The 72,089-nt window shown below is 42.5% G+C and overlaps 1 protein-coding gene across 1 annotated transcript; it reads left to right on the top strand.

The window, feature by feature from the left end:
• The first annotated feature begins 36,195 nt into the window (after positions 1-36,195).
• SHOX (short stature homeobox) lies at positions 36,196-49,466 on the top strand. The gene is made up of 5 exons (XM_015849059.2): positions 36,196-37,026; positions 39,296-39,504; positions 43,433-43,490; positions 43,571-43,683; positions 44,220-49,466. Exons 1-5 carry the CDS (start codon positions 36,753-36,755, stop codon positions 44,436-44,438), a joined length of 873 nt encoding a protein of 290 aa, XP_015704545.1. The 5' UTR covers positions 36,196-36,752; the 3' UTR covers positions 44,439-49,466.
• Positions 49,467-72,089: the final 22,623 nt, after the last annotated feature.

The raw sequence follows: 72,089 nt of genomic DNA, 5'->3' as shown, positions 1-72,089 counted from the left end.
CCCTCTTCCCTAGTAGCCATGTTTGTAGCCATATTTACTTTAAGTAGCCTTGGGCAAAAAGTTATGTGCCTCATTAATCTAAATCAACCTTGCAGGATTTTATGGCAACTGTTGTTGCTGTTGCCACATTATGTATGCTTTTTCCTTTTGTTCTTCAATATAGTGCTTATGAAGCTAAGGAACAATTGTCACTTCCTATTATGTGAACTAAATGTACAAGAATTGATGGGGCTTTCTACCTAATGTTGTTAGCCTGAACCTGGTTTGTTTATTTAATGAACAAAATGTCACAGTGTATCTGTATCCTCCTGACATCTGAAACAGTGGCAGCTGCTGGTGGCAGATTTCCTGAAACTGGGGTGCAGAATTAACCAATTCAATTTGCATGTTATCCAAAAAAGGAGGGAGGAGGGAAAAAAGAGGGAGCGGGAGAGACGAGACTCTCTTTTGAAAACATTCTTTAAAAAAGCTCGTATTTTGTGCACAGATGTCTCGAGTACCATTGTGTTGAAGGGGGCAGGGAGGAGCCAGCCTAATCCTGACACATAACCTACTCCAGCACCAGTAGATTTAGAGGAGTTCATTGAGATTCAGGGTTTAAGCATGATTCCATTACCAGATAGGTGCTGGGGTGGCAAATAAAAACTAGCGGTTTCCGGAGCATTTTAAAAACTGGGAGTCAGTCTCACCTCCCTCCTTACAAAGGGATATTTTGGAGAAGAAATAGCGATCCTGTGATTCTGTGACTCCCTGATTTTGCAGCTGTGCCACCTAAAGAAGGGATACATTTTCTCCCTTCTCAAAGTTAGACTTTATAGGCACAAATAAATGGTGCTAATGAACTCTTTTAGAAGGCAACAAAATCAGTAGGACTTACTGAAGACATTTGCACTCCACAGTTGCTAATCCCAATAATAATTGCTAGATCACAGTGCCCAGAAGCTGCAGTTGCATTTGTAGTTACGGAGGGCTGGCTGCGGGTGCTGTTTACCGGGCACAGGGCATCCTCAAACAAAGGTGAACCCTCCCTGAGATCCATCAAGATTCAGTGCTCAGTGGGAACACGATGCTGAGGCCCCGTGTGCTGTGACTGAATGACAAGCACAGGCTGGCACTGGGTCCTGGTACAGGGTATTGCTTGCAGTCCCCAGTGCAGCCAATGCCACAACCACGCTTCATATGCAAAGAGAGGAAAACACAATCTTTGTGTATATTACATGACAGTGCACGGATCTGAACTACGCGGTAAAAGGCCCGGTTATGAGTATGTCTGGCAATTAAAAATAATTGGGAAGCAGGTTTGCCACTAACTCTTCCAAGAATGCCAGTTATGATATAATGATGTTTCATTAGACATGCTGAAAGCTGTGAGCTCCGTATGGCAATGGCAATTAGGAAGGATCATAAAGAAAAAAAAAGAAGAAGAAGAAGAAGAAACATTAAAAATATCCCAGCTAAGATTAGCATAGCATTTAATGGCCACTTCATTAGCTAATTGATTTCTTATTAGTTACAGGGAAAAGCCCAGTTAGGGGCTCTGCACAGCTAATTAACAGCATTTACACAATTAGTCAGTTGCTCATTTTGTAACCAAACATTCTTGGAATCAACTGCGGCTGTGATGCTCTGGGCCATTTGATTAATTTTATTTTATTTTTTTGCTAATATTGGCTTAACCTTCAAATAAAAAATTCGCTCCCCAGGGCCCCACCATATTTAATCACAACATTATACAAACAGAAAAAGGGCTACGTCACACCATCTCAGGACATGAATCGGTTCCTCTTTCTTTTATTTGCGAGTTGTTTTATTGGCCCCATGAAGTCAATAGCATTCAATAAGCAGAATCGTCTGTCTTCTCCCCTGACAGCTGAGTTTTTGCCCATCAAACATTATTATTATTTTGCAATTGGCAAATGGAACAATGTAGGTTTGACCACAACATATTTTTTTGCTTATGTATTGGGAGAAGTATGCAGGAGGTCTGGCTGAGATATTTCTTTATAATGCAGTTGCTTCCTACTGCAAAAGAAATGCCTTCAGTAGAAAACTTGCCATTTAACAAAACGCATGTTTTCGCATTGGTTTGAATCTGGAATTAAGGGTGAGTGGGGAAAATTGCATGATGTTATAAAGGTCAGGAAGGGACAGCCTGGATTTATGTGGCACTTTGTTAGCAACTCTGAGAAAATTGATGATCAAGAACATAATAAATAACAATAACAGCATTTAATAAAACAAACAAAAAGAAACTTGTCTGTTCATTTCCAGTTGATGGCGGCACTCCATAATCGCATAGCACCCAATTATTATTCTGGCAAGAAACAATGTCCCTTTTGCTCCCCAGACTCTCATACACCAAAAAGAGCCAAACTCTGATCTCACTGCGGGCAGTAATGATTTCCCCCTGATGCAGCGGCTCTCATGTCAGGCGGGAGCTGCTTAGCATTGATGCAGATAGGCTGTTAGTGCTGAGAGGCAGCGCTGCATATGTGAGCAGAAGGTCAACGTTTTCACTTGCCAGTTTTCATTGGCACACTGGGATTCTGTATTAAATTATCATAAGCTAATTAAATAAAACCACAATCTCGTGATGATCGATCAGGTCAGAGATTATGCCAGGTCATCAATATATGAATTATTGCGCTTTGTTTTTCTTTCATTTTGCTCCTCCTATTTTTTTATTTTTTTTTTTTCCTCTTTAGTGTTTCCTTGCAATAAGTGCAAAATGGGAAATGATTTTAATTTACCATTGCTGTTTTAATTGTGGCTAATGGAAAAATGCTGTCTCAGAGAAACATAATGGTAATTATTCCACTTCAACCTCCTTTTTTTTTTTTTTTTAATTGACAATTTATTCCATAAGTGTATTTGCAAACAGTGAACCGTAATGTATGGTCATTTCAGTGCTGTATTCTTTTTTATATTGTATTCATAGACTATATGTTTTCCTTCCTCCTACACTTTTTTCTTCTGTTGATAATGCATGTCTGGCTTAGTTGATTCAAAGGATTATGAGTATCAAGAAAACCTCCAAATTACCTCAGTTTAAAGTGACATATTGGCAATTTGGGACTTTATTTTATTTCTTCTGTCAAGAAAACCTAACGTATCTGGAAGCACTTTCTAAATTTTGAGCAACAACTACAATGTTCACACTGGGCTTCTTTCCGCCTCTATTAAGAACAGCAGAAAAACAAAGCAAAACAAAACACTGCATTCAGATTTATGAGGTTTCACCAGATTGCAGATTACTGAATCGGAGGAAACGAGGCACTTAGGTGTCAGTGAGGGTTTGCTCCCAAACTGTACACAGTCAGTGTGTTGAAGGGAAAGGAAGAACAGGGCTGTCCAGATCTTATTCTCCATCCTCTGCTGGAGATGGGTTTCTACTGGGATCTTTTAGTTGCTGCAGAGTGCCGGTTTCCCCAGCTGACATTTACTTTTTCTTGCTTTTCCTTTGTAGGCACAAATGCAACCCACTTTACTCCTCCTTTCTATTTCAGTCTGCGAATGGTCCAAGGTATTGTCTCAGTGTCTACCAGTTAGAAAGAAAGAGAAAACAAAACCATTTTCTGTCATCCTTCTCTGCCACCAGGATGTACACGCTACAGAGAGCTTCCTGATCTCTTTCAGCTGCAGTGCAACACCTGAATGATGAGACTATTTTGTAAATACATGGGAAATTAATTGCTCCTCTTCTAGACTTTTCCTGAAAGTGATGAATATATTTTCTCTGCATGCGATGGTTTACAAACCAGTCTCTCCCGTGATGTCTGCCAGGCTTTGTTCTTCCAGCAACCAGCCCTCCCCTGGCACTGTCAGTGCAGTGGAATCAGCTTTTCAGAATTTTAGTCTCATGCAGGAAATGTTGAGCTATGCCACCCAACTGTTTCTTGGTTTGTTGGTTTTCTAGCTTTGAAATTCTCAACCCCATAGAAATAAACATATTTTTTTCAGCCAGTTAAAAAAAAAACATCTGTAAAATCCTTGCATCTCCACCTAATTTCCCCCCACCTTTTATTATCCAAATACTTGCCTCATTTTCCAGGTGCATTTCAATTTGCTGGGCTGATTCTTTCATCTTGAGGGGTCATGACTATGGGAAAACACAGAAACGGACAATGAACGGAGGTCTCTTTACAGGTGCTCCTCAAGTAACATGTGTAGCCCAGCCCCATTGCCCGTGTGCAGAGCTGGCAGTGGGCTTTGGTATTTGAATAGTACAAACAGTAAGGAACGTGGTAATCTTAGGGCACAGTAGAGAATCTGGAAAATTGAAATTATATTTTGTCTCTGTTCTATAAAGTTTAATAAATCCTGTGCCTTCTCACAGCCTCAGTTTCTCCATCTTAGAATGGTTTTGTTAAAACCCTGAGTATATCACCTTGAAAAAAGAGAGAGGTGTTACAGTACCCGTGAGGGGCTTTGAGCCCTGTTAGACATAGGTGCTTTGGCTTTAATGCTGAGGTCTTGGGGTTGGCTCTGCACCTGTGCTGAGTAAGGGTGGCACAGAGAATGGGCCTGTTGGAAGAATAAGCCACTCTGCAGACCCCACTGCAACTGTCAGATGAGGGAAATTTGTGCCCATCCAAAGAATTAATGAAAGGACAGCACTAATAAAGAACATGAAAGATCAACATCCCAATTGCAGGATAAAACAGTAGATGGACAAGATATGCAGAAACTATTTCTGGACCACATAAAATATACAGATTCAACAAATGATGCATTAAAACTGACAGCACAAATATATGCTGACTTCCCTTCCAATACCTCTCTTACCAAACTGTCTCTCCCTGTAATACTTTCCTTCACTCTACTGATATAATCAATGTATAAAAAAATAACAAAACAGAAAGGAAAAAAGAATAGGGGATTCAGCTCTTAGCAGAAAAGTCAGTGGTGACCAGCAACGCCAAGCAGCTCTCAGAGCAATGCAAAATTGGTGGTATGGGAGGATGCTGAGCAGATAAATAGCAGAAAGAAAACAAATAAAACAGGAAGAATGATCTTAAGGTATGGACTGACTGTTGCATGGGTGAACAGACAGGCAGGAAAACTTACTATACAGTAAGGAAGGTCTTGGACTTGCTCTGCTCCATACATATCTACCAAAGAAAGCCTGCAAAAGTGGTGGAATTTCAACAGTTTCTCTTTAACGTGATGGATCACAAAACTTATGGGAGCCAGGGACCTTGCAAGTGAACAAACACATAAAGAGCACACTTGGGAAGGGACAAGCCTGAGTATTTGAAAAGTACAAACATTAGGGAATGCTGTCCTGCTCTTTGGGGTCTACAATAAGAAGACCTGTGTCCAGAGGTCCTAGCTGAGCCCCGACTGCCCTCCACACTTTCATCTTAATGGCATCACTTCTCAGTGGTTAGGACATTAAGTCCTGGCCTTATGCTCTTATGAAAAAGGAGGTCACAAAGCCTCACCTTTTTTCACAAAAGAGCCAGATTTCAAGAAAGACCCAAACTGGATTTGTTGGATGTCACTGGGGGAAAGTTTGTAGCTCTCACCTTTTAGCCCTACTGCCTGTGCCATGCCTGCCACTATTGATTCAGGGCTCTGTGGCGTCCCACCAGTCGGCAGCAGCTCCATAGGTCAGAAGTGGATGAAAGATGCGCCCAAGGCTAGCTGCTGGGGAGGCAAACAGAACTGCTAGAACTTCAAGGGAATATTTGCCTCTCTTGTGGTAAGAAGAGGAAAGGCAGGCTAGCCAGTCTCAGAAGTAATTGCAGTACATGAAAACTAGTTTTCTGATGTACAGGCTGCTTAAAGTACTCTGAGAGGTATTAAACTAAACAGCAGTGAACTTATTGGTGAAGGAGAGAGAAAGCAGAAAAATCAAGATACTGAGAACAAAATTAATCAAGGTGCCAGGAACCTGAGGAAAAATCTCTAATTGTCTTCAAGAACTGCAAGGAGCCCAGTAATAAGCAAAAAGAAATGGATTTGCTCAGTGATGAGCATGCACACACTTCCACTGGGTATTGTAAGACACTGGATGGAAAATTGGCTGAGCTGATCTCAGAACTAGATGTCAGAGATTGTTTTGACTCAGATCAACTGCGGTGGTTCACAGAAAGCACATAATATTCACAGTAGTACTATATTTACTTAAAGTTTCTAGGAGTACAATTTTACTGTGTAAGAATAATGAAGACATATTCAGCTTAGAAGAGCTAAAGCAGCAAAATATGAAAGACTGAATTATTTTATAATATTTATAAGTTATCCAAGAGCTACAAACTTTAGGTCAAGAAAGAAAGCTTAAAAACAACTAGGTTTGTGTTTCTTTGTTTGTTTGTTTGTTTTATGGGAAGAGAAATATGCATTACAATTAAAATCTAGCATATAATACATGGAAAAAATAAAAGTGGATAATAGTGTGGAGAAGTAATAAAATGTAGAAAACTGCTGAGGGTAGAAAAAGGATACTAAGGGAAAGATATAGCCAGGGGAATTTAAGACAGTAGGAAGAAAAGAAATCCCAGTAAAAGTGTTACTTCTGTAATTAGACGTGTTAGAACTGCCATTAAGAATCTTTCTGCACCATGGCTGGAGGAAACAAGGAGGAAGCTTATAGGATATTAAAGTTATGTAATAATGATAAAATACAAGGACTGCTCCAAAAGTAATGCCTTCTATTTTAAGATGTTTGCCCATGACATCTGAGGCAGACTTTGCTGATATTGCTCTTGAAGTCGAACATTCCCACCAATATTCCATTACATGTTATTGCTTTATGACAGATTGCAGCAGAGGAGAAAACTGACAATATGGTGTCTGATGAGGAAGTGTAGAAGAAGCAAAGATGTGTCATCGAATTCCTCCATGCAGAAAAAATGGCCCTCATTGACACTCATCCACACTTGCTGAACAATTATGGAGATCAAATGGTGGATATGAACATAGTGAAGAAGTCGGTTGTGTGTTTCAGCAGTGGTGACAGTGACATGAAAAACAATCTGCGTTCTGGACAGCCATGCAGATTTTTACAAGCATGGTATGTAGTGTCATGCTCATTGCTGGTGAAAATGCATAGTTAATGGTGGTCACTATGTTGAAAACTAGTGTTTTATCATTGAGTATTTCTTCTATCCAATAGTGCTGTTGTGCTCTTCTTATCTCTTGTGATTTCCATGGAAATATATAGGAAACATTACTTTTGTAGCAACCTACATACATCTCCATTCCACAGTAACTGAAGACTGACTTAAGTTACAGATACTGAAACGGGGCCTTTTCAAATTATCCTGTCTGAGGGTTCATTAACATAGTTTTAGTAAATCCTGGGAAACAAAAAGACTTCCTCAAAAAGATGATGCACTTGTATTTAGAAAAAGTTGAAGAAATACCTAAGTCTGCAGATAGCATTCTTTTAAAAACAGCAGAAGAGCAGAGATAGGAACCGATTAATAGCAATTTAAAGGAAGGAAGTATCACTAATAATTATTTGTATGAGAAAATCTTGTTGGACTAGCTCAGTACAAATTTTAATGTGATTACAGCTTTGGTTGATCGAAGTAGGAGTATTTGCAATGTAATAAACACCAATATTGTTGTATATGGGACCACACATCTTGAATAACAAAGCAGAATGTTATAAAATCAACGGCACACATTAAGAAGACTGAGGTTGTGTTCAACAGTCTGTTAAAATCTAGTTATAGATAGGGAGCCTCCATCAAGAAGGCCAAACAATGATTTTTTCTCCTGTTTGTATTGTAGTAATAACTTAAGAGGCCAGGATGGAGTTCCTCACAGCTGAGGAGATTTGGAGATAGTTACTGATGCAGAGGGAAAACACTGGACTTTGTCAAATAAGTTTTTAGTGTGGTTGAATGCAAAATGCTCAGTCTGTAGGTCAGACCTCCAGGGTGGTTCTGTTTGTGGAAGGAGAAAATTTGAGAAACAAGTCTTGCTGCCAGGATGAAAACCTGACAGCAACCTGAGCATGAGAACGGCCAGAGTTCAGTCCTTGTCTGTATTTAAAATAAAATAAAATAAAATAAAATAAAATAAAATAAAATAAAATAAAATAAAATAAAATAAAATAAAATAAAATAAAATAAAATAAAGAGACTGAGACACCAGTACCAAACGCCATGGAAATATTCCATCTCCCTCTATTTTTATTTTATTTTATTTTATTTTAGAGGGAGATGGAATATTTCCATGGCGTTTGGTACTGGTGTCTCAGTCTCTTGGGTCCCATGCTGAGATCTGGTGCCAAAACTTTGGAAAGGTTATTAAAAAAAATAGTGCGAGTTCAGAGAGGAGCTTTGAGAATAATTAAAGGATAACTAATAGGAAAAGATTTAAGTAACTTCTAAGAGAGAAGGTTAACAGTGAACTGATTATAGCCCGTAAGTACCTCCACAAGGAAAAGATTTAGGTAATTCAGGGTTTTTCAGTCTGCCAGACAAAGATGCAGTGGCTAATAAGACCAATGGCTGGAAAAGGCACTGAGGCAAATTCAGAAATAAAAAGAAGGTGCACGTTCTTAACAGCAAGGATAATTAATCATTTGGAATGATTTACACGGAATTGGGCTGGATTCTCCATTACTGGAATTTTTTAAATCAAAATGAAATTCTTTTTCTAAAAAGCCATTCTGCTGCAAGCATGGCTTTTAATCTTAAGGCATGAATTAATATAGGGAATTTGTAGGGGTTCGGTTGTACAGAAAGTTGCGATAAAATTGCAACAATCCTTTCTGGCTCTAAAATTGTCCAGTTCAGGAATCTACATCAATAAGGGGTTTATATGTTTCTTTGTTTAACACTTTGAGGGTTTCATTTTGTTTTTGTGATGAAATCTGGCTTCTTACATATTCATGGGATTCCAAGTGTCAGGACTTTAAGATCCACAGTGCAACAAAGGCAAATAGATGTATTTTCAAAAGCAGAAAAAGTCAAGATCAGTCACTGGGTGGAATTCAGTTTTAAAGATGCAGATATCCAGAGACGAAGCACTTGTTACAGCCTTTCATTTTACAATTTTATTAGTTCAAGCCCCTTAGGAATGAATATTCCTCATTGGCCTAATAAAAATTCATAGCAACAAAGTTAATAAAATGTCTCATCACCTGACAAATCTGGTGAGGAGTATTTTAAAAAATCTATTTTACAAAATAATCCCCCAAGGCCTTGCAGCATAGCCCAAGAGTTAATTTTAAATACTCAGAGGTGGTGGCCTGTCTCCGGGTCACCATGTGTGCCGAAGAAGATCCATCAACCTTCAAAAGGAAGTCAGGAAGAAGCTGGGAAAATGACTGCTGATAAATGAAGTGACAAGAGGAACAGTGCTCTGTGATTCAGATTCTCTTACTCCATGAACTTTCATTTCCTAAAAATCCTTTGTCTTTCAACAGCATTTATTAGTCAAAGTATTTTCTAAAGCTGTTATCAAGGTTAGATGCCACCATCAGACCTGGAATTTACCTTAAGGCCGTCCTCTCCTTTTGCACCCAAGTGCCATTACTACTAGTGGGATGCAATTCTATGTTCCAGCACAGTCATAGCTCCCTGTGTTCTCCAGGGGACATTTAGAGACCCCCATGACTGAGACATTATGGAAGAGCCTCAGTCATGATACAATCAAAAAGCTAAAGTTTGCGGCATTACAACACGCTCCCCAGGGAGGTGGTGGAGTCACTGTCTGTGGAGGTCTTCAGGAAACATGTGGATGTGGCACTGAGGGACATGGTCAGTGTGCATGGTGAGGATGAATTGATGGGTTGATGGTTAAAGTAGATGATCATAGTGGTCTTTTCCAGCCTTAATGATTCTATGTCTGATTGATTTTCAACTTTCACTGGTTTCTTTTTGGGTGTTTTTGAAAAAGTTGGCTAAAGCATTTAAACCAGTGTTTTGAAGCTAGAAATAATTTTTAGTGCAGCCTGCTTTTGAAAAATGGAGCAACCTCCACGCTTTTTGAACATTACCATGTGCCTTCATGCCTATATTTATGACTGCAAATCCCATAGATTTCCAGGCACATTGGGTCATTTAACATATTTTCAGGCTGAATGAGCAACTGTGTGCTCCAGGGGTGGTTTATATGTGTGCCAAGGACACCTAAATGAGTGTGTTGCCCATTACAAGTGGCCGCTTACATCCCATCTTGCACATGCGACAGTGAGGCACGGTGGACAGAAGGTTTATGACACACAGGTCTGCAAAGGACTTTCCCCTACATGTGCTTGCATTTGCTCCACCCTTTGCTTGCAGGAATACTTTATTGCTACAGCTGTCCTTATTTTGTAGCTTGCAGCATATAGAGAATGATCCCAGCAAATCTCAGCCTGTACTGAAAAAAAAACCTGAAAAAAGTAGGGTCTGGCTGAAGAATATTGAAGAATTTCAGCTACGAGATTATGAGGAATTCCCCTTTTTCTGAGGATCTAGAGGATAATTTTCCTTCATTCTGTGCTGCACTGCAGTGACTCATGTATCCAGTATTCTTCATTCATTTTTTTTTTTCATACAAAAATGACTGTGTAATTAACTTTACAACATCTGGGAGTAAAGAAAAAGAAAGAAAGAAAACCTATATCAAGAAAAAAAAGATCACAAATGGGAAATAATAATGAACATGAGATCATCTTTATTACACTGCAGACATTTATTAATGTTTGACTCAAAGAGATCATTTTCTCTAGACTTCTTGCTATCCTGTTCCTGATTTTCAATGACATTCTGGAAATATATTAAGCATTTTCATGCACTTAATTCTAAAATCTATTTTTCTCCTCAATCTTTGACTCTTTCTTAATGTAAAAGAACAGACTTATTCAGTTTACAGAGCATCTCAGACGTAACCCCTGGATGTACTTAATTCTCTGGTGATGCAGAACAAGGGCTTCTGGCTCCCCTTCCACTCCCCCCCCCTCCATGCTCTTGCTTGGGTAGAAAGGAGGAGGGTAGGAAGAGGCATTCTGGGACAGGGTGGGACACACCTGTGCTTGGCTAGCCCTCAGCTGACACGCTGTTTCTTACAGTCTGAAACCATCTGGTATAAATTAAAACTGTCCCTCCTTGGGTGCAACAGGGGGGGATCTATGTCAAAAGGTCCAGAATTTGTGTTATTTTAAATTATACGATCTGATGGTTGACAAAGATCATCACAAGAAGAGGGAGGAGTGTAGTATGTCCCAGAGTAGCATAAAGTTTTGATTTGCATCAGTCTTGAATGGCTACTTAACTCTTGAGTGGTGAAATCACGTTAAAGTTATGAAGCTCATCTCACTAAGAGTTTATACCATATGAGGACAAGTTTTGCCCAAGCCACAATCTCAGAAATGGCAATAATTTATTTTTCCAAGGAGGTGTTGAAACTTTCTCTTTGTATATCTGTATCTCTGCAGATAGTGCCCTGTTATACTCATCAGTGTGGCTTTTTCAATGTATTAAAATCTACTTTGCCACAGAATCAAATATATTTGTCCACCATGAGGAGTCCAGATCCATCAGAGTCCTCCACTTTGGTACCAAAATCTGTTGCTGTCTTTGCTCTGCGATATCTGTTTGTGTCTGTTGACAGATGTTTGTAATAAAAGCTATGGTTGCCCTTCCATCCTCTTGGAGTAACCTAAGGATGTTTTGATTTTTCTTCCTGACTCTATTTCTGTAGAGGCAGTCCTAAAAATGAAATAGATACTCTGAGATACTGCAAAAAGACTGATTTATTTATTTATTTATTTACTTATGCTTAACTTCAATGTTGTTGGAGTAACTGAGATTTGGGGGAGCAGCTTGTACTCCTGGAGTAGCTGTGTTGACTCTTCAGGAGAAAACAAGTAGAGAAGATGAGGAGGCAAAACACTTGTTGCATGTTAAAAAAAGAAACTTGGGTATACAGAACTCCTCAGTGGAGTAGATGATGGGCTGGAGGAGTGCTTGTGGGTGAGGGAAAAGGACCGTGAAGGATACATCATGGTGGATGTGTGTTAGAGGCATCCCATCACAGTCAGAAATTTGAAGAAGCCTGTTTTAGAGCACAGAAAGAAGCTTCTGAATCATTAACCTTAATTCTTAGGAAGGAATTCAACCTCCCTTGACATCGTTTGGAAGATCATCATAGTGAGACATGAGCAGTCTATGGGGTTTCTAGAGACTGCCATGAATAAATTCATGAAACAGGTACTGGGTTGGCCAACCAGGGGTGATCTGTTTGAGAGCTCCATCTGATCTTCATTGACATGGAAGAACAGGTTGGGGATGTGGAAATGAGCATCAGCCTTAGCTGTAGTGACCATGAAATGGCAAAGTGTGGGATTTTGAACATGATGAGGAAGGAGAACAGCAGAGGACAGACCCTGGTCTTCAGGAGATCAGGTCAAAAACTGGTAGGTGGGATCCCAGGGGAGGCAGTTCTGAAGGACAAAGTTGCTAAGGAAAGCTGGCAGGCCTTTCAGAACCACATGACCCAAGCACAAGAATGGCCCGTTCTAGTACTTGTGAAGATAAATAATACACTCAAGGTAGTGTTTTGATTCAGCAGACAGCTCATGGAGGAGCTTCAGTGGAGCATTCAAGAAGACAACATACAGTGTGGAAACAGACGTGCTACAAAGGAGTCATTTAGAAGTATTGCCCACATGTGTAAGGATGGTGTCAGGGAAGTGAAATGTTCTAGACCTACCACTTCCAAGTGACATGAAGGATTATAGTGCAGGCTTCTGTGGCTCCATTAGTAGTAAAATGTTGAAGAAGGAAAGTGTGAGTCACTGATGAATGTAAGGGGTGGACTAGTGACAGTGGAAACAAACAAAGTTGACGTAAGTGCCTTCTTTGCCTCTTGCTGAATGTCACCCTTGTGCTACTATCTGCATGCTATAAAAACAAATTGTTATGTACTAATCTGTCAGATTCATAAATTGTGTTACTGTAAAAATGTTTGTTTACCATTTTAAAAGACCTTGCCTATTCACAACTATGACATCTGGAAGCAGGAGAAGAAGAGGAAAAAAAATATTACTAGTTTTATTTTACTATAGTTTTCACTCTCTTGACACAGTTAATAATGAGAGTGGACTCAAGTTCAAGCTGCATTTTGATACTGGCAGAGAAAAAAAGCACAAGCATGCAGGGTCTTCCCAGCGATGGCTGTGAAACTCTCCTGCTTGTGGAGATCTATTATGCACTGAAATATTTTATTGAGGGCAGAACCCTTTACACAACAACACCTCATTGTTTCTCTACTGAGATCCAACCCTGCAACCATAAGCAACTGCAAACCCACTGAATTCCTTCCGCAGAATTCTACAGGCTTTGGAGTAGACCCTAGAGCTTTAAGTAATTAAAGTTGGCTTTCCTGAAAGGTTAGATGCTCTCCTTCCCCTCTCTGAGCCTCCCACATCTCCTGCACAGATGCTGGAGGATCCTGGTTCAAGCACTCTGGTCTGGTCCTGAGGGTAGGCGTGCTCCCAGATAATGCGTGATACTCCTGCTCTGGCTGCAGTGAGTCATCTGCTCAGCATCCACATCTACACACATCTCATGGGCTTTGCAGAGTGACTGCAGAACATTTGTGCTGGCTGCCGCACTGTGTCCCCCATACACAGGAGTTTTGCGGAGGGAGAATGGGAATCCTCCAGATTCAAGAATTCAGGAAGAAGTCAGTTATGGGGTTGAGGAGGATTTTGCAATAGAGCAGGGAAAGTGTTTGGCAGATAGGAAAAGGCAAAAGCATTTTCAGTGCTTGGGATGGGATTAGATGCAAAAATAAGTAGGAAAGTAAAAAGAGTGAGAAGACAGCAGCCTTGCAAGCTGCATACAGTGATGTCTCAGGGATGTGTTTTGCTTTTAGATCTTACTATCATTTCCTGAGATGTGAGGAGTGAGGTCACTTTCTTAGGAAATTTCCTAGGACTACAGCCCAGCACATGAAAGTCCTATTAAAATATACAAGCTTGCTGCTCTAAGCCCATAATTTTAACAGGTTGGTTGGTTTAACAAGACCTACTTTGGAGTGCAGACCTAAGTTTTGAGATGTGTTTTGGATTAGTGTGATGGAAATGCGTTGGTTTTATAGGTCAATTTTCCACTGTAAATTGCTTCTCACTTTTAATGGATTTTTATCCTCTAGCAGGTTTGGTCTTTTAACAGGAATTCATTGGATGAACACACAAGTGGTTCAGTCTCAAAATAAGAGCTGATTCATGATGTTAGCAGTAGTAGTGGACATTATACTAAGGACTGGATTCTCCACATCAGTGGAGTGGTTGTTTATGCTCTATGGCTACCTTACCACCAATCAAGAGTCCAGCCACTGCCTGGTAAAACCTTGTGGTAGTCCTGTATTATCAGAAGCCCTTAGAAGAGGAGCTCTGCATCAGAAGATGGCAAGACTGCCTTTGTCTGTGGCTCTTTCATGCCTATATAACAGTAATAAGATCTCCTACATCCCTTGGCAGATGTGCACACATCCCCGTGCTAAGAGCTCTCTGTCTCATTGATCACAGCAACTCTGGGCTGCAGGAAATGGGTGAGAAAACTTGAGGGAACTTCATCATCCATTCTTAGACATGGATCAGCACATGCTAACATTTTCTAGGCTGCAGGAGAATGGGAATCACATCACCTACTCAGATAGCCTGCACATGAGATGGGTGGTCTGATTACACTGGCCAGTATCCCACTGCATGGTGGCAGGAGCAGAGATCACAGCAAGTGTCTAATCCTCCCCACTCACCTTAGGCTCCCATCTTGCAGTATGGAATATCCTGTTCTCTGGAGTGTCTTTGTACTTCATCATTGGCTACAAAAGCATAGCTTTATCTGGACCTCCAATCGTAAGTAGCCTAATTTTAGACCTTTGCTCTTGGCCTCTCACTTCACTTTTCTGCCAAGGGTGGTAGCGTCTGTCATACAAGGGGTGGGTTTTTGTGACTGTGGTAGAATTGCAACTGCATGACAGTATTGTACTGACAAATGGTTCACAGACAAGTCCTTTTCCTCTTAAAAACTGTGGCAATGTGTACAATTTGTTATGGGTGTATTTTATGTAGATACCTTTTAATTATGTCATTATTCCTTTATGTTGTGCTTACTCCATGACATGAATGTTTTCCTCTAAGTACAGATACTCAATGCAAGTGGAATGTTTTCCTGGCCTAGTGACATTGTTCCAAAAGCCCAGATGCAGGGGATCAAAACTATTTACTACATTAAGACAAAGCAAGAAACCACTCCATCCCTCAAAAAAAAAATAATAAAATAAAAAATAATATTAATTTTAAAAAGACAAATCAAAAGTGCTAGTTTCTACTGCTTTGGAAACAAAACATTTCAGTTTTGCTCTAGGAAATGACATCTTGAACGCTGGATAGTATTTATGAAGTATGAAAGAAAATAAACTTTAGAAGTAGGAAAAAAATAGTTGTTGTAGGTTAAATAGGGAGTTCTGTGTTGATACAAAGTGAGCTTTCTCTTCTGGCTAGAAGATATTTTTGCCTTTCTTTCCTTTTGTTTTTCAGATTTGGCCACTGAACCAAAAATAATCTCTCATGCCTTGAGCTCAAGTTTATATGTTGTGAATGTTAATGGCCACAGGAAGAATAGCTCAATGTAAATAAGTTACGTTTTCAAAATTAATGAGGTCTGCTAATTGAGTTTATCCAGGTAATAAAATCCATCTAATAAAATGAATCCATCAAATATAATTCTTCCAGTTCTATAAAAAATATATGTTTCTCTGCCTGTATATCATCTGTGTGGAGATAATGAATACCTTGTGACATTGGGGTCATAGGTCAAATCCCAGACCTTATTACAAATCTAGGGAAAATTACCTTTTCACTGACCTATAGTACGACCTAATAGTCTAGGAGGAGTTAAAGGCCAATTGTTCATTCAGCATCACCAAATAATATATATATAAGTGTATATATATATATTTAATAACACTGATGCAATGAAAACTTACTGCTGTAGATGTGGATTTATAGCACATCCACAGGGATTTCTCATGCAGATCTCAAGATGTCAAAAAACAACATAACAGCAACACTCTGAAGTGCATGTTTGAAATGAATGATGACAGACCTTGGCGTGTCGGGTACGGTTTTATTGTTCCTCCAGTGATTTGCGATAGACCCGAGCAGTGCATCTTTAACAACTCAAGACGACAAGCTTCTCTCACACATTTAAGGATGTGGGTTAATTGCAGCTACTCTTGCTGGCTGCAAGGAGATGAGGTGTTCAGGGTGCAGCTCCACACAGCATTGCCAAAACCCTTGCCAAGAGATCCCAGCGCTCCTTTGCCGTGGCTTCCAGGTGGGGCTGGGGCAGGGTTAGGCTGCCACAGAGAGCCAGGGAGATAGCCCAGGTTCTTCAGAAGCCCTTGGAAAGGGGGATCTGGGGCTGTGATCTGGGTTCCTTGCTCTGTTTTATAGCACAGCCCCTCCAAAAACCATGTCAGTGGGGGTAGGAGGGAGCTCAATGACCTCCAAGGTGTGCAGGACCAAGCTGCACTCCAGAGGTTGCTCAGTTTTCTGGCTGAAGAGAGTGGCTTTAATGTGAAAAGAGTTGCCTTTTCTGCAGCTGAAAACGCTGCCCAGTACCAGCTATTATGAAACCTTTCATAAGAGCCTCATGCAGTCAGAACAAGGGGAGCCTTAAATAGTCACAGCTGTTCTCTGCATTCATTTGCTCTCTTCTTTAAGGGCTCGGTCCCATTCCCAGCATGCAGGTCATTCACATGTCTTTCCCAGTGAGCTTTTCTCCCAGTTCCTCTCCAGCTAGCCACACAAACATGTCTCCCATGCTTTCCTCCATGACCATATCGAACAGCATCCCACAGTCTCAAGCCGGCCTTGATTTGCAGGTCTGCTGCCCCGTAATGACTGACAAACAGGCCACAGATTACTTCCATTTTATGACTGGAGTTTAGGGAAATTGAGCATCCTAATTAAGCACAGATGTAAGGTTAAAGTGTAGAACAATCTGGACTGGTTTTCATTTAAGTCCCTTTCTGATTCATTTGGTTCTATAAGAGAGTCACAATTAGAAAAAAATATTTTGTCAATGTTGAAAGACATGTGATGTAGAACTGATTGGATTAAATCTGAGTTCATGTGAATTTTGGCAAATTCAATTAGGAGAGGCCCTTGCAAGTACTCTGTGGAAAACCTCCAATGGCTTTGCAGACTGTATTTGGATTTTCCAGTCCATAACGCTGCATGTGTTGACAGCGTGCCATTGCAGCGTAATGTGCGAGCATTACAAACAAGTTTCTTTGCTTTGCAGGAACCGTAAGGTCAGATATGCAACAAGACTGCAAGCCCAGCTGCATGCGAGGCTTCCCAGACCATGCAGAACCCCAAGTGGATATGCTCTGGGGGAAAGGCAAGGACAGACCATGGTGGGCTGCACTGAATGAGACACTAATTTCTGGCTGCAATCCCTAAGTGCTACCACTGTAAGCAAGTACTAGTACCAGGTACTAAACTGTCTTATGAAATGAGTTTCTGGGTCTGAAGGTTGTGGGTTTGATCTTTCTGCTTTTTGGCAGTTGTCTGATTGCTCCTTACTTTGTTTCATAGCTTTTGCATAGGGAAAACACATGCAGAAAGTGCTGTGTCAAGTGGGACCTACTCAAGGTATAGGGAGGTGGGAATTGGCTGAGTTTTGTCCAAACCAAACCACCACTCCCAGCCCTTCCTCCCCACACAGACACAAATGCCTCCCTGCTAGAGGTAACGAGCCTGAAACTGTTTTCTTTTCTGACTTTGTTTGAGGTAAAATTCAGCTGCTGGCTTCCCCTGCACTAGGTAGGAATGTGCATCAATTTTAGTACTGGTAACATATGTTGTAGGCTTATATTATTTTTAATAATCCTTTGTTCTGTCTCTGCTAGCAAAGCACAATCGCCGGGGCTCCTTTGGCTTGATAACAGCCCTGCACAAACCAACAGGCACACAGGCACAGCCTTGTTTGTGAAAAGCACTTATTTTCCTTTCCTCAGAAATGCAATATTTTTCTACTGATGCAGAACGGATTTGCTTCTCTCTGCTCTCTATGTTCTCCAAGAATGCAATGGATAGCATGGCAGAAGAAAAGAAAAAGCAAAACTAAACAATAATAGCACATTAAAATGGACCCCTGCAATACAGTTAAAACAGAAAGCGGGAAGAACTGGTGATAGAACCACGACATTCTCTGGCCATGTCCCATCACTCCTCATAGAGGGGGGTTTGTCCCACGTGTCTCATCAGGGTTACGTCCCCTTTTTGCTGTGGCTTTCTGAGGAGCCCCTGGCTGGGCCAGCTTTGCCAAAGAGCTTGAACTGATTTCAGAAGCTTTAGAAAAGCTTGCTGCTTTTTGATTCCGTTTACAATGCCCCTTCTTCTTTCTTTTTTCTTTCGTAAGATATGGAAAGAACAAAAGTCACTTCATGTGTTTCCCCAAAAATAAAAAGAAGAAAAGCTGTCTTGGAATGAAAACCCCCCAAAAGCAGCAGCAACCAGGGATGCAGCAGCCATGTGATCTGGAGCAGTGGTGGCTGCAGAACCGGCTGCTCTGCAATACACACAACATTCAGGCATGTCTCAACCCACTTCTATTTCCTTCTTTTGTCAGATTTTTGTATTTGGTGATTCTGCCAGCAGCAAGAGTTGTTTACACTGACCCTTTCCACCGCGGGTCTCTTCTTCTGTGCATTTACCAGTATTGACTCATGGCACTGCAGAAAGCGTGGCAGTTCAGCTTGCTGATGCATCTCAGGTTCCTGCTCTTTAATAACAAGTTTTCTTCTCAGAAAAATTTTCCCCTTGGTGGAAATTCTGGGCTCCACTGAGTCAGTGGGAATTTTGCCCTTTCCTTTCATCCTGCCAAGATTTCCTCTGTCGTCTTCAGATTGCGTTGTGAATTTTCTCCCCATTTTATCGTCTCTGGAACTCACTTCCTGCACTCCTCGAGTGCCAGTGTTGACCTGTTCCAGCACCCTTCCCCTTAAATGCTGCTCTGTGGTCAAAAGTCCTTGTAGGAAAGCCCAGGAAAATTTTCTCTGGAGAACCTTAAAATAAGACGTGCAATCTTCTGCAATCTGGTATACCACAAGGCAGAAGAGGAAATTATGCTCAGATCTTTTGTACCATTCAAATTGACATAAGGATTAATCCTTCAGATTTAGGTGGAATCTGAGCCGGCTCTTCCACCTCTCTAAGTTTTGGATGCATAATTATGTCTCTGCGGGGAGACCAGGGATAGATTCTGTATGACACAATTATTCTTCCCCTTGTCCAGCCATCACAAACAATGAGGCCAACTTTTTTGATACTTCCTTGGAAGTATGCACGCAAATCCCATTAACAAATTAAATGCTATGAAGAAAATCGTCTTGAAGCCTTGCCGTAGTTGTGAAGGAGCCAAGTTGGGTCATATTGCAAACTTGAAAAGAAAATGACTAAGCTAGTGATCTCTGTTTTGGAAAGAAACTTTTCCTTGGAGGTGCTTTGGAGGCATGTGGGAGTGTTTATTTGTCTGGTATATGTGAATTATTCAGTTACATCTTACTGAACTGCAGATCATTATTTTTTACTGAGGTGCTTCTCCAAATCCATTGTAGCCAAATCAGCTCAGGTCAGTATGGTTTTAATACATTACTGTTAAAATAATGTTGTGATAGTTACCCTTTCTTTTCTTTTTCTGTAGTGTGATGGTTGGATTCTGTACGATTAGGAGCTCTGCAGCCACCACTTGCCTCTCCACTTGCCCAAAACGGCAGCAGTGCAATTGCTTCCACCAGAATCAGTTTCTTACCCAGTCACCTGGGTTTTATGAACTCAGTTGTTATTGAGTCAGTGGGCTGTAGAACATCACTTCTGAAGTACACTCAGGTGTACTGACAATCCACTTCTCAGCACGAACTTCAGGATGTCCCTTTAATGCTTGGAATCACCTGGGGACCACAGGTGGGCAGGCACAGATCTGCAGCACAGAGCTGTTAAGCAACATGTGGAATCATACTCAGGTTAACAACCCCCCTCCCTCCTTCTGTCCCTGTAAGCTGCTATATGTTGTCGTTTAAAGATCTTCTATCTGGCTCTGGTTTCCTTCACTGTACAGAATGGGGCTTCTGGAAAATGCCTTTCTAAGGCACTGGTTGTCATTGGTTTTGCATGGGTATGAGGTCCATAAGCAAAATTTGTCAAGAAGGACATAAGCCTAATTCTGTCTGGAACTGATAAAGGAAACATAACAGCTGTTATTATCAGAAATACTCACGTGCCAACAGACTTCAACACATTCAGCATTAGATCCTTGTAAATTGGGCTTGTTCACTTACTAATGCTCAAAATGGAGCTCCTAGCTGTGCATCTTGTAGCCTGTTGTGTGACTTCGTGCAATCCTGCTACACTAACTCCAAAGTCATGAAGAAAAAAAAATAAATCCAAGTGTCAAATTACTGCGTGTTACATACGTACATGGCAACAGCTAATGAAGTCCGTGCTTATGCCAGGCAGGAAGGGGAAATCTGCAGCCTTGTTAACACTTCTGAAATGAGAGGCAGAAAAAAATCTCTTCTGAAATTGTGCATCTACCTTCATACCAAAGCGAGATGGATCCTGCCCCACGCAGCCATGCAAAGAAACAGGGCAAAATGCTCTCCTAGAAATACCTTGGGTTGAATAGTTTGGAGGTGCCGCAACCTTACAATTTCCAGGGAACTGGCCAGAAATTTTCCATCTAAATTTGAACTGATCTGAAGCTGAATGAAAATGGTGCCAAGCTGTTAGCAAATTCTTTGTGCCCACCCTCCTATGGTTCTCCTTGGGCCTGACTCACTTCCTTCTGGGATCACTGAACAGCCCACTCCTGAATTTGTCAGAAGCTTATCTGATCCTTTACCCTTAAAGCACAATTTCTGAGAAATTTATGTACAATGTTGTGAATTGATATAAAAGTAAACATTTATTATACAGAGAATAAATATGGAAAAGCAATTTTATTTTATGGAAAAATCATTCTGTCAGAGACACTATGCACATGATCTAATAAAACTCTTAGGAACACATGAGGGAAATGCGGGGTTCTTTCACATTGGGGTGAATTTCACATGTAAGACCTCAGCTACACTGAGATCATGCTGTGAAGCAACCTATTGTATACATTTTGCATTGAAAACAAAAGGTAGAACTTCATTGAAATAATCATAAAACTATTTTTCCTATACTAACTACAGCTGTGGGGCATGTTTCTATGGAAACAGTTTTCCTTATGTGCTTCTCTATTGCTAAAGGTCTCAAATGGACCTTCTGTCTACTCATTGCCTGTATAAACTGCAGATTCTGTACAATAATCTCTAACACAGATCAGCTGAATCTCCTGATATGTGTCAGAAAACATTATCAGGAGGCAAACACCAGTTATTGCAGGTTCCCATAAATTTATAGATAATCAGGTCCTTAGTGGCAAGTTGGCATCTTCAGTGTAAGGACTGTATTGAGGAGTTCTGATTAGAGGTCATTGTCCTACCCAAAGCTGTAACACACAGCCAGGAATTCTGCAGCTTCACCTTTGCTGTACGAAGATTTATGTTGCTTTGATTTGAATAATTTATGCTGCATAGTGCCTTTCAGATACCAGAAGCTATAAACAATTTGTTCTTTGTTGACATAAGTAAAACACTTGCAAAATCGCTGATTAAATGAACTGTACACCTTTAATACTTTTCTTATGGTAAGCCATCCTTGCAGGAAGAGAAGGCACAAGTAAGCCTGATATTCTTTCAGTGATACCTGACAGCACAAGTTGTTGGTAGATAAAGCCATGTAGACTATGAGACAGCTGCTATTTAAAAATACAGAATAAACCTTTTTAGGTATGCTCAAGCTATAAGGTAACAGTACATAATGTGTAAGCTCTTTTTATATTCTTTTTACATTCAGAGATACTTAAATGTAAAGATACACAAATGCAGTCATTTTTATATGCCTATGTACAAATAGTATTCTGTGCACAAATGATTCAGATGCAGATGAAGTATAGAGACTGTGATACCTACGTGACTGGGTATTGTTCAGTCTAATAAATGACAAGAGGTACATCTATGGGGGCAGCTCTGAAAGTAACACCTCCTATTTTATGATGTTGGCCCATGGCATCAGATGCAGATGCTGGTGATATGGCAGTAGAGGTTAAACCCACCAGCATCCCATTATATTTTGTTGCTGTGCAACAGATGGCAGCAAAGGGACAGCCTGGCAAAATGGTTCCTGGCATGGAAGTGTGGGTGAAGCAAATGTATGTCATTTAATTTCTCCATGTGGAAAAAATGGCAGCAATTGACATTTTTGAATGCTTGCTGAACATTTTTGGAGACCAAGCAGTGGGTGTGAGAACAGTAAGTGGTGGGTGATGCATTTCATTAGTGGCAATAGAGACAGTGGGTCATTTCCACTGGTGCAGATTTTTACAGGTGTGGCATTCAATTGTTGTTTTGGTGAAAATGCATAGACAATGGTGGTGACTGCTGAAAACTGGTGTTTCTTAGCTAATAATTTGCTCTGTCAAATATTTTTGTTGTGCTCTTTGTAGCTGTTGTAGTTTCCATGGAAATAAATAGGAAGCATTACTTTCAGAGTGACCTATGTGCATTTATCACAATAACCAGAAAGATTTGTTTTCAAACTGTGAAATATTATCAAAGAACATCATGGTCCACAGCCACGCATATTGTTGCCAGAATGAAACTGTGTTATAACAACTCCTAGTAAACTATGAAGTTTACAGGCAGTAACTTGGGGCCCCAGTACAACTAAAACTTTGGAATGGATCTGGTCCAGAGGAGGGCCATAGAGACCATCAGAGGACTGGAGCACCTCTCCTATGAAGACAGGCTGAGGTTGTTGGGCTTGTTTAGCATGGAGAAAAGTAGAGCCTGGGGAGATCATATTGCAGCTTTCCAGTACTTGAAGGGAAATCATGTGAAGGGGTGAGATCAACATTTTATAAGTGCAGATAGTGAAAAGACAAAGGGGAGTGGTTTTGGACTTAAAGAAGAGAAATTTAGGTTAGATGTTAGGAAGAAATCCTAACAGGCTGCCCAGAGAATCTGTGGGTGTCCTACCTCTGGAGGTGTTCGAGGCCAGGTTGGTTGGAGCCCTGGGGCAGCCTGAGCTGGTGAGGGGCAGCCCTGTCCACAGCAGGTGGCTGTACTCAGTGGTCTTTAGTGTCCTTTCTAACCTAGGCCATTCAGTGATTCTATGAACCTGTGAGCAGAGCTGGACAGTCAGAAATGTCTGGTATTTTATGTAAGAATTTCCTCTTTCTGGTTTTACTCTGTGGCACAGTGTTTTTGGACACCAGTAGAAGACTTTTATGCATACTTCATGTTTTCTATATCCTGCAAGGTGGCTAAATCTGCGTCCTATCCAGGTAAATGTGCTTACGCTAACCTTACTAGCTGGGCATGCTGTATTTGGGTGAAGGGCAGCAGGAGGGAACATCTAGAAGTTGAAGACAACATCCTTGTTTATTACTGTCTCTGCAGTCTCACCATGCAGTCCATATTGTCATCACCATGAATTATCACCATGGAGTGGGAAGAAAATTTCTCACTTTAGAAAAAGTGATCTCACCCGTGAATACCTCTGTCCATTGAAATATCTGAGGTCTCATTACAGGTGTATTGAAATGTTAAGTATCTTTAATTTTTTTGTTCTGATTTGTGTTATATAAATTATTAATTACTGACTGGTGAGATACAAGTACTTATGGAATCACAGAATCACAGAATCACAGAATGACCCAGGTTGGAAGGGACCTCAAGGATCATGTAGTTCCAACCCCCCTGCCTGGCAGGGCCACCAAACATACACATTTACTACATCAGGTTGCCCAGAGCCCTGTCCAACCTGGTCTTGAACACCTCCAAGGACGGGGCATCCACAACCTCCCTGGGCAGCCTGTTCCACGACCTAACCACTCTCCTAGTAAAGAACTTCCCCCTAACATCCAACCTAAATCTTCCCTCTTTTAACTTAAAACCATTTCCCCTGGTCCTGCTATTATCAGCCTTTTCTAAGAGTTTACTCCCCTCCTGGGAGTAAGTTCCCTTCAGGTACTGAAAGGCTGCAATGAGGTCACCCCGCAACCTTCTCTTCTCCAGGCTGAACAAACCCAACTCCCTCAGCCTGTCCTCATAGGGGAGGTGCTCCAGCCCCCTGATCATCTTCGTGGCCCTCCTCCAGACCCTTTCCAAAATCTCCATGTCTTTTTTGTACTGAGGGCTCCACACCTGGACACAGTACTCCAGATGGGGCCTCACAAGAGCGGAGTAGAGAGGGACAATCACCTCCCTATCCCTGCTGACCACCCCTCTCCTGATGGAGCCCAGGATCCCATTTGCTTTCCGGGCTGCCAGAGCGCACTGCTATGTGGGCAATCATTTCAAATATATAAACTTATTTCATAGTTAGGCCTCACTTCATGGTCACATTCACGAACCTAATATTGTTAGCTCCAGAACTGTGCAAAAGCTGCATTAAGAAGATTCAGTCTAACACTATAACATTTGCTATTCTTCTTCTTCTTCTCCTTCTTCTTCTTCTTCTTCTTCTTCTTCTTCTCCTCCTTCTTCTTCTTCTTCTTCTTCTTCTTCTTCTTCTTCTTCTTCTTCTTCTTTTTTCAGTTACTTTCTTTTCTGTTATTGTTAACATATCCAAGCTGCATCTAAGCCCTATGCACTGTCTTGGGCTTGCCTCCCTTCTCCCAATTGTGAAGGTAAATCTCTGTTGGGGTTAAATGCAAAGCAAATGAATAAGTAAGGAAAACTGTGTTAAAAAGAAGGCACTCTGGAGCCAGAAACATCTCTACTCTGTAGCTTTCTTTGCCCCTGGCAGAGGCCAGTGTTGCAAGGCAGCTTACAAATGTCAGCACCAGCATCTGGGTTCACCTAGTACTGTGTGCAAACTCTTTCCCCCAACCCATACCAACAATGTGAAGCCTGCTCAGACTTTGAGTTGCAGCTACTCTGATTCCCATTGCATTTAACACCGATGTTTTACCAGCTAGCTGTGGTTCTGTGTTTTCAACTCTGAAGAGCTCCTTTGCTGAAATAATGTTTCCATCATTCATAAACACTCCTTTCCAATATCATTTTAGCACCAGGCATGTCAGCATACATTTAAGCTATCGACACCTGTATCTTGAGTCACCCTTTGAATTATGGAAGAGCAGTAAGAGCTGCCCATTGGAATGGCAACTTCATTAATCAACCTTTTAATTTCACAGTGCATTGCTGCTAAGGATAAGAGATGCCCAACTTGGGTTTGGCTAAACCTATGCTAACTGCAATGTTTACAAAGGAAAGCATCACACACACACACAAATATAAATATTAAACAAGATATAGTCATATTTGCAGTTAAAGATGGTGTTTTTCTAAGCACAACCATCCCTTTCCCTTCTTTGTTTTGTAACATGCAGTTTTTAGATTATTCCTTTCACTGTTTGCATTCTGTGGGACGGAGGAACCTGAATAAACTTCCCTTTAAAACCTCTGTCACAAATCTTGGTCTTTTTGTTCCCTTCTCTGTAAATAAACATGGCCTGGTGTTGCAGCCTTGTAGCAACAATGACAATGCAGCAGATCTTAGGGTGAGACCCTACAGGATGGAGAGGAAATTCTATGTTGGAGTAGGACGGGTCTGGCTTGGTCACACTCCCTACTTTGCACACTCCCATGTCCCAAGCCACCCCCCTGGGTGACAGAAATCCCAAATCCCTATGGTGACAACCAAGAATAGAAGGTTCAGTATTTCAGAAGCAGCAATATATCTAGGTCTATTTCCCAAGGGGTGTTGTGCATCTCCATCAAGAGCAAATCTCTTAGGACCAGTCTGTTCTGGAGATGATGGTTACCCCAATGGCTTTGATATTTAGAATCAGGATTGTATGGTCTGTGTCCATCAGAAGCACAGTAAACAGTGATTTTTAGGATGGCAGTGTAATTCAAGTAGGAAAGGACCCCAGTGGGTCACCCAGTCCAACTCTAATTATGGTCCCATAGGCAACTGAGCCATATGCACTTATAGCTCTGTATGTCTCATAAGTCTTGCTTCGGTTTTTTGAGGAACATGACTATGAAGACTATATAAGTATTTTCCTAGTAAATATTGACTTAGATTAAGGAGTCTATATAGTTTATTGTTTGTCAAATATTATTTTTAAAGAAGAAGAAAGCATTTTTCTGTAAATAGTTTTGCTTGGCCAAATAATTTCAGATTTTTTTGATGATTGTTTTGTGAAATTCTTTATCATTCTTTACACTGAAGATGGCTTTCAGCAGCAGACCTAAGCCTGATGTCTTCCTTTCAGCTTGGCAAATAGGAGAAGCACATGAGGTCACCTGGCTTGCAGCTCAAGTCTAACGTGAAGGTAGGAAAAGCTAGTGACTGCTGAGTCTTGTTACTGATCGACTGTCTAATAAAATATAAAAATGAAGCAATGTTAAGAAATGTCTATTTAACCACCCCTGCCAAAAATCTTTCTTAAAGTACAATTCAGGATTAGCAAAGGCACTAATGCAATTTCTCTCCCACTGGACCTGTTTTATTTTAGAATCACTTTAGAAGTAATAGAAACTCTAAGCATCCACAGTTTACATTTGACTTTTCATCCAATTTATCTGTTATGTAAGGATGATATATCTGAATATGGAGGATTTTGAGGCACGGGAAGGTTGCTTGGTAATGCACAAGTAGACCACAAAGGAAGTTTTCTTCTCCCTCGCTCACATTATGATTCTCTGAAGGATGGTATCATTTTCACATCTCCTCCCTCAAGCAGCATGAAGTCTGTGTCCACAGAGCCTGGATATTTGCCACGGGAAAACAAAACAACAAACAGGGATGAAAATGAAATGGCACAACTCTTTATTTATTTTTTTTTTTCCTGATTGTTTATGAAAAATCTTAGAAAGAAAAGGACAAAAATTCAGCCATGTTTAGTTACTGTTACTAGTAAGTTATTTTAAAATGAATTGCATCTGTGTGCTTCTGGAAAAATAACCCAGTGTATTTCACTCACGTATTTGTAGAAAATGGGGATTAGTCAGTTTCAAGCATTTAAGTGAACATGCAATTGCCCAAACTGTGACTGCAGCAATCCTCAGTGCTGCTCATGTGTGCATGCGAGGCAGCTGAGGGGAGCACCAACTGCTTCTCTGTCATGGGGAGAAAGAGGTTGCCTCTGGCAGAGGCATGGCAAAAACAGCTGTGATGGAGTCTCCTTAAACTGTTCCAGCTAGGTCTGCCAGGTTTAATCTGATCATACCTCTCTTTTACTGTAATACAAAAAAGCCCAACAGTGTGTAATTACTTAAACCTTCCTTCTCGAATGCACTCTCTAATTTGAGGTGCCTCACCTTTGGTGATTTGTGAGGTATGTGGGACATGATTTTTGAAGAGAATGGCACTTCACTTACAAATGTTGAAGACAACAGGACTTGACAACACATGCCACGGCTTTACATCCAGACATGTCTCAAATTAGAGAAGCAATACTGAGTTCTGCTCTCCCCTGACATTCCAGCACAGGATCTGCACATCCACATGGTGCAGGTGTGGGGTCTATGTACTGCATGGCTCCTCTCCTTCCATGTAACATTGCCCTGCGAACTGTAGGTTTGATGATGGGCAGAGAACATGTGGAGATGTTGTGAGATATTGCCCTGCATTTGGCTTCCAGGAAGGAGATGTGATAAGTGCTGAGGCAGAAGGAATAAAAGGGAGAGAACCCATTCAACTTATTATCTGTGGTATGGAAAATGCCTAAGGGTCCCAGGGAACACGACACCGTCAAGCAGTAGACACAACAAAAATAGAAGCAGAGCCCTGAAGTGCAAACAAGACAAGCAAATGAAGGCAAGATGCTGTTACAACCCATTTTGTACTTGGGAAACCGAGGCAGGGAAAAATTAAATAGTAATTTGCTCAACAGCACATGGGAAATACATGGCAAAGCCCGAGACCTCCTCTAGTTCTCAAAACCCAGGTGTTCCCAAACTACAGCCAGGCAACATCCCAGCCCCCTTTTGTACCCTATTCTTTTACTCCAGTCTCTCACTGATTTCTTTTATCTACATCAGGACTTTCATATTACAATAGCACTGGCCTCCTGATTTTTTTATTTCTTTATTAAACCCTGTATATAACATGATATATTGAGCTCCATGCCACACCTTAGATCAAAGCATGTCTTCTTTCAAAGAGAAGCAGTGGCACTCAGGGCAGCGGGAGCTGAACCCCTCCTGCCCTGTTGTCCCTATCCAAACTCCCCATTGAGTCACAGCAAGGACAGTCATAGCTTGGAGAAAGGCCACCAGGAACTCTGATAATGCTGACAAGCTGCACTCCCTGTGAACACAATGAGGATACATTAGCACAGAGAGGAACCAAAAATATATAGGATGAAGAAAATTAGGCAAATCAGAGATGCATTCAGTTTTGCCTCTTCTCCCAAAGGTCCCTGGAGGAGCACAGGCAGTTTAACCACTTTAACAAGCCGCAGTGTCCAGAGGCAATGTACTTAACTCTCTTCCTCCTTGCACTCTGAGCACCCAGCTCCTTGTTTTCTGCTTGTTGCCAGCAGTGCTTATGCAAGATTTCATACCTTTAGCCCAACATCAGCTTACAGCATATTTTTCCAAGATCTGTTACCCCCATTCTCCCATTTATTTGCATCAGTGGAGCTGCAGCAGGCTGTCTTCTGCCTTCTCCCTGACTGGAAAGGCACTCAGGGCTCCAAAACCTTCCTTATCCCTCCACATACTTGTTGTTATCCCACTGTGGCGATTGCTTAGTACTCTTGATGTGTACCTAGAAACTTCCCTGCCTCAGCCCGGCTAACCACGGAGAGTTGATAATCTACTAATTAATGACATGGAGTTAGTGAGTAACTCATGCTTTACAAATAAGTCAGCACACAGAGGTCTCAAGACCCTGGTGCATCCAAAGGAAGCCCGAGAGAAACTAATTGACATCTGTGGGGGCTACAAGGTCTGTTGGCTAGCCTTGCAGCTCTCCACAGCTGCTCATGCATACCCAGAGGAGCTAGGAGGAGGCTGCAGGCAGCCAATTTTTAAACAAAGCCAGAAATCTCCTCATCGTTGTGGATGGGTGAAAGCTTGCATGCGTGGATGGGTGCTGAGGAGTTTAAACAGAAGTGAATATGCAAGGAACGTGTGGCGTGGTGTGGGTGCACCAAAGCCTAAATGTTTCTTTCTTAGTAGTGTTGAGGACATGATTTCCTTGTTTAAGAAAGAACAAATGAATAAGTACTCATCTCCCTGATAGAGAATCCCACCCCCTGCCCCAAAAAGGAGTAGCATGACTGCCTGTGAAGCAGAGAGGCCTGCATGTCAGTCCTTGGCCTCCGATTCTTTGGGGCTGTTAGAGGAGGCTTTCTTTCTGAAAGCCTCATCCTTGTTGCCAGAGCCCTCATGAGTGGGCTCTGCACAAACCACTGCTGGGGCAGCTTTTGCTGCAGAAGCAGAACTGAGAAAATAAAGCTTCTGGGACAAGAGTCAGAGCCCTCAGTGTGGGGCCAGGAGGGCAAAAACTCCACTTTGATGCTTCTGGAGCCACCAGCATCACTTGTCCTACTGGAGCAGCAGCCCCACCAGGCTTGAATAGCTTCTGAAAGCTCACCACAGGTGTGGCAGGCAGAGGGAACCTTTGAAGTGGCCATGAAGGACATAGCAGGGTTTCAGTTTTCCCTGCTGTGTATGCTGGGTACTGAGGGGCCACATCCTGCTGGTCACTTGTATTTCCTGGCAGCAAGGGAAGCCCTGGCTGAAATATGGGCACAATGCAGGGGAAAACCACAGGGACAGGATGTTCCCCTATTAAGGAAACTCTAGGGAAATTAGAAGTGTGCTGCATGTATCAGAAAGAGATCTGGATGTGCCATTCAATGGCTGAACGTACTAAATGAAGGTTGTCATGAGTCTTATCCCACTGGCTTTTCCGTGCCAGAGCATGTCTTTCTGGCTGCTTCCACTCTTCCTTTTCTGTGCTGGACACAGGGCTGTGCTGCACGGAAAAGCTGCCCAGCTCGGGCAAAGCCAAGGGTCCCATCTGCATAAACACTCCTCTCAATAGTGGCTTTTGCTACATGGAGAGTCAGGGATGTTTGCAAGGGATCAGCAGCCACAGTGGGACTAGGAGCCAGGGAGAACCCCAAGCTGCCTCCTGGGGACCATTCCACTGCAGGGCTGGGAGTCAGCCTGCAGCAGGGAATGAGGAGCCTTTCCATGCTAATGCTCACAAGGCAGAAAGCCAGTAACCCCTTCTTTCCCCAAAACCTCAAGGAGCAGAAGGAGAAGACGAGCCCATGTCATCATTCTCCCCACCAACCTCCCAGAGCCTCACTGATGGAGGGGGACTCGGAAGCCCAGTAGGCTCCTGCTGGATAACCTGGTTGCAGCGCTCATTCTCTTCTACCTAGAGCTACTGTTCTTGGGCTTCCCACCTCCCCAACTCTCACCTACAGTAATCCCGATCATAAGCACCTCTGCTCAGCCCTGCCTGCAATGCGGAGCCCTGCCTGCCGCCGCCACGAGAATGTCTCCATTGTGGCCCGGCGCAGGCACTGTATATAATCTTTCTCTGCCAATATATGTCTTCATGAGCTGCTCCCCTCCCCCTGCCGAAAATAAAACGGCTATTCTTTTCTGTTTTAAGTAGATTTCGTGCAATAAAAAACGTTTTATTGCTTCCAGTAATTGGTATTTAATTTGCAGGCCTTTACAACTTGCAAAGAACAGACTGCTTGAGCCGGAGCACTGGTATGTGTGCGCACTTTGTGGATTTTATTCCACTGGCACTCGCTTAGTTGACCGGTGTAAAATGATACAATTATGGTTTTGCAATCAGAAAGGTTGCAGATAAAGACACAGAGAGACGTTACAGAGTCCTGGGTCCAATTTGAAGCAGCAGGCAAGGCCATATAATTTTAGAGGGCGCTGCCAGCCTCAGACATCAAAACTTGACTCCTGTTAAGTGTTTTCTATTTTACTGTCAAAAAATCAAAGGCTGTTATTTAAACCCTGACTCTCTTAAAGTTGATTTTCTTGCTCTCTCCTCACCCCCTCACTCCCCCCCCCCCCCCCCTTTTTTTTTTCTTTCTTTCTTTTTTTTTTTTTTTTTCTTTCTTTCTTTTAACTGCCCGATAAACACGAGCCGAGGTGACCTGTGAATCATTCATTGAGCAGAGGCACTGCAGCTCTTTAGGGCTTAAGCACCCGAAGGGCTCAGACCCCATCCTCTCGGATGGGGAGGCAATGAGGTAGTCCCAGCCCTCGGGGCGTCCTTCTCCTCTCCCACCCGCAGCCCGCGGGCGCGGGGGCCGAGAGACAGCCGTACATCTGCCCACCACAGCTCAGCGCTGCCCCATCCCGCCCCACGGGGACCTCAGGATGAGAACCACGGCGGGAGGACCGACCGCGGAGCCCCGCGTCTCTCCCACGCCGAGTGCCTCTCGCCGGAGGGGACGGAACGCTCCGACGGTTGTCGTGGGCTGCGTCCTCCGCGTGTAGCGTGGTGTGGAAGGGGTGGTAAATCCACGGGCTTCTGCCCGTTATGACCCCGCAAATAAATTATTCTTTCCCCCGAGGATGGAGCAGTTTCTCATTTAAGTTTGCTCGAACGTTTCGAGAAATTTCGTTCTGGGGGAGAAGAGACAGCCGTGCCCCTAAGAGAATAAATAAATAAACAACCGAAAGGGTCTTCTGTAGGAAGGGAGGTAATGTGCTCAATTATTTTCTGAAAAAAGATCATAACATCTGGAAATTGATATCAAATGGTGTACAGCCCCTGAGAGACGATAAACTTCCACTGGATAATATTTCCACTAGAAATCTTAATAATCCCATAAATCTTCCCTGCGAATTGGGAAAATGTAACAGTTCATTGAAATGCTCATTGGGAAATAATTGAAAAAATGTAATAGTTCGCTGAAATATTCGAGTTTTTTTCCTGCCTTTGGTGCTGTTGCTAACTCCGTGCATGTGTGTAAATATCCCTACTTCGTTTTAAAGCCGTACGCGGAATATTCCCTGGAGCGCTGCATACCGTAAAAGCAAAATATGCCCTTTTGACTTATTAATCATTATTACAGAGCTCAGCGCTGCAGCGTCCCTCGCACAGGGCTGGGGGAGGCGAACGGCCCTCTGCGCGCATTTTGCGTCTCTACGATCGGCGCAAACTTTGAGGCTCAGAACTTTTCCTCTCTCTCTCTCTATTTCCGTCTCCCCCCCCCGCCCCTCCAGGCAATTATTATTGTTATTATTATTGTTGTTATTATTATTATTATTTTCCTGACAGAAGCTTCCAGTTCCTCTCAAGTTATCTCGAGCTACCGAAATCAGGGGGAACGCTCGCGTGTGTGTTTTCGAGCTGAGTTGATGTACCCCTTCTGTTTTTCTACGAGTCGGACTAACGAGAACGAAGCTCTCCGTGTTCCTGACGCACTCCATTCGCTTCTGCGGCCCCCTCCGGCCGGAGCTCTCCGTACGGACCCACCGTTCGGGCCCCGACGGCAGCGCATTGCGGGCAGCCCCGGCCTCAGCCCCTCCGCCGTTGTCTCTCCGTCCGAGGTCGTTTCTCTCTGTCTCCTTTGCAAACGTTTTCCTAAAAATAAAACTTCCACAGTAATGTTTTAAGATGAGGTTCGCGAGGAAACGGTTTAATTTTCACCATATGTCGCCACAGATTAAAGAAAAAAAATAAGAAGAAATCTTTCCGTTGAAGCTACCAAAACGAAAACACTCTATGAAAAAAAGACTTAACATAAGAACGCATTCTCCTTAATGCGTCCTCCCTCCCACACCCCGTGAGCCATTTTACGGCCCCCAAATAAATCTTTCAGGTGGCAGCGAGGCGAAGGTGCGGCGCGCTGATGACGGAAGAGCAGCCCCTGCCCCGCGTTAATGCCACCGACGGGTGGGTCCGTGGCAGCCACCCACCGCAGGGACGGAGGGTGAATGAAAATCTATTAGCCCTCCTCGCAGAGACGAGAGTCGCGGAAATCAATAAGGTTCTTAATTTTAAAAAAGAAAAAGAAAGAAAAAAGGGGGGGGAAAAGGAAAAGAAAAAGAATCCCATCTATGAAATGTGCGAGGACGGCTGTAAAATTCTGACCCCCTCGATCGATACTGATAAATATTTAATGCTTGCTTTCTTTCTCTCTCTCTTTCTTTTTCTTTTCCTTTCTTTCTTTTTTTTCCCCCTTTTCCTAAACACAAATTGAAACCCATTAACGTCGCATCCATTCTTATTATTAAAACAAATTGTCCTCGCAATGATGCGCCCTGGAAATGGAGCCCGATTGAAAGGGCAGCCTCGGAAAGATGTTTACTCGCTTTCATGTAAACCAATAAAAACCTGCGGGAGTCCGTAGAGCGGGCGGGAGGGTTTGATGTGCGATGTCCATGATTACAGCCCCGGAATAAATCACGGGAGGGAGGAGGGGGGCAGAGGGCTGCGGTGGAGGAGAGGGCTGCGCACTGTGTTCCGAGCGGCGCTCCCCGCTCAGCGCTCCTTACAGCGCGGATCCGAGCGGGGGTTTCGCTGTTGGCTTATTTACCCCATTCCGACCGAAATCAGCTGAAGGGGGGAGGGGGGCAGGGAGGGGAGGGAGGGAATCGGCTCCGCTCTACGTCACGCCGTGAGTCAATGTACAAACGTAAATTCCTCATAGAAATATGAAATCCAATGCTTTGCTTTGGAAATGCTTAAAGCTGAGGCAACGCTAACACTCATTCAGAATGATTCCCCTCCTTTCGCTCGGAGAAAGCCCCTCGTGGTCAAGGGGTCCCTTTACAAGGGGAACAAAACCCACCAATTTATGGATATTAGGCGAAATAAGCGCTCTTCTGTGGCACGGGGTGCGGGGCCGCTCCCCGCCGGGCGACGCGTGCACAGTGCCGCTTTATGATGCCCCGGGCTCTGCAGGCTCCGGGTTGAGAGCATCCGGGGAGGGGATCGGGGTGCGGGGTGCTTTCAGGGACGGGGCGGCGGGGTAAAGGGGGTGCTTTGTGGGTAGTTCAATCCCGCGGAGCCAGAGAAAGGAGGATGGGGAAAGGGGGAAAAAAGTGGGGTGGAAGCTGGGGAGGGAATCGATCGACGCTGAGCTCCAGGAAGGGATTGGAAGGGGGTGGGGTTGGTGGCGCGGGGATCCTTGAGGCCGTGCTGGGAAGGATGGGGTCCGGATGCTCCATAGAGTCCCGGGATGTCTTCTCCGCGGGGGCGAAGTAGTTTTGCGACAGTGTCCCATGAGCTCTGTGCCTGCAGGGAACGGGTTTTGGACGGCAGCTCCCTCCCTCCCTCCCTCTGCCTCCTTGCTCCCTCCTCCCCCAGCCCACCTCTCCTCTCCAGTCCGTTATCAGAGCGGCATCGAGCGCCATTCCCCCTCGCATCCACAGCCAAAGTTTGTGACGGGTTCCAAAGTACCCTCACCTTCATCCGCGTTGTTCTTCGTGCCCTCGCTGCCCGCACGCTGCGGATGGGGAGGGGGAGCTCTCCCCACCTGCGACGGGACGAGCCCTGCAACCCCCGCGTCCTTGCGTGGGCCGTCGGCCGGATCCCCAAGGGGGGAGGAGCTGCGATCTGTACCGCTTCTTTTTATGCTTATTTATTATTTTCCCCACACACTTTTTTCCTCCTTTCTCTTTCGATGCTTTGTTTCGCTTTTTGCACTGAGAGAGACCTAAAGCTGGTGTCCTCACTCCCGTTCTCCCCACCAGGCAGCCTTCGGTGCCGTCGGGCCGCTCATTTTCCGAGCTACCGGAGCCGGGGGGAATGACGGCTGTCCCGGGTGGCAGCGAGAAACGGGAGTGCCACGGGGCTTCCCTCCCTCTGGCAGCTGTTTTGGATTTTGGGGGTATTTTTTTAGGGGGGTGGGGAAGGGGGGGAAGAGGGGGTATGTGGATTTGTCCTGGTCCTTGAGGACGGGAACCCCAGGGGTAGCAAAGGGGAACGAGGTTGGGAGAGCGATCCGGGGAGGGCAAACTCTGACAGCCGAAGTGCAGTGAACATCGCTGCGCATAAGCAATAAACTTCGACGCAGACACATGCCTGAGTGCAGCTCCGGAATCTGCTTTTTTTTCTTTTTTTTTTTTTCCCTTCCTTTTTTTTTTTTTTTCCTCTTTAAGACATTGCTCCCAAGTCTCCCGTTTCCCGTTATTATTCCGTATTATTAATACAGGGCCGTGTGATGCGTACGCAGCTCTCGGGCTGACAGCTTCGCGTGTCACGACGCGCGGCGTCCGCGGCCCCTCCGCCAACTCCGGGGGAAGGACGAGGCCGAGACACAGAGGCACAACAACTCGCTCTGCCGACATCCAGCGATCCATCCCTGTCCCCTCCATCATCATTTCCAATTCGCGCAGGGGGAAATTGATTTTTTAAAGCCCTTTATTAATTGCTTCCTCGATTATTTCCCCCCCTCCTCCCGCGGAGGTGTTAACTCTGCTGCCGCGGGTTCCTTTGGATTCATTACGCCTATCAGTGGGGCTTTAACGCTGAGCTCGTTCCCAGCGCTCTCCCCATAAAGGAACCGCGGCTCCGTGCTCGGGCCGGGACCTCCTCACCGGGCAGAACCGGGCGGCGGCGTGAGGCTGCCCCGAGACCGGGGGACATCGGCACCGAATGGAGCTAGGGCGGAATCCCGAAAGCGAGATGGCTTCGTGCTGAAAGCCGGCGGGGTGGGTGCCGTTATAAATAATAATAATAATAATAATAATAATAATAATAATAATAATAATAATAATAATAATAATAATAATAATAAATAAAAAATGATGATAAATAAATAGAGAAAATGGGGGAAAAAAAGAAAAAAAAAAAAAAGAGAAGGAGAGAGGCAGACCGTGTCGCGCTCCATTTGCCGTGTACGAACTCCCGTGCTAACACACCGCCCCGCACGCACGCAGCAGGACAGCTCCGCAGCCACACACACGCGTTTCCCGCAGCGGCACCTCCGCTCATCGCGCTGACATTGACACCACACGACGGAACGCGCCGTGTCCGCTCCCCCCACCCCCCACCCCTCACTCCCGGTCCCGCTCCCCCCGACCCCACGCACCGCGAGGGGCCAACGCACCCCCAGCTCACTGCAGCGTTGTGCCCGGCCGGTTGCGGTGTTGACCATTGAATTAGGCTGAATCCGGCCGCATTCCCAACGAGCGCGACAAAAGCACCTCGGCAGCTTTTTTATTCGTTACCTTTTTTTTTATTGAACAATGTTTTTCTGTTCCTCTCGCTCCCGTTGCCTCGGGAGCGCAGCCGCCGCCGGGCTCGGTCCGGTTCCGCTCGGAGACGGGCGATCGCCTTCCCTTTCCCGCAGACGGATGGGGGGTTTGGGGTTTCTCTCCTTCCCCCCCTCCCTCCCGCTCCTCTCTCCCTCTTTTTCCCTTTCGCCTCCCTAAATCAAGGTGCGGAGATGCCAAGCGGTGATGAAACGAGAAGAAAGCCAATTGCTGGCCTGAGGTGGGGGAGATCGCTGCTGGGAGTCCGCCCGCGACCACGGAGCGGGCGGTAATTGCTGCAGACGGGGAGCGGGGGGCTGGGCGGAGGTGGCCATGTATAAATAGTGTGATCTCAAATTGAAAGGCATAAATAACAGCGGGAGTGAGCTCACCCCGCACAGCCCATCTTCCGCCGCACGCTGCGTGCGGGGAGCGCGGCCGAGGCCGGGGGATCCGTGTGGATAGCAGCGCGGGCAGCCATGGAAGAACTCACGGCTTTTGTATCCAAATCTTTCGACCAGAAAAGCAAAGAGAGCGGCGGCGGCGGCGGCGGCGGCAACAAGAAGGAGACCATCACGTACCGGGAAGTTTTGGAGAGTGGGTTGGCTCGCTCCAGGGAGCTTGGGAACTCCGATTCGGCGCTGCCGGACATGACCGAGGGCAGCAATCATTGCCCCGTGCACCTTTTCAAGGACCACGTAGAAAGCGACAAGGACAAGCTGAAGGAGTTTGCCGCGGGCAGGACGGCGGAAGGTAAGAGAGGGGCCCCCTCCCGGCCCCGGCCCTCGGAGCCCCGGCTCGGTGGGCCCGACCCCCCCTCCCCGAGCACCGCGGCGTACGTCCGCGCACCGTGCACTGCGCCGTGCGGAGACAGCCGCAACTTCGGGCCTCCCCGGGCCCCACGCGAGGGGCATTTCGCCCCATCGGCGCGGTTCGGTGCGGGCAAAGCACGCCCACGGGGTTCGGTGCTTCTGGGCCGTCGGGAGAGCCCCGCATCCCGAGTACCCCCTATTCATCACCTGGGCCGGGCCGGACCGGGTCGGGGGGGACGCGGCGGCCCCGCTCCTCGGGAAGGAATTGACATTAAAGGCGATTACCCAGCTGAAATCGTGGTTAGGCTCGTGTGGAAAGGAGGGAACTGAAAAGGGAGTGGGGGGTGATAGAAAGTTGAGAAAGTGTCTCCGGGTGGTGGGACAGGTGGGCCCGCCCGGGAGCTGCCTGCAGAAGGGCAATAAAAGCGGTTAATAGGTGGGGAACAGCGAGAGGCCTCTCAGCCGCTTCCTTCTGTTTGATCTCGTTTAGTAGAACACGGGGTGAAAGGCAGTTTAATTTGAAGGCCCAGCGTTGGTTTCGTACCCTTCCCTTTCCCACCTTGGAAGCGATGGGCTCAGCCTCATGTCCCCCATTCCTGCCGCAGCCGTCCCGCGATCGGGCGAGGGGGCTGCGAGGCACAGGGAGCGCTCAGTGGAATTACTGAGAGGGAAAGGGCTGGGAAAGGAGACGGGGGTAGGGCCGGGGGTGGGGGAGGAAGCTTAATAAACAAACAAGCAAGTAAATAAGTAAATAAATAAATAAGAGGGAGAGAGAAAGAGGAAAAAAAATCAAAGAAAAATGAGATAAAAATAAAAAGAAGAAGGGAAAAAGAAAGAAAGAAAAGAGAACGAGTGGGGAAAAAAATGAATCTCCCTGCTACTGCCCCTTTTCCTCGTGTATCGAAATCCTGGCTGTGTGTTTAGCTAATCTCATCTATGGCAAGGGGCTGGGGGTGGGGATGGAAGGGAGGAGTTGGAGCTCACGGAGGTGCCTGCGACAGCTTAAATTCACGCCAGGTTGCAGTCGGATTTCAACTGATTCCTGCGTGTGTTAATATTCCTCCAGTGTTGTTAATATTTTATACCCAGTGCGGATGTGCTGTAGACCCGTATCTCCGAAAGGAGACGCAGCTCTTGGGAACGGAACGTTCTCGCTGTAGGCATTTGCTGGGTCCGTATCGCGGTTTCTAAACGGGGTTCAAATACACTATGAGCAGCCGACACCTCCGGGCCGGACCCTTCCCAAACTTGTGCTCGAGGGGTTCGCGAACGGGCAGAAGTGGAGGCAGAGCGCTCAACCCGGTGCCCGCTCTGCTTCAGCACAGGCACAGCTCGGGACGGTCTGTGAAGGTCAATGATGTGACACTGTGCAATCGGTCGTCCGAATTTCGCTGTGCTCTAATCGTATGGGCTTGTAGATGTGTATACACATATGTATGTGAGCGTATATGTATGTATGTACATATGTATGTGTGTATTTATCTTTGCGTATGTAGAAAACGTACGCACTTGGCGAGGAAAAACGGCCCCGACCTGGAACAACCCGCGACGCCGGGGGTCCCGAGCAATACTTCTCAATCCCCCCCTCCCATACCCTCCTTCCCCCAACATCGTTCCCCTTAGTCCCGTTTATAAGGGCTTTAAGCTTCCCGGCACTGAGAAAAACGAGGAAAGAGGGAAATAAACCCTCTGTGCGGATAAGGAGGGAGTGTTTGGAGAATTTGGAGATACTTCCAGCCCTGAGCCCGGTGCTCACGTTGTGCTCTGGTCGGGGGGAGAGGGGGAGAAGGAGGCGGTAAGGGGCACACGGTCCCGGTGTCAGCCCACGGAAAGTTTCGTTAAGAGGGGAACATTTCCACTGTGGCTTCACCGTGACGGCGGTAGGGAGCTGCTTACAGAGCCCAGTTTACTTCGGGGGAAAAGAGGAAAGCAGAAATCCCATTTGACCGCCGCGAGATAGCAGGGCCGCAAAAAGCAAAGGGAATTTAAGTATATGTACAGAAGCGAATATCTCGATTTTCTGCCGGGAATCGGCCGAGTTCAGCCCACCAGCAACCCTTGGCCTGGCCCCGACGGCGCGGCCCAGTCCGCTGCTCGGCAGCCTGCGCCCGGCGGGGTCCCCGCAGGTGGGACCGAGTGTCGGGATCGGGGAGGGAGGGGGGAGCGCGGAGAGGTGCTGAGGGGCTCAGCGTTGTTATCTCCTCCCGCAGGGATCTATGAGTGCAAGGAGAAGCGGGAGGACGTGAAGTCGGAGGACGAGGACGGCCAGACAAAGCTGAAACAAAGGAGAAGCAGAACCAATTTCACACTAGAGCAGCTGAACGAGCTGGAAAGACTTTTTGATGAGACTCACTACCCGGATGCCTTCATGCGGGAGGAACTAAGCCAGAGGCTGGGACTGTCTGAAGCTAGGGTGCAGGTAAGAGAAAGGCTCTATGTCTGGAAGCGTCACTGCTCGTTGCCGGCGTATCCCAGCGCGGTGTCCGCTCCGTCCCGAGAGGGAGGCGGAGGAGACGAATGTTGTAGCGTCTTGACACCCTGCCCTGTCCGAGGGCAGCTTCTCGCTCCTTGCATTGCCTAGAAACGCGGTTTAATTATTATTATTATTTTATTATTATTATTATTATTATTATTATTATTATTATTATTATTATTATTATTATTATTATTATTATTATTATTATTATTATTGACCGGGGGAGTGGTGGTGACGATGTGTCTCTAGTAACTGCGATTGGTTTTATTGTTGTTATTTAATTTATCATCCTGCTTTCCCTTGCAAACGCGTCATTAACTCTCTCTTAATCCTCATTTCTTCCCCCGCTTCCTTTCGTGGGGCCTTTAGGATAAAGAAAAAAAAAAATCAACAACAACAACAAAAAAAAGCCCCGATCACAATCGCCGTGCGCGGGGCCGGGTGCTCGGGGACGGGATTAGTGGGGCGGGGGGAAGGTGCCCCTCCGCCTCACGCAGCGTATGAATGCATGGCACCCATCTGCCGAGCCCCCCCTCGGACGCAGCTAAACACCAATTAGCCCCCTAAGCTCTGCCAACAGGTCCGGGCTCTGCGCCTTCTGGGGCCGTCGGGGCCGCCCGCCTCGGGGCTCTGTCCTCAGTAGCGATTGTTTTCAGCTCGGTTCGCGGTTGGGTACGAGAGAAATATACCCCCCTTCCCAAAGCTGACGGCGGGGAGGGAGTGCATCTCCACAACTGAGGTCTTGTAATCAAACCCAGCACCCCAAGAATAACTAATAGCACCAACCTGTGGCTCTGTGAGGGACACCGCCCCTCTAAGCGAGAACTCGGTGCTCACAGACCCAACCTCAAACCCAGAAAGTTCCCACCCGGCCCCTCCGAGAGAACGAACCACCCCGGGAGCGAGGGATGCGCGTTTATAAAGACCGAGCGCAGGGTCCCTGCGGTGCCGTAGGCGCCCGTCGGTGCCCGAGCCTTGCGGGGAGCGGGCCGCTGCTTCCCCCGTCCCTAAGGCCCCGCTGGGAGCCCGTGGGCAGGGGCCGCTCCTCCCTCGCCCCCCTCTGTGTGACAAGCGGCCGTCTCGCTTTAACAGCCGCCTCCAGGAGGCACGTCCCGAATTCAATAGCGGAGCCGAGCGGTTTGCGTTCATGCTTTGGCTTTTGGAGGCTCTACGTCCCCCCTCAGCCCCTGTTTCCCCCCGGTGTGAACGGCTGCTGTGCGTGCGGGGGATCGCGGGGTGCGGAGCGCTGCCGGCCGGCGCCCTCCCGGAAGATTGATCTGAGCGCACCATATAAATTAATGAAAAGATTAAACTTTTGCTGAAGGGGACATCAACTCTTATGTCATCTTCCCAGATCTTCTTACTTGGGCTGTGTAATATCTTTCCGAGGCCTTGATGTACTGTTTCTATAAAAATAAATTACTTGTAATTGAATTCTGCACTCTTTCTTTCAAGTACTTTATTACTGAGCAGCACCTTAACAGGATGTGCAGAGTTGCAGGGAAATTGGTGCTCGCAGAGCTTCAAACAGCACCAAAAGGAAAAGAGAGAGAGAGAGGGAGGGAAAAAAAAAGGTTCAGGCTGTGAGAAAAACAATATATACATAAATGTATATTAAAAGGATGCTCTCGTGAATGAAAATAACACTAGAAAGGAAAGAACTACCAACGGGGGATGAGGGATGGATAATTAATTAAGGAATAAACAGAGCGTGGTATCCACCAGGAGATGGAAGTGGTAAAAAAAAGCAGAAAGGTGGGAGGAAAGGGCAAGATTTTTGTAATATTTTCAGAACTGTTCTCTAATTCCTCTCCGAAGCGCCTGTCCCTTGCTGTTAAAGGATATAGTTTCAATTTAGTGTGGAAATTTGCTGTAAATAAATTGGAGCTCCTATGGTAGCTAGTCCTTATTAACCTTTTATTTTTAGTGTTGTACTGGAAACTCATATCAGCCAGCTGTCAGGGTTATAATTGAAAGTTATGAGACCGTAGTGAGGAGCAGGCAGTAATTCAATTACAACAAATATCTTTGGGTTTATGGTGCAGGGCTAAATTAAATGTCATTATTCACTGTCTCTAATGGAAATCAAAAGGAAATCAGATTAGAGCATTTGTGAAAGAAATCACTGAGTGATCCTTAATGAAGAAATAACTGTCTAAAACAGTGTACTGCGCTTTACTTAGCATATTCATGACTAATTGGAATTGATCGCGAATCACACCGAGCCTGATTTATTATCGCTTAACGCGGCGGCTAATTCATCACTTTTATACCTCATAACCTTATTTTTTCATAGCTAAAGGGAAAGGGCACTTCGTTTTCCAGATTTAAATACAATTTCTGCTTGAAAGATGTTCCGATTTGCAGAAGAAGTTGTTTAAACGCTGCTTAAATTCCTCCTGACAATTTATACTTCTTTGGCGAGGCAGCGAGAGAGGGGGGGGATGGGGGCTCGGGGCGGGGGGGGGGGATGAGGGGGGGAACACACACAAGGAGATTTCCTGCAAGGATTTACAACTGTAAAAAACTCTTTATTGTCGCGACCGTGCGGTGATACTTTGCGTTCTTGTATGTAAACCTCGGTAAAAAGAGAAATGGAGCAGCGCTGCGCGTCGCTGAGATTTGCGCTTCTGCGGGGTGAGCGCAGCCCCGTTGCCCTGCGCGGAGCAGGGAGCGCTGCTCGGCGGCTGCACCGGGAATGGAAATGAGAACGGAAAAGGGAATGGGAAGGGGAGCGGGCAGAGCCCCTCCGCCCGCCCACCCCTCTCTAGGTATGAGAAATGGTGCTGGAAAGGAGAGAGGGCCGATTCCTGCTTAAGAAAATCACTGAGGTACCCGAGGTAATTAATGCCTTTGGAAGCCTTTCTTTGCACTAATTACTCCGTTGTAAATGACCATCATTAAGGCAATTGAAGAAAGCTTGGAGGCAAAATTTGATGTAGGAAGTGCAGTTAGTATTAATTAACCGTATGATCTCTTGGCAAGTGCGAGAACATCAAAGGTTGGAGGTGTTTACTTAGCGACAAGATTTTATCAGCGGTGAAAGTCAATGTTTGTCCACAATCGGCAGATTTTGTGTGAGGATGGGGCTCTGCGGTGCTTTTTGCTCCGTGCCTCTGACGGTGCCAATGGGGAGAGCCGCCACTTCGAGCCCCTCAGAGGTGCACGGTGATAGGCGAAGGGATGGGCATCGGGGGTGCCCTCGAAAGGAAGTTGGTTGGAGGCAGGGAGGACTGCTTGGTTACGGGCGTCTGTCGGTCAGGACACAGCACTGCTGTGTACCCTGTGTGGGAGACGTCGCCGTGTCTGCTCAGAAGTCCACAGAAGCCCGTTTTGTTTCCTCCCCACGTTTGGGAGTGACTCGGCCCTTTGTTCACGCTCTCTATCTCGCTAGTCGTCGGAGGTCCCTAGCCTTCCCAGCCAGGCGAGAACGGTCGGTCCCGTCTCTCAAATGGGCTTTGGCTGCTCCGAACTGCTGAGGTGTGATCGGGAAGGCAGCCGGGCCGCGGGGGGTCACGGCGAGCGTGTACCATTGCGGGGCCCCTCCGCACCCGTGGGGCACTGGGACAGTAACGGGGCACTGGCTGCAAGCGGTGGTTGCCGGCCCCCCACTCTGTGAGGGGGCTTCCGGGCTCAGCTTCTGCTGGGAGACCCCCACCCCTCCCCAAAAAAAGCGATGTACCCTCCGGGCCCTCCACAGCACACAGAGTGTCTCGGGGCCGGGCTCTGCCCCCTGGGACGGAGCTGAACGGAGCTACTCTGAGCTTCTCCCTCCGGCCTCAGCCCCGCAGTTAATCCGCTTTCTTAGCAGCTGCCTCGTCTACCCCCAATTTCTGTTTTGTTTTGTTTTGTTTGCATTTTCTTTTCGCAGGTCTGGTTCCAGAACAGGAGAGCCAAGTGCCGAAAGCAGGAGAACCAGATGCACAAAGGTGGGCAGGGGCCAGACGGGGGGACGCTGGGGGGCGTGCAGGGTCCCTTCGACGCTCACCGGCCCCGTCTGTGCCCGCAGGTGTGATCTTGGGCACCGCCAGCCACTTAGACGCCTGCAGAGTGGCCCCGTACGTCAATATGGGAGCCTTGAGGATGCCTTTCCAACAGGTAGCAGCCCCGCTCTTACTGCCTGTCCCCCCAACCCCTCACCGCACTCCCAAGCCCTGTGTATGGGGGGAGGGCACGTATAACACACGCAGCTCAGCGCACAGCTCCCCCCCCCTTCCCCCAGCCCCCCAGGAGCTGAGCGCTTCCCCTATTTCGCTCAATGGATGGCGAATCGATTCTTCGGGCCCGGAGGGACCCACGGCCACCTCCTGCTTCTCGCAGGCACGTGGAGGCTGACAGATTAATTGTATTGATTTTGAAAAGCCATATTTGGAGCCATATAATTAAATACATAAATAAACTACTTCTCACCCCACGCACACTCCTCCTACACCCCTCCGCGGAGCTGAAATCTCCGTGCCAACGCCGCGTGTTCGCTCACGTCGAGGGGCGTCCCTAAGAAAAGGGAGAGAAAAGGTTCAACTCGGCTTTCAGCACTGGGGTTAACACGGGGAGGGGATGATGGGGAAGGGTTGGGGGGGGGGTTGGGGACACACACACGCGGTGCTGACGCGGTGTCTTCGTGCCGCCCAGGTCCAGGCACAGCTGCAGCTGGACAGGGCGTGGCCCACGCTCACCACCACCTCCACCCGCACCTGGCCCACGCGCCCTACCTGATGTTCCCACCGCCGCCCTTCGGGCTGCCCATCGCTTCCCTGGCTGAGTCCGCCTCTGCCGCCGCCGTGGTGGCCGCAGCAGCCAAGAGCAACAGCAAGAACTCCAGCATCGCCGACCTGCGGCTGAAGGCCAAGAAGCACGCCGCGGCCCTGGGGCTCTGACACGCTCAGGCCGCTCGGCCTCACGCCGATCCTTACGGCTGCACCGCGGTCCGGAGCGCCGCGTCGCAGCCCCGCTCCAAGTCAGCAGCGCCTCGGCCGCGGGGAGAGCTGCGCTGCGGGCCGCCCTGCCGCCCGCTCTCCGGTTTTCTTTCTTTCTTTCTTCCTTTCTTTCTTTTCTTTCTTTTTTTCCCCCCTTTTTTCTTTCCTTCGTTTTTACTTTCGATGACTTTCCCCCCCTTTCCCTTCCCCACCCCACTCTCCAGCTCTTCCCGGCAGCCCCATCCCACCGCTTTCCCAGAGAGGACTTTAGCGGCCCCGCGTCCCGCTCCGGCCACGCACCACCCCCGGCACCCCACGCAACCCAGAGACTCCGCGGAGGAGAAAGTAGGTGGGAGGAGAGGCAGACAGACAGACAGACAGAGAGGGGGACAGAGGAAAATGGGAGAGGAAACCGTCTCTGAGTCACGTTAAGCCGTGAACGTGGGGGACGCTTCGGATTTGTTGAGCCTGGCGAAAGTCGATCGCTCCGTCAGCATCCCGTCACCTGCTGCTGTCCCGTCAGTTTTTGCTACCTTGTGCATGTGTCTAACTAAACACGTTTGGAAGATCAGAAGTATATTAGAACGAAACGAAACAAATAATAATGATAATAAATAATAAATCCTTGGGGCTGGTCTCCATTAAAGATGACATTTCTTTGTTGCCAACAGTATTATTTCACTGCCATGAATCTCTTCCATCACTGAGGAGCTGCTGCTGCAGAACTGGTTTGAATTTAGATGTGGAATTTCGGATTTGAGGCAAGGCAGTTTGTTTTTTTTCTTTTTTTTTTCTTTTTTTTTTTCCTTTTTTTTCCTATTTTTTTTCCTTTTCTTTCCTATTAAAGAAAAAAGCAGCAATAAAATAAAAAAAAAGTGCGTCTCAAATGGCCATGTCCTTTGAAAGGAAAAAACAAACAAACAAACAAAAAAACCCAAGCAGAAAAGCAGAGAGAGACTAGAATGTACCAATCCTTATTGATAACCTGGAAGATGGTAACAATAGGAAATGCACCTGTTTTGCCAGTGTTACCTGAACTCAAAGAGATGTGTTGTGCCATAGAAACAGGTCATTTTTTTTTCTGACTTTATTATAATTCTTTTTATTATAATTATTATTATTATTATTTTTTTTCTGAAGGTCTGGATCGTTTAATTGAAATGTTGCTGTCTTACAGGATGTAGAAAGAATGACTTACACGATAAAGACGGACATACGGTTTTAAGGCATAATACTGATGCAGCATTAATTTTAGTGAAATGCAATTAAGTGCAGTAAAGTGCAATACTGTAAATATTATAGATTAAAAGAAGAAAAAAATAGCCGTACTTATTCTGTTAATAACCGATTCTGCAAGAACCATAACTTAAGTCCTTTATGCTCAGACTGGTGCATTGCAGCTCCTTGCCAAAATGACGGTCTGAGTCTCCTATGAATGGTTAAAGTTATATGTATCGCATTTGGGAAAAGGTAGATGCCATGATTTCTAGTTGAGTTAATGTGCCATATTTCTGGGAAGTAAGCTGAAAAGTCTGTATGATGTTTTTGCAATCAGTCTTAAGTAAAGAAAAAAAAGCAAACCCACAGAAGTGTTTTGTAGAGGTGGACAAGTTCAATATTTGGCCATTTAAAACATTTGCCTGTGATTTAGATACCGAACCTTAAGCTAACGCTTAAACAAACTAACTAATATAAATCCAGAAACGATGGAGAGTATGAAAATCCTTTAAATTATGTTACCAAAGCATCTGGGTTTACTGGCCTCCTCTCTCCCTTTCTTCCACACTTCTACTTTTTATGCTATTTGCTTCTGGTCAGTTTATTACAACTTTTCTTCTTCTTCTTCTTCTTTTTTTTTTTTTTTTCCTTTGTTTTTTGGGTTGTTGGTTTTTATTTTATGGGGAGGAGAGAGGAAGGTACAAATACTGGTCTTGTCTACATCTAACAAGACAGCTATTTGTTGCTTTTGTTATCAAGGCCTCCATTGATGAGTGGTTATCCTCTCAACAGTACTGTTATTAAGCCTGCTTTTTAGATCTCGTTTAGTGATACATTAATAGTTTGGGCTTTTGCTGATATTTATCGCATCCAAATATTACTGTAGGGCGAAAAAAAAAACCAAAAACATGCTGTAGATAAATTTTAGACACTTGTCTTTTTATTTTTTTCCCTCCTTCAAGTTTTGATATTTTCTAGCAAGCGAAATTTCAGAAGTGTCAAGTTTGTGCTATTTCCCTTCAATTTATTATGTGAGAAGTAGTCATACTTTGGATTAGCTGGAGCTGAGAAATGTTACCTGCCTTTTCTACCTCTGTGAAAGCCCAGTACCTTTTTGAAACAAGACCAATATATTAAGATAGCGTTACACTTTGCTGAGAAATATGGACAAAAATCTCAGTCAATTAACATTTTCTTATTGAAAGAAAACATTTCCTTGAAAGAAAAACATTATTCATGATGATATATGAGTTTCTGGCTAAAAAGGGAAATATTCAGAATGGCTCCAGCATTTCTAACATGTGCATATTTAAAATAAAGCTTACTATAGAGATGTTTTAAGCTGTAACAGGCAACTTGTTATACTGAATACCCACAGCCACAGAAGGAGAACTTGATGCAAAGTGATGAAGACCAAAAACTTCCAATTTGGTGAACTAATTCTTATCTCTACCTGTGATTTCCCTTTCAAGTCCTCTTTTGAGAATTTGTGTTTTTTTTTTTAGTCCTGTGCTGGACTTTCACAAAGGAGTAATTTTTCACCCCTGAGCGGCTCTCCCGAATAAACTCATCTAAAGTGATAGGATTGGGGTCTGAATTTTCCTGGACATTTTCTAAGTGAGGCTGTCCAATGCTACCAATCTCACAGTAGTACAGCATGCATGTGCTGTATGCATTCCTCGCACATTGGCAGGAACCACTGTTCCACTTTTGCTATGTTTTACTGTAAGTACCTACACAGCAGAAATTTTTGTAGTCTTCTCAGAAATTTTATTGCATAGATTCCTTCTTGTATTCAAAAAACGTTGGTACTGTGAATGCAGTTCCCTGTAAACAAAAAATAAGGGAGGTAATGACTTGTTGGACATCTTAACAGAATGAAATATTCTTGGTTTCTCTGAGTAGCTAAGACTTGTTAACGAATGTCTCAAGAACAGCCTTGGTTTCCATTGCAGATGGGAGAAAGGTGGCAAGAGTACCTCCTTGTTTTGAAGGAGGTACTGTAGATCTACTTGGGTTGAGAGGCAGGATGTTGTTGAGAAGCTACCAACTGGTACTCTGTGTCACTCTTGCATTGCACTTAAGATGTAACGAAGTGAAAAGGGTGTGCTGTAGACAAAATCCATTTCTGCTTTCCTTATTTCTAGAAGGAGTCAGTTGCATCAGTGGTGGTATAAAAACTTTGAAGTGCACGACCATTTCTTGTCATCTGTAAGCCACTGGGAAGGAATGAGAAGTCCTACCAGCGCTACTATGTACAGGGCTGTACTTTTCATTAAATGTAAATCACTGTGGCTCCATTTACCATGTGGAGCTCCAGTGATCCATACAGGATTAGAATCCAAAGTGTCTACTCCATCTCTGTTAACACATGGTCTTCTCTTTGTGTTTCTTTAACTATTTTTCTTAAGGAGGTTGAAGAAAAGATTGCTGAGGTCCTGAGGTGCTTATTAAAACTATTGTAACTGTATTAGATTCTCAGGCATGCCAAGTTTCATTTATGGTCTGTCATCATCCAGAGTGATCTTTGTGTTATCCTTTACTGAGAAGTGTAAGATTTTAAGATCACCCAAACGGCAGGCACTGGGCAGAATTCTTGTGGAGACCTTCATTTAGAGTGTGTGGATTTCTAAAGAATCTTCCTCAAAAGTTTGGTCTGGTGTTTTGAGAAATAACTTGAATGGCTGCCAAATGAATGATGCTGTTTGTAAACAAGTCTATAAAAAAGACTTTTTGCATTACGTGGGCCTCTTTAGAATGAAAAAAACCTCTGATCTTTTGGAACTATTGAATAGGCTGAAGTACTTCATCCATTCGTATTGAAATTGCAAGCTGACTCCATGGTTCATTTTTATTGACTTGAAAATGTGTGAAAAAATTATACTATTTTTTTTTTCTTTCTTTCTTTTTTTTTTTTTGGCTTAGTAGGGTCATATAGATGTAGTGACATTTTGGTTAATATCATAATACTTAGCATTTATATAATGTTTATTTGCAAAGCACTGCATAAATGTTTATTATTTAATCCTCTCCCATTATGAAGTAGGTAAGAATTATTATCCCCCTTGTTGTAGAAATGAAGGCATATAAATTAAGATCCAGGTTCCATCTCCCAATAGACAGCACTGCATATTTCTGTTTTTGTAGCACAGCAGCATCTGGATCATACTCTGACGAGAAACTTGTGGTGTTAGACACCTTTCAGATCAGTAACTAGCAGAGGCCCAGCTCCAAGAAATTTGAACTCTGTACCTGGCTTTGTCAGAAGTCTTAAAGAGAACATCAAACATGATTCAGAGTGGCAGCATGCACTTGTGTGCTGTCTCCACAGAACATGAGGATGCTGCCTGATCCTCTGACCTTGTATGTCAATGGGATTTTTGTTTATGACTCAGTGGGGTCAAGTTGTGGTGGTGCTAAGGCTAGAACTAAAAATCTGAGCTCCCAACAGCATGCATAGATCACTAGAAAGCCCCACATTTCCAGCTTCTCCCACAGTATATTTTTCACACAGACCAAGTGTGCCGATGCCAATTCTTTGCATGCTTTATCTGTTATGTCTTTTAATTTGATGTTTGCTATAAAATAATGATAAGACAGATTTTGGATTGGCATAACACTGACACATTGAGACTGGTGACTCAATAAAATAGACATGTAGTCCTAAGGAAATACAGATCCTTGATGGAAACACAGGTTCCATTTTTTTATTATTATTATTTTTTTGTGCATGACAAAAAAATATGAATGTTTTCTTTTAAATGTGCTAGGCAAAACACACTGTTTCTTTTCTTGCTTTTTCCCCCTCTTTCTCTCTTCTCCTCCCTTCCCCTCCCTTCCCCTCTCTTCTTCTCTCTTCCCCTCCCTTCCCCTCCCTTCCCCTCTTTTCCCCTCCCTACCCCTCTCTTCCCCCCCTTTTTTTTTCTTTTCAGGTAGTTTTACTTTTTTTGTACTCTTACTTTGGAGATGGCAGGCTTTTTTTTTTCCCCCTTCATTTTGAGGAAAATTTTCAAAGTATGGGAAAAGTAGATGACATGTCTTTCTTAGAAATGTGTTTATTTTTGTAATATCTAAAATCTAACAATCCAGGTGCATCCTTCCACTTACTAATGGTACTCTATATAAAGTGCACACAGCTGATGTGGTTGGATTTTTCTTGTTGTTCTTGTTTAAGAAGGTTTATTCAAGTGTCCATCTGTAAACAGCCTACCAACCCCATGATGTTTTTTTCCCTCCCCTTATGTGGTAGAATTCCTATGGTTAACAAGTTTCAAAACAACCATGGTTACCAGGGCAAGTTCTTCTCATTCAGTCACTTGAAAATCTCTACTGGTTGTGGTATGATGCCGTAGACCTGGAGAAGGCCTGATACTGGAAACACTGAAAAGAAATGCAGTGTGCTACGGAGTATGATTTCTTCTCCTTAGGAGAAGAATAGAGCCTTCCAGATGTAAGATAACATCTCTAAGTCACATCTCTTTAAAAGGTGCACCATGGGTCCTATCAATGTAACCCAGTAGCTATTACAACATTGGTTGGCTTTGTTCATTGGCCTTTCTAGTTAGATCAGTGAAAGGCCATGGGCTCGGCTGTTTGAGCCATTCTTCAAAAAGGGTATGTCACCAGATATCCCTCAAATTTTGTCTGTTAGATTTGTTGCTAACAGATGGTGCCTAATTTTAGCAAATTAACCTGATTTCTGATAAACAATTGAAACTTGATGCAGTTCATATTCCTTATATCAAAAATTGATATTTAACTAAAATCAGTTGAGGAATGTAGAAAATATCAGATTTTGAAGCTGAAGATATTTATTGAAAGGCAATACTTTCATGAATCTAGGCTTATGGTATGTATTAATTACATTAAAGACAGGCAAATATCTCTGTTTCTTTGTATTAATGTATGTGGATGTTTTATTTATTGTTTTGTTTAAAAATTTCTAAATGTGTATTATTTTAATGGTGTTGAGTGTAAATTTGACAATGCTTTGCCTTTATTTTTATATTTTTTAAACTTGTTGCTTTTGCAAAACTATGAGCAGCCAGTACTATTTGCAGAACCATTGCATTGTTTTGGTAATGTACACATAGTGTGTCTGAGTTTACAGACATTTCAGGGATTGCTAAAGTGAAAAAGAATCTCCGAAACCGACTTGTCTTACAGATTTGTACCCCTCTGCTATTGTGGAAGAGAAAGAAAAATGAACAAACACACAACTCTGTTTTTATTTTTGTTTCTTTTTAGGTTTTGGTTATGCCAGCAGGCTCCTACATGAATTCACCAAACACATTGAATTCCAGTTTTAAAGTGTATTATGTTGAATCATCACATGATATGAATGTACATCTTGTAAAAGTGAGATATGAATAAACTTATAAATATTTGTAATCATGTGTTAAAGAATACCCAAAACAACTGTTACCAAAGGGACTATAAACAAGAAGGCATTTTCCCTTGTTAAAACAAAATTCTTCCTTCTGTATTTAATACTTTTTTTTTTTAAACACCTCACTCATTTTTTCTCATTGCAAGAATGAATGCAATGTGTCTTACTCCGTAGTTGCTCTATTTACAGATCTCTTACTGGCTTGTGTTAGTTTTAGAAAGCAAGACGTAGCTTGGAGATGACTCATCAGAAGTTACTCTTGCACTCCATCTATGAGAACTTTGAGTACTTTTATTTTTTATTTTTTAAGATTGCTGATTTTTTCTTAGCATCAAGAGAAATAAAGGACTCTGCATACTGGACCACTCTACGGGTTGTGTTTGATGGTTCTGGTCTGCTGACTGTTCAAATCAAGAGGCGAGGCTGTAGTTCAGGCACTTATATGTCAAGCAGTTAAGGAATTTTTCCACATCCCTGCTTGTCATTTTGCAAGATGTAATTTTCTTCTATACTTTTGCTCTTTCCAATAGCAAACCAGTGTTTTGATGTTGAAAGGGATTCCTGAATCCTCTTGTTTCTATGTTTATCTTGTTTCATTCATGCCAAAGGAAACTGGGTCAGTAGGAATTTTTCTGTGAAGCAGGTTCTAAACTTCAAAACTAGTCACAAGAGTTAGTGTCAACTTGCCTTGTTTGATACGCGTTGCATTTAAAATTCATCAGTCTTGCATGATGGGCAGCTCCATGTCACAGCCCTTCCCCTAGGTCCTTCTGGCATGTCTTGACTGGAGCTGACTGTATAAACAACATGTACCTAGCTTTTCTATCCTTGTATTTGCTGCAAGTATTTGCATCCATTGGAGGATCTGACTTGGAACAGAGCTCAAAAGCAATTGGTGCAGTACTCCCACATCATGATTATTGTTTCTCTCTAAGCCAACACCACAAACTGACATCCTGTTTTTCCTGTCATTAGCTATGTAACAGACAGGCTGTTATAAGAAAATTAATCCTTCCTTTCTCTCTCTTAAATATACATGGGCAGTAAGAGCTTGTCTGTAGCATGTACTGTAAGGGCAATCAGAAAGAAAATATAAAGTGTTAACAGTGTGTGCTGAAAGATTAGCTTCACCAGAAGACTAATAGCAACCTACAAATAAAAGTTTTAGCTTTCTTTTTTTTCTTTGGTCTACTCATAGTTAGTTCACGTATTGAAAAAGAGAGACCTTCTTTTCACAAAAGCAAGCTTTCCAGTAGCTGCTTGTTCAATTGCTTTCTGCTTTCATTGACAGTTTTCAGTGAGGTTTCCCCTGTCTTTTTTTTGGATATGAGAATTTATTTTTAATTAAAAAGCAACAGCAACAAAAACTCACAGCAAAAGCAAACCAAACCAATACACACACAAAAAAATCCCACATTTTTTACACTCCTGGCATCAGCATTTTTGGCTACTGTATCTTGTTCTCTCTGTAGGATCAGAATTGACTTGGATAAGAATAAAAAAAGAAAGAAAATAAAGGCCTTTGTCAGTAAAACTGTCAGTAAAATTTTCCTGTTTCTTGAGTAGCTTATATTTTAGATTGTTGTTTTTTGAGCTGCAAACATCTGAAAAGAAAATTATGAGGAGCTACACAGGAAACAGAACTGAGTATCTGCTGACACAAATACCCGTGAACTGTGGAAATTTTACCTGTATGAGTGGTTTAGTCCTATACTGCTTGCGTATCTCAAAATCCAGTTTAAGAAAGACCTATATACTCAAGTCTGCAGAGGAAGATGCAGAAAGATAGATCTAAATTCATAGACCACATGTAAATGAATAATGTATTGCACTACAAAACAGAAGGAAATTTATTTAATTTCATTTCCCCAAATATTCAGACTTTGATTAAAAGTAGTGATCCTAGTCTTGCTTTTAATTGCTGTTTTATATTTGCTACCAGGAGGTTCCAAAAAGGGTCCTAATGCCTCACTCTGAAGTTAGATTTCAGTGGAATTTAAATGCTTAGTTCCAAAAACTTAACATGGGACTCTTGGCTACTTCTCAAACTGTGTTGAAACCTGTGGGCTGCAGGTAGTCTAGTTTAACACTTGAAATTTCCTCGTGAGACCAATGTTCTGCTTTTGTGTGTGCCTGGCACCTGAGAAATCTCTGTGGCTGGGAGGCTTGCTCCTCCTTTATCCTGACCGAAATACAAAATCTTGGCATTCTGCTATGATTTTGGTTCTAACTGGTTTGGTTTCTTTACTGTACTTTTTTTTTTTTTTTTTTCTGTTATGACAGTCAACCAAAGCACAAAATGTTCTTCTACACATACTTGGGACAAAAGAACCATCTTATAGTTTTCTGTAGGTGTAGCTTAATATGAGAAGATTTGAAGATTTCCTAAATTTATTAGTCCTCTACAGAAAAGTTCCTAGATTTCACTAAGTTTCCAATGTTCTTATTTTTCTGATCATAAAAAGACCTCTTTAGGGGAGTGACATAGATGTATACATACATATAAACATTAAAAAACAAATTCATCAAAACTTGACTTAATTTATTACCACACAAACAGTCTTAGGGTCTTTAGTGAAGCAATCTTGTGTGGTTCCATCTGATGTTATCTGTTTTGTTATTTTTTGTTCTTACTGGAAGACATGTATCTTAGTTGGTCCATGAGGTAAGCAGTGTTTACGACAGTGAAGAGAATAGAATCATTTCCTAGGGGCGTTCCTCACTTGCTTGAGGTATCAGTAGGTGTCTGTATGCAGACAAGGAGGTAAAACTGCAAAAAGAGCAAGTTTGTCATTAGCACAGTTACAGACTTCCAAACTGATACTAGGCATGTTGAAGGTAGTAAAGCATTTCCAAAATATCATGAAATATGTGCTTTTTGTATTTTGGCAATTAAAGTCACAAGATAAGGAGACTCATGTACTGAAATACACAGCTCTGACTGTCACAACTTCAATAAGCAGAAGCTATGTAGATTTGAGACTTTCAGGAAGTGAGCAACATTATGCAATGGTGTTGACTTGTGCAGTCAATATACCACTGACTTATTGCCTTACATTAGGCAGGTCATCATGTCTTTCTGCTTCAGTCTATAAAATGGGTTTAATGACACTCTCTTAGTGTGTACATAGGAATCACAGTATCCTAGTGTGTGCACAGGGAGTCTGCGGCCATAAATTCATTAATCTTTAGAGTGTACTGATATACCAGATTTGCAAGCATCAGCACAAAACCCATGAGGCAACAAGTAACTCTGTATTCAATGCAATGTTCAGAATATATGCAGTAAATAAAGCATGAGGATAAAGAGAAATATTGAGCAGCTGGTGTATTCACTGAACACTGTGCACTGAATAAAGCTAGGGTCCCGTGGATTAAAAATAAAAGAAAAAAAAATGAAAAGACTTATCATATAATTAAAGTATGTATCATAATATGTATACACATGGGAGTATAATTCAATTTCAGAGTAAATGCCAGTAATGGCATTTCCTGACTTTTGGGTGTTTAATGAATTAATGAACACTTAGTTTTTCAGCCTTAAGAATCTTTTCCTTCAACATTTACATATATAATTGCCTACTAATTCTTTTACAAATTAAAAAAAGCCATATTGCACGCACTGTAGAACCATTAGATCTGAGACACTGGACTCTGCTGAAGTCTAGAGGTGTATGTTAATAGGAAAAGAAGGATGGTTATGATGTCATAAACTTTCACAGGACTTGGGCAAATTAGAGCTATTGAATTTTATTGAAAGTACAGGAGATCCAATTTTATGATATGAAGGAAAAAGAGTTTGGGGCCTCATGTGATGAGAGATCAGAAAGAGTAAGGTTCTTATCTAACATAAGCTTTCAGTGCAGTGTGAGTCTTTGCTTGACGGTAAAGGATGTGAATGACTCCCAGAAATTAACTGTGGTGAACAAATTGTGCATTCACAGCAGGACAAATGGTATAGGAAAAAGAGTTCCAGTTCACCTTTTTTTTTCATTCCATCCAGATGGATTCTGGTGCATCCTATATGAAGCGTTTTCCATTGTCACTTACTATGTGGTGCTGGTGCTGTTGGATACATAATTGTTCAGAATGCAAGAGCTGTAGCACTTAAACTGAAGTTAAGCTAGCTCAAAGGAGGGGGAACAGCTGGGAAATGCAGGATCTGATCAAGTCTGAAGCGATTTCATTAGGAGATACACGGGCTTTAACCTGGCACAGGGGGTGAGATGAATGAATGCGTTATCACTGGTTGACAAATGAGGTCTTTCTTCAAGGGCTAATTTAATTTAGTGTATACCATGATTGCCAAGGACTATGAACACATATATGGATATTCGAGACTGTACTGACTTTTCTGTGTACCAGCCTCGGGACTCAAGACAAAATGTTTCCAAGAGGTGCCAACCATCCTTAATACAGAAGGCTTGCTACTGCTTCTCCTGTAGCTACTAACTTTATAATAAAGGCAAAGCTGTACTATGCATAAACTGTTGAACCAATTTTTTTTTGTTTTTTGTGCAGTACAATTAGTATTTCTGGATCTCATGTAGTATTTTTTAGTGTTTGTGACTTGCACAGTTGCAGGGACACAAAGTTTTTTTGGTCAGTGATGGGAAGAGAAACGTTTGCTATAGGTGAAGTGGCTTTAGAAAGTCCAGACTAGGACTGACATGGAGTGGGAAGCAGGGTTTGAACTAGGCTGCTATGCTCAAGGGAGCCCTTTAGTTTAGCAGAGACACACATAATTAATTTATCAGTATCCTAGAATTGTTTCTCACTTCATCCTCATTGCTAAATAACTGGGTAGTTTAGTTTGGAAATGGAGCATACCTAGGCCTTAAATGGAATCTAGTATGGTTTATTTGAAAAAAAGGGTTTGGTTTTCTATTAAAAAAAAAAAAAAAAAGAAAGGAAAAGCATCCAGATTTTTTTTCACAGTGAATACTTTCTGAGGCAATGATACAATAGATGATACCGTTAGGTCTGAAGTTGCTTTGGTGAACTATATAATGAGGAGTAATAAGGAAAGACAATGAGATGGTAAATTCAAATGACTGGTCACTTTTGGTCCTTATCTGCTAAATCCCATCAAAACCGCGTGTATGTCAAAAATTGAGAAAATCATGTTCTCAGACCCATTACTGCAAATATTTCTATCTGGGCCTCATTCACTTCATGTTGCTCCCTATGACTGTTGCTGTTACAGTAAGGCATAGCTTTTATTGATGAGTGACAGTTTCTCTCAGATTTAAAAAATTATTTTAATTTATTTGCTTTCTTAGTTACTTAGTATTCCCTTATTCTTTTCATCTGAATGTCTTCTCCATCCAGTCTTCCCCTTTAACTGAAGTCTGTGGTGGTCTTTCTATAAACAGGCAAAAATCAGATTGCACAAGTTTTCACAGAGTTTTTGGAAAAATGGTGATAGAAGTCCCTTCCTGTTAGATCAATGTTGAATTCTGAAAGAGCAGCTGCAGCCTCAGTGTTATCATGCAGCATAGTACAGCCATGCCACCAGCTAGACTAGTCTCAACAGTGAAGTTTGTAGGGCCTAGAAAATTTTATCCTCTTGATCTAAGTGACTTTATGCAGCATGAAGGAAGAGTACTTCTAGCAAGGACCTGTAAACTGTTGCAGAATATCATAATGTATTAAAAGTAGAACTACATCTTATTTTGACTCAAATGTAGTTTCTATTTGGGAGTTGCCCTTCTGAGGCAAATGGTAGCTGATCGATTGTGTTCTGCTGTTATTGAATATGTTGCTTCATGTATTTAAAGCCATGAGTGTCTCAGAACTTACTGTCCTGAAAGACTATGTCTGGAGTGGTCCAAAATAGTTCTAATCCTTTGTCCCTTAGGATACGCTCTAGGGCATATCTGTTTGCTTGTGCTCTTGGGAGCTGATATGGCCTACTTTTCACTGCATTGATTTTGCTTTGAGGAAGGGTTATTAAAAAAAAAAAAAGCAAAAAAAAAGCAAGTATTTAGAATATCCACACATTTTATACAACATTTTGAGGACTGATAACTGCTTTCACACTTCAGCGTGGTTCTGCTGAGGGTACAGGACAAATGCTGTTTTATATCCTACACACTCCTGGCCCTTGCTTTGGGACTGAGCTATAGGAATCTGTATCTTTGTATCTCTAATCTTAGTTGGCAGTGGGCCTAAGTGAAACTTGCATGATGCTTTCTCTGTCTTCTCATTTGTTCGTGCATTTGTGATTTCTTTTCTGGGATGTCATTTAATTGTAGTCTTTAATTACATGCTTTACATGCATTAGAGGTGACAGAAAAACAATCTCTAAATATTCAGTTTACTCCCTACTGACGGAAGTTTGGTATGTTTTCCTTGCAATAGTGTGTATCCTTCAGGTCTGCTGGATGAGGCTACCTTGGCATGAGCAGGACAACATTAAGCCTCATGAACAGTCTACCAAGTTCCTTCAAATGAGTGTTATTTTTCAAAACTGTAAATGAGACATCTGAAGAGTACACAAACTCTTTGTGCTATGGGAGCACAAGGTTAAAAAGGATTGTTCTTTCTTCAAATGAAATTACCTGACTCCTCTCATCCATGCAATAGAGGTTTCTCTTCCAAGGCTCAGGAAAGCACAAGGCTAGAATCCAAGGGATACAACAAGCATGCACTGGGGAACTTGCTTTTTATTTAAAACCTTCCCCCTCCTTCCACATCTTGCTAAACTCCTCCTATCCATGTTTTAGATATTGACAGAAGTCCCAGAAAAGTTAGTCTTTCTTTAAAGTCTGTACAAGTATATCTTGTGTTTATAAACTTTGAGAATTACCATATTTCACACCACTCATATGCTTGTGTTTTGACATAATGCATTTTTTCATCTTCAATAACATTATTATTGAAATTGATTGCCTTACCTACATTGCATCTGGCTGAAAAAGATGACAGAGTTTAGCTTTTTGTATATGGACATAGGAATGAGAAAGAAGTAATGTTTATTTCAGAAACTGACTGTAGCTATAGCAACAGATACATGCTGTATTTCATCTGGGAAACACAAGCAGCCATGTTAGAAAATAAGAGGTTATTTCAATAATGGCTTTTCAATAATTCATTGCACGAATTTTTACAAGCCAAGTTAAGAAATACTCTCATCGTCTGACTAATGAATATTAAGTTAATTTTGATACTCAACAGTGATTATTGCTGCAAATAAACACTCTTCTTAGCTTATGGTTAAAAACTGTCCAAGAAATATTTCCCAGAGAGCCACTAACAACAACAAAAAAAGAAAGTGTAACATTTCTCAAGTGTAAGTAGGATGCAAAATTATTATAGCTATCCTTGTTTCCATTTGAAATCCACGGTATCTAAATCTGAAAAACAAAGATTTCTAACTATATGTCCACAGGCAGAACGGGTTATAACTGAATATTTATTTAACTGGTACTTAAATGCTTACCTAATTCGTAAACATTTGTGTTAGGGTATGTGGTTCCTAAAGGCGCATTAGCAGACTTACTAATTTAGGTTGGTTCTTTTTAATAATTCAAACTAATGCTGTCTTTCCAAAGCCTTAGGTGTTGTCCCTGACTGCTGCTTTGCCTGTACTTTATCCATCTGAAGCTGTAAGTCTTTTACCCTCCTGAATATTGCTGTCTCTGAAAATGCAATGAGGAAACATGAGAAAACACTTTATGTCTTTGTTTACAGCAGTTACAGAGAGTCAAAGCTGTGTGCTAATGATCTCTATAGTGACTAATGAGTATAGGAGTGTTCAAGCAAGAAGATGTTGAAAGGGACAAAACAGCAGAAGCAAGTGAGAAAGTCTTTGAACACTAAATCAGACTGCCAGCATTACAAACTGACAACAGCAACCTCAAATTTCCAGGTGAAGTTCACATGCACCCAAATATCAGTATAGGACATACAAAGTGATCTACACTTGGAAACATTATTTTAATAGCTGCTAATTTTCTAATTAGCAATTAGAGAAAATTAATTAGGAATTAAAAGGAGGTATAAGTTTTGTACCATTTATCTACAAAAGGGTTAATTTTATAATTTAAAGAAGCATGCAAAGAAAAGCATGTGTAAAGTGAATGCAGATCTGGCTCACATACACACTTTGGCAGCAATTCTGAGTCTAAATCCTTGTCTGGCTACTTTCTTTCCACATGCACATTTTGTGACATTTGACCCAAAATTTACATGCAAAATTGGTCCGTGCAGAAGGGAAGACTGCACTCATGTTCCTGAGTGGCTATTTTAGATTAGGGATCCTTCCTCTTTGTTGACCCCTTCAGAAAATGGAAATCCATGATATATGTTGGAGATGCTTCATGGACAGTTAGGTGAAATAAGGTTTTTCTTCTTTACGTAAGTGCCCAAGCAGTCTGTAAAAACCTGAAGTCACTAAGAATGTGATTTCTTACCTTATGAAGGAATACACAAAACTGATCCTTCAAGCATCTTGTCCCCAGTGAGTGTGCTATAACAAAGAGTGTTTTCATTTTGAAAAGATTCACCATTGTAGGTGAGGGATTTAATGTATTCATTTTTTTTTTTTCCTTTTCTGAAGACATATTTGTACCTCCTCTTTCCCGCCAAATACCCAGAGTTAAATATTTGCTTACATTTGCAAGCATGGTATTTTTTTTTCAGTGATGCTTGTAGGCCAGATTTAAATTTTGTTTAAATGTTTTATTGTGAAAGAAAATTACATTTATGTTTCAAATTTACTATTTCAAAAATAAACACAACAGACCAAATTTTCCATTCTGACCTACACAGCAGCTCTCAACTCCAATAGTCTGTTCTTCATACATGAGGGGAACTCCCATTGATGTGCAGATCTGAGAGGAGAATTTTGCCCTAAGGGCTCAATTTTGCTCTGAGATTGACATATGCATATCATCAAAAATAGAATAATCTATGCTTTTGAGGAGCTATCAGCAGCTCCTTTGCAATGTTGTTGCTGTTGGAGATTTCTGACATCCCACTAAGATGTGTGGTGGGCTGAGAAGTATCTTAGTTCTAATATTTGTGCTAATCCCTTCTCCCCCCTCCCCCTCCCAGATAGGTGAGGTTTAAACAAAATGGTGATCTTTCTTTGTTAGTGTAATTGGTCATGCTATGCTATCTCAGGAAAATTTCATAGAATCATAGAATGGCTTAGGTTGGATCACCAAGATCCAGCTCCCTTGCCATGGGCAGGATTGTCATGCACCAGATCAAGCTCTGGGTGAGTCACAACCTGGCCTTGAATGCCTCCAAGAATGGGGCATCCACAGCTAGTCTGGACAACCTGTGCCAATACCTCATCATCCTCTGAGTAAAGAATTTCTTCCTAACATCTAACACAAATCTCCTCTCTTTTAGTATAAGGCCATTCTCCCTTGTCCTATCGTCATCTACCCATGTAAAAAGACAGCTGCCCTCTTTCCTATAAACACCCCTTCAAGTACTGGAAGGCCTCAATGAGGTCTCCTTGGAGCCTCCACTTCTCCAAGCTAAATAAGCCCAGCTTCTGCAACCTTTCTTCATAAGAGAGGTGCTCCAGCCCTTTGATTAACTTCGCAGCCCTCTTCCAGATCTGGTACAACAGCTCTGCATCCTTCTCATGCTCAGGGCCCCAGCACTGAATGCAGTACTCCAGATGGGGACTCATGAAGGCAGAGCAGAGGGGGGCAATCCCCTCTTTCCTGCTGCTGGACACTTCTATTTTGATACAGGAGGCTGCAAGCACATGTCCAGCTTTTCATCCACCAGCAAATCGAACTCCTCCTTCTATGGAGAAGGATCACTTCCTCAAATAGCTTTCATTTTAGGGCCTCCTCAGACATGTATTCAGTCAGGAACTGTGTTGCTGCATGCAGTTTTTCACATCCTTTGGCATTCTCTGAGATCCACCTGCAAAATAAGGGATTTGTGAGACTGTCCAAAAAAAAAAAAAATAAAAAAAATGCAAAATTAAGTCAGTCTGTTGTACTAATAAATATCTGTGTCAGCAGATAGGAGACAGTATCATATCAAAATAGGCTTTCATTCTGGTTCGTAATTCTTGTTATGCTATGACCTGCCCCCTTTTGGAGGCTGCAGCAAGAAAGCGATTCTCCTTCTTGCCACGTGAAAATGGCAGCAATAGCAAAAGTCTTCCTCTGCAAACTCGTTCTTCTAGAGGGAGACATTGAGGAGCAATTCTCAACACTGCCCACTGGGCCCCCTGCTCACCTGCTACCTGATACAGTTCTTTGGAGCAATTGGTTAAAGTGCCCATAATATAAAAGGGATGGGTTGTAACTATCAGGAACAGTGCTCAGACAATTATTCTACTAGCTCTTAAACAAAGGTCAGACAACAAAACTTTGGAAAACATAGCTTAGGTGAACAATAATATGCTTTAGCCTCAGGTAATGGTTACATTTTGGAGTGGGATACAACTTGACTTCCATACAGACGTTGACTATACAGGTTTCTGTTAGCTCTGAGATGAAGAGTCCCAGTGAAGTGGCTGGATGTCTAGTAAATTCAGTCAGTGGAGTTTAGAGCAGATACTTAGGGGTTTACTCATTTCTGCATGTGAGATGTTCTTACTCTGCCTCCTGTAAGAGGCAGCTAGCACTTCACAGTATACACAAGAGGGTTTGAAAAGGCAGATGACTAAACCATGGGTCTCCTTGTTGAGTAGATGGACACTTTGTTCTTCTGCAGCCTTCCACATTATTAATGCCTAAGTTTAAGTGTCAGAATCTTGAACAACTCCCCACTCCACAGTCACCGTGCCATGACTAATCTCTAGAATTTGGTTATGATGACTGTAATACATGATGTAGGATTAATTATATATAATATTATATATATAGTATACATATGTATATATATAATATACATATAATATAATATACATATATATAATATAATATAGTATACAATAATATACGAATAGTATATTATTATATATTATTAATATTAGTATATTATATATAACTATATATAACTAATATTAACTAATATATATATAACATATATAACTAATAGTATATTATATATATTATATATATTATATAATATATACAATATATACATATAATATATATAATATACATATAATATTATATATTATATATTAGTATATATAATTTATATATATATATATATAAGCTCTATTATTTCTGATTTTGTAATTAATGCTTAACAAAGGCATCGAGAACTTAACAAGTACAGCAAAAAATTACCTTGTAAACAGGGACAGTAATTTATACTTGTTCGGAATTTTATAGTGCCCTGTGTTTTAGGAAATTTTCTCTTTTAAAAAGTATAAATACTTGCATACAATGCACTAAAGTGATTCCAAATGTCATGAAAATATATTTCCAGCTGTAAGATGTATCTGTGCTCAGGGACCTGCTCTCTTACTACATATCACCTCACCCTCCTTATGGCTACTTTAAGTGCTTCTCAGTTGCTGCTTGGAGCTGCAAGATACCTTCTACAGGCTCTCACTGTAAATTTTAGCCAGGAACTAATGCTCCAAACCTTTCAACTTCAGAATGCTTCTCAAACATTTAAAACTAATGACAACAATGTTCTTTAGTAGGAAATATAGCACATTTTACAGGTGGGGAAACTGAGACAAAGAGATAAAATGGCATCCCAGGAGAACATAAGAAATCCTTAATCTGCTTCAGGCCAGTAAGCTTGCTGCCAGGCAATATGGAAATGCAGAAGAGCAACAAAGAACCGTGTGGGGCTCTCATAAGCTGTGACTATGGGAGTTACTTCTTATGGTATGCCCATTGTAGATGTGATCAGTGACCTAGGTACAGAAACCTCCCACACTGTACAGGTGGACAGGTAGGGCACTGATAAACACTGGCTGACTGTCACGCTCTTCACATCAGCTTGCTGCAGTGAAGAATGTGTGTCTGAAGGTCATACACAAACCATTAATTCTTAGAAAAAAAAGTCTCAAGATAACAGATCAGCATATGTGTGGCTGAAATATGATTTGATTCCTGGAAATGGCATAAAAGGCAGTCTGCACTTGTTTCTATAGCAGAGGATGTCTTAAATCTTTCACACTAGTAGATGTAACCCTCTGAAGATGGAAATTCCACCTCCTCAAGCTGCTGAGGCCAACAATGAAATATCAATCATACTCCTGATAGATACAAGAAAATATTAGTATTAAAAATAAAGGTCTATTAAAAAAAAAGACTTCTCTGCATTCATAGCAATTAACTTAAACACAAGAAAGAAAAAAGCATGGAGACATACGTTCAGAATCTCTCTGAAGCGGCAAAAGCCTGCACTGAGAAAATCCAGCAGGCTGAGAAAAAAGCCCTAAAGCAAAATAAAGCACAAAAATCCAGAGCCTTTCCTTGCAATTTATGTGATGCAGCTGAGTGCATCTGTAGCGGCACTCCAGAAATCACTTTTCATTAAATCATACTTTTCCTGTGTTTAGTTTTTTCCATATGTCATAAAATAGTATTGCCTTACTGTGCTGGTTGGATGGGCCAAGTAGCTTCTATTAGTGGCAGAGGAGACTGCAGGCTGCATCCAATCCCCTATCATACAGGATCCACCGTACAGGAGCACTGGCGATGGCACGGGTTGGCACTACTGGATTTAAAACATAGGAATAATAGGCCAATGTTTCCCAGAATTGTTGGATTGGCTGAGCCTGTTCTGGACCCCATATAGGCCACAAGGGAACATCTACATGCTTTAGAGGGACCCAGGAAAGAAGGTAAGTGAGGGCAGTCTACCACAGTCAGAGAAATACCTGTTGCTTATAAGCCTCCTCATGCCTGAGGACCATTCCCTGTTCACTTGGAAGGAATTAGGGACAAACAAGGCTGAATATTTTTTCTATCGAGGCTATTGAATTGGCTGTTCCATAAACCCAGGGCTCAGCTGGGGTTTTCTGATGTGCTTGTGGAGAAGAGAGGCACAGCTACTGAAACTACTTTTTTTTTTTTTTTTTTCTTTTTCTTTCATTTTTTTTTTTCAGATCAGGTAGCCAGCTGTAAATTATCAAGATGTTTACTAGAGAAAACCTGTTGTCTTGCATGCTGCTTTAGGGCTGGATTGTGGCTCTCTACTGGTGGTGGTATAAATGTGACATGAAAAGACATTTTGGTCAATGGAAGTAAAATTCTCTCTATGGGCCTTGGGACTTCCATATGCTTCTCTCTCTTGCTACTGCATGCTGCACAGAGGTGACCTATGGCCCCAGCCTCATGAGAGCTGACTTGACTTCCCTTTCTGGTGATAACACATCTGATCATGATACTCAGAAAAAATACCTTGAGGGCAGAACTGAGACCCAAGACTAATTTTTCAGGCATTGTTTTGGTACTGGAAGGCTGGTTATCTTTCCTTATTATGTATTATTTTGAATTTTAGCATATCTTGATCTGAGGGCAAGAGAGACAGCTTTACTCTTCTGATAGAATATCTGCTTTCCAAACCTTAAAGATAAGGAAACTTGCGATACTGATATCCATTTATCTTATTTGCCAACATTAGTTTATTTCTAGTTCTTCTTTCAGAGCTCTTTTCAGTAAGCTTTTTTCCCACCCTTCCTTCTCTTTCTCTCATTTTCCCTCTCTCTCGGGGCTCAACCTTGTCAATGTTCTAGTTCATTCACATTTTACATGACTGGCCAAAGTAATGTGCTTAGGGTTATGAAATGTTGATGGATGGCCAAACTAAACTGTAATACCATAGACCTCCTAATCTATTGTATTTAATTAGAAATTTCTCAGGATCCCTCAATCCTTCAAATTCTTTATTGAGTGAAAGCTATAGCGAAGCATGGTATCCTATTTTCTGTAAGAATGCTGGCAAGTATAGGGACAGTGCTTGGTGTTGATCATAACCACCCCATTAATTTGGGCTCTTCTGAAGAAGGAATTTTCAATGAGTAAGGCTTGTGATGCATGGGCAGTTATCTCTATGTGTGAATGTGATCACAGCGCTTTTGGCTAGTAAATGTTTTCTATTTGTTACAACTGCCATCTTTTACAATCAGTAATAGTTTTTAGCTTTTATGTATTTTCAGAGGACTGGCCCCAGAACGGTATTGTTCAGGGTACTTCACTGTGGAATGAGAAGGTTCAAGTGATATCATAACTTCCAAAATTGCTGAAGTGTTATTCTCCTGGAAAGCTAGTAATAAGAATGGTGATAGTATGACTGATGAGATCCCCTCTTCCCTCTCCACAGCAGACGGTAACAAGGCTTTCCATACCATGGACTTCAATATCTAGTCTTTAAAAAAAAATCTCTCAAAACCAAACTCTGAGAAATCTTTCAGAGTGAAAACAATTGATGAATCTGCAAACTTCCATTGTGTTGTCCCTAGCCTTTAGCTCCAAACTTGTCAGAAGTTTTCCTGGTAACCAAGATGTGAATACAAATTATTCTTTCATTTGTTACACAGTAGGTTAAAAAACCTCTGTAATAATTCAATTTTCACTCAGATTTTATTTCATTCGATCAATTGGCAGTAAGAATGATCACGTTATCTCAGTTTCATGACAAATCTGTTTTGAAAAACTGATATTTGGAAATTATTTTAAGTCATTTTTACAATTGCACACTTGACCAGCCAATACAGTTTTAAAATTAAAACAATAATAACTGTAGGCAAGTTTTTATTACTTCAAAAGGTACTAAGTGTATGGTTATATCTTCAGCTGATGTAACCACAATGCACTTTCAGTGATGTCAGTAAAACCACTCTCGTTTTTTTTTCAGGACACAATTATGTATGAAGGTCCAAATTGAAACAATCATATTTCTCATTGCCCTAGGAGAATCTTGCCAAATTCAAAAGGGAAAAAAACCTATTAATATTTTAAGTCATGAAGGTTTAAAGTGATGGATTTGTTCAGGGTTGGGATGAAAAATTTAATCCCGCTTCTTGTTTTGGATTAAGAGAAGTGCTTCCAGAACCCTGAATCTGAGTAAAGATGGGCCTTTGGTTGGCCTGTAATAGTACCTCTCCTCTTGGAATCTGAAGATCTGCAGGGATTATAATGAAAACATGGAATTCGGAGGGGGATAGTTTAACTATGTCAAGTAGTTTATTCCCCGGCAAAAGTTCAATATTCCATAAACAGATGATAGAACAGCTCTAATGTGAAAATCCAACTGAATTTACACAGTGGGAAGACCAAAGCTGTAGTAGCATTTATTTTAAAAAACATATCTAGTGTGAGTGAACACAGATGAAAATTTTCTATAAATCCTTACACCATTTTATAGTATTTGCTGGTGGTTTGTAAGGATTTCAGTCAAAACCAGCTGTGTTGAGAATGTGGAAAAAATGATTAGATTACTATGTTATTAATTCATTGGGCCTTTCCATAAAGGTGATATTATCATGGTCTAATTTCAGATTCAGCTTTAGCTTGTTAAGTGCTTCATATTCCTACGTGACTTAATAAAATCTGAGAGTACATCCTACCTCTTGGCAGTAGCTCGTGGGCTGGTGATACATCTTTCTCAGTTACCCTGATATTGTTAATATATACAGACAGATTTGTTTATGTAGGTGGGAGACAAATAGATTATAATTTGCATCATTACTTACTGGATCAGCTCTTGCAGAAGCCTCAGACCTTTTATGAATTTGCAGATATGCCTGTGTATGATGTTTATATTGAAAGTATTTCAGTATCACCTTCCATATCACTGTGGTGTACAACACATTCAGACTCCCTATCTGATCAGAAGAAAAATGTAATTATAAATAGTTTTCTCTTTCTCTATATATTTTTCTGACTCTGATATGTTGTGCTGATTTTTTTTTTCCAGATTATGCCCTTCTGTCTGGACCCATCTGGATGACTACCTGTGCAATCGACAGCATGGAACCCACTTTAGCAGGGGGTTGGACTCAATGATCTCTAGAGGTCCCTTCCAACCCTCACAGCCCTGTGATTCTGTGTGATTATGTGTCTTTTGACAATTTTAACCACTTGGAATCTGGAAGACTGTCCTTATTTATAATGGATTTCCAGGTAGGTGATGACCTGCTTGGGCCAAGTGGGTAGTTTGAGCCTTGCTCATCACAACCAGAGACCTATAATACTGCGAATGGGTAAGCTAGAGCATGAAGCAGCAAGACTGGTGTTGCCATGAACTTTCTGATAAAGATGTAGTCAAAGATGAACAGAGGGAAATTATGTTTTCTAGCTTCAATTTATCTGTTGTGACATTTGCCTGCTTCTCTTATATACAAAAGGTGTGAGTTTATTTGCTTTTTAAAATTTATTACTGTACCACTGATCCTGGAACAGATGTGCTAAGTCTTGGGCATCTTGAGAGCAGCACATTTACTGGCTGTATGCAGACCATCTGCACCCTGCATGTGTAACAAATCCAGTCTTTCCAAGAACGGCTGGATTTGCTGAACATGTGCAACATGACTTTCACACCTAGGAAATGATGAGAGGAATTGCTCTGATCCTGGAGCAATTGGTAAGAAAGGTAAGAAGAGAAGCATCTTCCACTGTAGAGAAACTAACTTTAGGGAAGAAAGAGTGCTTCCCCATTTGGGAAACTTACTCTGTGAGCTTTGGACAGAAGACAAATTCAGTGTCTGTGAGAAACCTTAGTGTATGAGAGAGAAATCTGTTCAACATTTAATATGGCTTCAGGCTCTGTAATCCCCTGAGGCAGCAAAGCAACCTCAGTGCCTTAGAAACTCCTTCAAGATGTCATCCTTGTCAGTGTGGCACTTGTGAACCACTGTGCTGGCAAGCCACAGGGCAGGGATTATATCTCTGGTCTGTAAAGGTGAGGGGTTCTAGTTGATCTAGTTGAAGACTGTGGAGCTGGTATAGCTATGTACGGTGATGGAAAACGAGCAGGATACCAGGTCAACTTCCTGTGTACAGATTAAGCACCAAGAGGTACCTGATGATACTAGGAATAAAAAGGAATGCAGAAAGTGTGCCAAGTAGAAAAATGAAGCTATTGAAAATTTCCCAGCAGAGAAAAATCTGGATGTGTAGAGGATCACATTAGAAGACCTAAATGACCCCATACTCTTTATCTGCTTATAAAAGAGCAGATAGAAGATAGTAGATGTGTCCACAATAGGTGTTACTTAAGTCCCAGTAAGTTTCTTTTCTTTCCAAATACTTTGTCAGTCAGAAGTAATGGTAAAACTATTCAGGAGTATTTTACTACAGAATATTGAAATAAATAAATATGTATTTTGTAAGGAGAAGAGAATAGAAAAGAAGGTGAAACGTGACAGTCGTATTCTCTTTGACTGAAAGGAAAATTTTGCAATGTAATAGGGCAAAGTCTTGGTCACAGAGAACTGTGTCTGGGATCTGGAACAAACTGCTGTTGGAATATTGTTGTGGCATAAACCAGCAGGTGACTGAGCATCACTCAGTTGTTTGCTCACTCCCACCTTCCCAGTGGGATGGGGGAGAAAATCAGGAAAAAAAAAAGTAGAACTTATGGGTTGAGATAGAACAATTTACTAAGCTAGAGGAAAGTATAGTAGTTATTTCTTTTTCCCTCTCTCTCTCTATATATATATAAATGAATGTACATAAAAAGCAATACACAGTCAATAGCTTACCACCCCCTATGTGATGCCTAGCTAGCCCACTGAACATCAGAAGAGAGATGAACTCCTCCCCCATTCAAAACTCCTTTCACATGATGTCATATGTTATGGAATATCCCTTTGGCCGGTTCAAGTCAGCTGTTGTAATTCTTTTTCCCCCCACCCCCTTAGGTCCTTTGCTAAAAGCAGCTTTTGCTGTATACAACACTGCTTAGTAGCACCTACAAACATCAGTGTGTTATCAACATTGTTGTTCTGCTAGAACCAAAACACTGCATCATACCAGACAATCTAAAGAACACAGTTCCATCCCAGCTAAAACTAAGACAAACCTCAAGAATTAACAGTTGACAAAAAAGATAAATTTTGTCAAACTAACATATTCCTTAGTTTAGAATAAAGGAGAGGATATAGTGGAGAATCTAAAATACTGCAAATAAAGATGCTTGCAGAAGACATGATTGCAGTTCTATGAGAGCAGCCTGTGGGAAAAACAGTAGAAACTGTGAACTGGAAAAAAGATATGTGCTGGATTACATCACTGCAAAATAGTTTGTAAGAAGAAGCATAGAAGAGATCAATGACAGCACCATTTGCTCTGGGGGATTCCTCATAAGAGCAATTCATCAGAAGATGAATGGACTATCATCCTGAAAGCAAGTAAGACATTTATTCATTTTAAATTGGATACTGGTGCACATGATGGTGTGTTGATTGAAATAATGTTATCCTCCTGACAAGAAGCAGATAATAGAGAATAAGGGAAGCTTATAGGGGTAAGCTAATAGCAACTAAAGTTAACACGATGGTTAATAAAGTGGACAGAAACAGTCTGTATTAACCTTCTGAAGAAGGGTACCCATTATATAACAGAGAATGTATTAAGCTTTTGTTCTCACTGAGAAGATGTGTTCACTGGGGAGGACAGAACAATAGACCTGAGAAAGTGTTAGAGGGCTTTAGCCAGGGAAAAAGCAGCACACACATCAGAATGGAGAGTCAACTTCTCACCTGTTCCTATTCCTATTCAAATTCCATTCCTCTTAAGGAAGAGCATAAAAAAAGGAGCAGGGTGAGTTTATTACTCCAAGAATCACAAAATACATAGAAGAATGAACTGTGGGTACATTCTCTGTTCATCTATAGAGAAGAAAAGGAAGACAGTATGTTTTGCATCTGCATAGGCCAGAAGAACTGAATAAATAACAACAACACTAAAAAGATTATAATAAAAAAGATCACAGTAATTGTTAGAAGATCACTTTCAGGGAAGTTGCCTAATACCAGACATTTTTATATGCTGAATGTATCAGTAGTTTCAAGGGAATGGCTCCAGAAAATCCCAACATATGTTTTGTGTATTTTCAATGTACTACTGAGAAAATCTTGTCTCTTCATACTTTCATTTAGGTTGTGTTCAGCACTTCATTTATTTCATCAGGAAATACAACAAAGTTCTGATGGTACGGAATGAACTGATGCTCCATAGATGATATGTTAATCTGAGAAAGATGGTAAAAGAAATTGGAATATTAGAAAAGAATAACTGGAATGGCTGATCATCCTGGAACAGAAACAGAGTTGCTGGGATAGTGTGATGTCAACAAAATGTAAATTTTCTGAAACATGATGAACACACCTGAGAGAATGGGTTGTTTGGCAAGGCATATAGGTAGCAGTGAAACCACGGCAGTTGACAAATAAATAGATTTGGTAGAATGATGGATTACATTAGGACAACCGAACCTTAAGCTGCTGTCTAAGTAAATAGAGAATGCTCCTAAATGGTGGGAGTGCCTGACCTTAATAAAAAATATTAGGGTGTAAAATAAACTAATTTAAGAGGATGGAATGCACAAAACTATTGTCCATTTCTACCTCTATGGAAGATTTTGGTATAATCCTCTTGCAGTAGAGTTGTCACAGCTAAAGAACACTGGTTTACGCATAGTAGATGCTAACAGGAAATTAGAGTTAATAAGCTCAGATAGAGAAGGAGGCTTTGGCATGGTTGTAAAAGACTTCATGTCTTAGTTGTGGGAGGCCTTAGCTATTACTATTTTATTAGCTGAAATCGACTGCAAACCACTTATTGCTGTTACTGAAAATGGCCTTGCAAACACTCCAGAGAATTCACAGCCCACTTTCTTTTTTTTCTTTTTCTTCAACTACAAATGGATGATTTGTAAATTGAATGTGAACCTGGAAGAAATTTGGTGATGTAGACACACTCTCTAAAGAGTGTTTCACAGAAGTGGTGAAGAAATTCAACATTATAATGTTATGCTAATAAAAATAAACTTTTGTGTTCTGTAGCAAACTAAGGACTGTGAGATTCAGATTGATTACATAGGATGAAACACTACAAAGAGTAATTAAAATTAAAATTGAAATAATGTTGACAAGAACAGCACATTCCGCACCACTGTTAATTTAAGGGGAGCTGCTATCATGATATCCTGTTTCAAGAATCACGACTCCTAAGTAGTCATTAATACGTATGTGAAAAATAGTCATGGAAGTTAATATGAATTCTTAGAGGAAAAAAAGGAATGAAGAGATTTTTTTTGATCTTAAACAGTAGTATTGAAGGGTTTCTTAAGTTTTGCTACATATGCTTCAAATAAAGATCAAGGTGTAGGAAAGAGTTGTACTGATAATACAAACTGGTACAAATTTCACGATGAGCTGATTGAGACACTCTTCATTTTGTAGTGTGACATCTGTGCATGGCCATCTGGAATATGGTTTGTCTTTCATGTCACTCTTTCCCTTCTGAAATACACCACCCACTGCCTCATTGTGCTCATATCCATTGTTCGGTCTCCATAAATGTCCAGCAAGCATTAATGAATGTCAATGGATGCTGTTTTTTCTGCATGGAAGATTTCAGTGATACCCCTTTGCTTCATACACGCTTCTATGTCAGATGCCATTTTGTCAGACTACCCCTCTGCTGCCATCTGTCTCATGGAGACAAAATGTAATGGAATATTGGTGGTAAGGTTCAACCTCTACTGACATGCCACCAACATCAGCCTCTGACATCATAGGCCAACATAATAAAACAGAAGATATTACTTTCATTGCAGCCCTCATATGTATTGATTAGGAAGAAAAAGCCCAGGACAGAAGTCTAAGAGCTTTTTACTATTATTCTGATTCTTGTGAGACAATTTTGTTGGGTGATGCAGCTAAATAACTGATGATAGACATAAAAGATGTATTCTGCCTAACATTACAGCAGTGGGCCAGAAATAGATATGTATGAATTTAAGCGGTTTGCAGCAAAATATTGGTTTATTCAGCTGTATGTTAGTCCTGGTGAGCTTTGGTCCAGTAGACTGGTGAGAAACAGGGTGTGACACAGGATACAAAGGCAGCACACTTAGGCTGTAGGTCTTCAGCCTGCAAATGA

The sequence above is a fragment of the Coturnix japonica genome, chromosome 1 (genome assembly GCF_001577835.2).
Source record: "Coturnix japonica isolate 7356 chromosome 1, Coturnix japonica 2.1, whole genome shotgun sequence".
In the NCBI taxonomy this organism is placed as follows: Eukaryota; Metazoa; Chordata; class Aves; order Galliformes; family Phasianidae; genus Coturnix; species Coturnix japonica.
Note: the sequence above shows the minus strand (reverse complement) of the source record. Positions and strands in the feature narration are given on the sequence as shown.

Bases quoted from the DNA above. Each gene is read 5' to 3' on its own strand.
- SHOX (XM_015849059.2), top strand. From the start codon at position 36,753: ATGGAAGAACTCACGGCTTTTGTATCCAAATCTTTCGACCAGAAAAGC. The intron at 39,505-43,432 runs GTAAGAGAAAGG...TTCTTTTCGCAG, and splicing joins TGTCTGAAGCTAGGGTGCAG to GTCTGGTTCCAGAACAGGAG. The intron at 43,684-44,219 runs GTCCCCCCAACC...GCAGCTGGACAG, and splicing joins CAGCCCCGCTCTTACTGCCT to GGCGTGGCCCACGCTCACCA.